Here is a 68,327-nt window from a genome sequence, read left to right as displayed (position 1 = left end):
TTTTGCTTGCAGCCGTAGGTACTGTGTTATGCCGTCAGTGATGGCAGTTTCGATGAGCAGATAAGAAGGGAAAAAGAGGCACTGCTGATAATGACACAGTGAGAGTAGCTCAAGTGCCCTATTGCTGTCACGGGGTATATATGCTGCATCTGCAAAGTACATTTACATGCATTCTCCTCCCTCCACTTGTAAACTTTACTCTCTGTTGGTGGTATCATGTAAAGGAAACTGAGTGTCACTCTTCGTTATCCTGGCCTAGCTAGGGGCCGTGACTGTGAGCAATGCTTATACCTCCCGTGAGGGCTTCCTTCAAAATAGATATTTGTTCTTTTAACTTTGTGGTAATTAAGAGGTGTGTGATCTGGATGTTGATGTTTTACATCATGGGTTCCAAGGGATGCAGTTATCTGCTTAAATTTGTCCTAAAGCATGCATCTTGCAAGAAATTTCAGGGATTATATGGGAACATTGATCGGGTCTTAAATTGAAGATGCCACAATAAATTCAATTTACTACTAAGGGTGCTCTTATCTCCTTGCTTCATTATTCCATACACGACTTTTCCATCTCGGGCATGCTGTTTTCTCCAAGACACCCGGTGGTGCTGCACGCTTAAGCACAATACATTACTCCCTCCGTCCATTTATAAGAGTCATTTTAGGGTCGTGCGCAATGACCAAGGAGAAATTAATTCGGCCAGTAAAAGGAGCTGCAAGCAGACGGTTAAATTAACTAGACCAGTAAGAGGAGCCGCATGTGCTTGGAAAAAGGTGAAAATAGTGGTCCCTAACTTAGATGACTCTGATTCTTAAAATTTTTTTTGGTAAGATGACTCCGATAAATGGACGGGGGGAGTACTACACAATGGATGATCTAATGGTCGAGGAAGCACCCGGGACAATGTAGCGGATAGTTGTCGGCAACGGCTACTTCACAGGTCACAAAGCCATTTTATGGTCCTGCGGTGAAGAAAAGGGTAACACGGGATCGTCTAGTGCGAATAAAAGGTTGTTACAAGTTTTTAAAGGCTAACCGGGATGGATGGACTATACGATGCGTTTCCACGAACTTTCTTGATTTTGTTGGAGTGCCCCAAGGTGGCTAGATGCTAGAGCAAGTGATTCTACACTCCATCCACCTTCTCAACTGCATATTGATCACATCCAAGGCATAAAATAGGACTTAGTGTTCATCCTTTTGAGAGAGATAGGCCTTGTAGCTTGAAAGCGTGAATGAATGAGCTGGTGTGCCCTCATAATCTTTCTAATCCAGAACACTTATGGTCTTAGTGACATTCCATACATGTTTACCCCCTCCAAGTTTGGTATGCTTAGTGTGCGGGGGAGGGGGCGGGGGTGAGGAGACCCCTTTGTTGGTAGAGAGGCTCCATAGTGGACATCGCTAGTGTGACCAAAAGAGTCAAGCAACGTTGGTGACCCTGTGCCACTTGCCTTAGTTGTTACAAGTCTCAGTGGAAAGCTCAACACCATGATCATGGGAAGGCTTGGTGATCAGGAGTGTACCTTGATGGAGCACGAATATGTACTAGGGGTTATGGTTTGGAAACCAAATACCATAGAAAAAAATCTTCTCGTATCCAAGAGTTTGTCCTCTCTTGAGCTTTTGTATTGTTCTTATTTTGGTGTGGCCTTTATCTTTTCCAGATTAGTATATAGTCTAGTTGATTGGATTGGCCCTAGGCTGCAAAACATTTTGGAGGTTAAATAGGTAGAGCACACTAGAAAACCCTAACATGCACATCATGCTAGTTAGTTTATGTTTTCTTTTATAGATTAAGCTGAGTCTAATAGGTTTTAGAAGACCCAATCCATTCTCTCCCCCTCTTGGGTGGAATCCCGGTATTCAGATACTCATGGTCCTTTCAATTGGTAATAGAGTTGTGCCTTGATCAACCATTCACAAGGCAAGGCCAATTCGATAAACTTTGTGAAACCATTCGTTTGGACCCTTAGGCTTCATTTTTCAAAGATTGATCCGGTAAACTTTGTGAGTTTTGTTATTGGGAGTGGGGATGAATATAGGGCTCCACATGCTTTTTTGTTAATAATAGGACAATTAGAATGAATCATGTTCATTAACACATCTCATATTTGTGAGTAAACCTCAACCAAAGATTGATCCGGTAAAGACTATTACACCGACAATAGTGGGTTTGCAAAAAGTGTGTTGGTAAATGTTTTTGCCATATGTTATATATAATATGTCACTGTTGATACAATCTTTGGTGACGCAAAATCTCCCCCCTCGATAATGTGTCATGTAGTGTACATGTCTTGCTCCTAATTCAGTTTAGTGTTAGCATGCAATGTGTGGGAGCAACTCGTTCCATGCTGCTAATTTAGATGCCAGATCTCTACGCCATATATAAGTAGTTAGGAAGTGATGTTCTAAAGACTCTTGTTATAACATCATTTTTTTTCCGAGGAAATGTTATAACGTCATATTTGTGTACTGACTACTGAGCTATATTGTTAATGTCATGTATTTTTATCAAGTCTTTTCAGTTCGCCCTAGATGGGCTGAAACTTTGTTGGTATTTGCTTTTCTATTCCCATCTTGGATGTAAGATTTGAGTGTTATGGCTTTGCTTTGTGGTTGACGCTCAGCTGTATACCATTCCTGGATGGTAGAGGTCGGAACTTTATCTAAAAAATCTAGTTTTTTCAGTTCCATCCTTTTATTTTCCATTTTCCAAACGTTCAAATATTTGCAGAACCTATTTTGTTCCATTCATAGAGATATTAGGCTTTTTGCGTCCACGTTATTAATTTCAGTCAAGTCTCCAGACTCCTGAGTCCTGAAAGGAGACAAAGAGAAGATGAGTTCACATTTGTAGATGCATGCGTGTGGGGCGTGCGGGAGAGAAGACCCAATCCAAGCAATCCATCGACGGAGTCAAGTCTCCTGTGTGTGGAAGGCACCTGATGCGCTTCTACTGCGACGTGCAGCTAGCTGCAATTAAGCTTACCTTTGCAGTTTCTTTTACTCGTAGCTAGCAGATCGATGAATCCAGCTAGCCATCGAGAAATAGCTGAATTGACCTGATGACTAATTGACTACTGTGAGTGTGACAGTGTGAGAGCTTTCTCGATCATGGCTGCTATTAGCTCTATAGCTTATCGTTTGCCCTCAATGTAAGCCATACTCCATCATATCCATGACCGAGCAAGGTCACTAATTTGTGTGGATTTTCTCATTAATTTGGATGGAACTGTATATACAACTAAAGATATATAGTTAGGTTTTCCCAAAATTCGTATCCTATAGTTACATTATAGTCATATGTCCAAACATGAAAATGGCTAATTAAAAGAAGGACCTTTCTCCTGACCAAACAACTGAGCATATATCTAATGATATGGGCCGAATAAGAACTTAGTACATATGTCCACATGATGCTTCTATGCATAACTAATTAGCACATGGCTTAATTAATTTCATGTATCAATATATGCCTCCCGACAGGAATTATACTTTTTTTCCATAATTTCCCACTTGCAGGGGCGTCTTCTGTGTTTCCACGCAAATAATTAGGGGGTCCAACGTTTCAAACATTTTTTGTGGGGGAAGAGATCACACCAGAGCATCACAGATTCCACCAACTCTTTTCGACTTTCAGGGGGAATGACTCTCCTATCAATTTTTTGCTTGCAGACTATCAAACTCTCTTAAGCTATAGCTTGCACGGCATGTTATGCTTTGAGAATGAACATCTCAATTAATTATTGGATCCATGTCTAAAAATATTGCACAAAGTCTTTTTTTCTAGGATAAAAAGTATTGACTGGGATCAGGACTAGGTGTAAAGGTTTCTGTATGATTTTTAGCCATTTTTGGGGGCCAAAATAAAACTGACCGATTCACAGCATTACATCCATTTCTAGTTGTATATCAGTTTTTTTATCAATTTTTCTCTAAAATAAATGTAAGTCATACTAAAACTCTACATATATGTTTCACCTTCATTTTTCTTATCCTTTAACCAATAATTATTTTGTCACTGAAAAAGAACTTAGAGGACAATAATGCATTAACTAGGGGTATATTAGTCTTTTGATATTCTCCCTATTTCATCTTAGATTTGCTTAAATCTTCTGTATCTTAGGACAGAAGAAGTAGATGTTGGAGGAGGGTCAAGGTCGTGATATTCCATTATATTAGCTGTACGTTCTCAGTACTTTCCCGAACCTACTAGTATATATGCTCTCATGAGCTGCATGTAATTAAGTGGTGGTTAGTATCAGATCCTTTTTCTACTGCTTTTGTTTAAATATTTAAAGGAAAATGACCATTAATTTGGTTTGCTTGTTGTGTGAAATTACCAGACAGCTAACTAGAATAAGATATATGTCTGAACGATTATGATACACACTTTTGCTTTTTAGCATTGATTTAGATGTCTCTTTCTTCCTTACCGCGTGCTAACTATTTTATCTAATCAGATTCCACCACCAAACTAATTTGGTAGCAGAGATATTCCTCACTAATCAGATTCCATCACCAAACCCAGCTTTTTGTGCCGTTGGTTAAACTGAGTATCAACTCTCAAGGAACTTAATTATTTTCAAAAGTGTAATTTATTTTTTATTTTTATTCCTTGGCGAAGTACACCAAACAATCTGTGTATGTTCTGCTGAGGAGCAGAACAAGCAGAGAGAAAAAAAAGAGGCACTGCTGGTAATAGTACAACAGTGAAATTAACATGTGTTCTCTATTTCTGTGTTATGGATTACACATATATAGCAGATATATGTACTTTCTGCTTCTAGATGTGTACATCTCTACTGTGAAAATTTAGAGCGTGATTGTTCTGTACTCATCCAACAACGACTATTTCCTCCTTCATGGCGTCCCCTTGGTGGTGGCTGTTCATGTGGGGCATCTCATCATCAACCTGTTCTTTCAGAGAAGACCATGCTTTCTCTGCATTCTAACACTAGCTTTGTTGCACATTTCTGTCGCCCTTGGTCTTAGCTTGTAGGGTGAAGTTAGAGCTGCTCATTGTGAGGTGTGGTCATGCTGGGAAATGATGACGTGATGTATTCTCCTTGGATTATTTGTGGTGGCGTACGTCGTTGTTTGTAGGTGGCAGCGCTTGGTGGCTTTGGCTGATGTCCGCCTTGTGGAATCAGAATTACTGGTTGCTATTGTGATAAGCTCCCCGATGATGACACACGACAGGCTCTGTCTTTTATGAGTTGGTGCTGAGTGTATGTCATATACTCAATGTTAATTGTGTTAATTGTCCGGACCGTTGTGCCTCGTTGGGTTTTCTCCAACCATGGCTATTTGGTTTTTGGTCCTAGTTTTTTAGAAATTGAACGCGTTTAATCCTATTTGGCAAAGAGATTTTAGATAACAAATGGGAATACTGATTGCTTCTCAAACTAAAGACAAATGGGAATAGTGCCAAGCTATGGAATCTCCACCAGAAAAGAAATTCCGCAAACCGCCTATAAATAGAGACCACTATATTTCCACCCGCACCAAGCAAGCTCTCAAAGGGCAAACATCTAGCTACCATCCTCTAATCTCTCTCTAGCATCCAGCCGAAAGCAAGCTGATAATGTTTCGACGCACCAAGACCACCATGGCTCCTCCTACTGATGGTGAGGTGAGGATTCAGAAAGTTGACAAGATTGATCTCGTCTACAACATCCTCTCCAAGCCAAAACTGTATAACCCAACTGCGGCAACCGGGAAGTATCCTACTACTGGTCATCATGAAGTCACAGGCTGGAAGAAGATTGAGAACCCCAGCAGGCCTAGGAATGTAGTTTCTGTAGAAGACATCAACAAGAGGTCTGAAAGGTACATTACAGAGATGAAGAAACGATTTCTTGGCTAGGTAGCACCTGAGCCTGTGATGACAAGGTGAAGATCTGATAGTATTGGTGTCGTCCATATGGAATTGGTTTGGTTATATGTATATTTGATATTACCCTGTGGGATGGAATATATATGTGAGAGATGCTTTAGATATAAATGCTTTTATGCATGATGTATGCATGCCATGTATATGATATAGAGAGCATAATGTTGAGTAATAAGCTTAGTATCAATATGCATGATGCCTACCGATGGTCGTCAGTTTTCACAAAGCTGTACAGTTTCATATATACTGTTCCTTTTTATGACAATCTGAATAGGAAACAATCAAATGCACCGCTGCTAGCCAAACATGCTAAAGATCTATTTGAAACAAAAGAAATGGCTTATTTGAAATAGTTACCGAATTGGGTATTAGGAACTTCAGCCTTCAGGGTGAAAGCTGACACAAGTCTTTCCTGTTTCTTCTCTTCTGATCCTGAATCTATGTCTTTCTTCCGTTGTAACATCCAAATGATTTACTCAGTTTTTGGGCATTTTGGATCGTAAAACATGGCACCCAAAAGCTCATGCATTTTTGCGTTGGTTTTAGTTTTGTTCTTTTGGAGTCTCTTAAAAAGGGCTAATAAAGATGCATTGCTTTGTCAAAAGCTAGTGGGTTACACGGGTTTTGGTGCCTCATTTTCTTGCAAGATCAAGTTTCAATGACTGCGGTTAGTTTTGGTGGGTTGCACTGGATGAAAGTCCTTGCATATTTGCTTGTATGGTTCATAGATACGAGCTACTTTGGAGATGCTCATAGGACAGATTGCGTGCGTGTGTTTATAGGAGTGAGTGTATACAAATGTTGTGGCTTGAATAAGTCTCCCATGCATTTGTGGTGTGGAAGGAACCTGATGCGCTTCCTCAACGTGTAACTGCATGCTTAACTTTGCATTGATCGACCATCAGTCCAGCTAGCTAGCTATATATACATTTAGAATGATTGGACTAACGTGGAGCAACCTGAGCAACACATTAGATTTCATCAGTACGTCTTGCAAGTTGCTCGGTCGATCAAGTGGAAATTATTATGCGAGAAAACCACATTTGATTCCCTGACCGGTTTCGATTTCCACTTTGATTGCATTGGGATTGCCATACTTGAGGCCGGATATTTATATATCTCTTATCTAAAAAAACGAATATGATGTCTCAGCGACAGCATCAATCCCTGTGTACTGTATCAGTATGACGTTTGGCCCTCAACGTAAGCTCAACATACGTACAAGCTACGTACGTACCGTTTCTCCCAGGCTAATTATGTGTCCCATTTGTCGGACATTTGACGCTGATATTTAGCTCTTGGAAAGCAAGCTTCAATTTCCTCATGGAGAAGATTACAACATTTTTATGCGTGATCTGCACCGAATAAGAACTTAATTCGTCTAATTCAGGATGCTTCCATGCACTGTTAAGCCTACTAGTTGCAACCTGGATTAGTATTTTTCTTATCAATTGTTTCTCTCTCCCACTTTTGGTGAAGCAAGAAGGAAAATGTGCTCTTTTTTGTTACTGAGACTGAAAGAAATTTGTTTTCACACATCTCCAGTTCCAGTAACATACAAGCACTTGGTGAATGGATGGAGGAGACCCACCAGCTTTCTCCGCCAACTTCTTTACCCGGCAATGCCATCAGTAATGACTATCTCAGTCTGTCTCCTGAAAGGAGGAAAAATCGAAAATAAATAAATAAATATTCAGACAAGGGAAAAATAAGTTGGTCATTGATGCATTGTATCTCCTTTTGGGGCTTCATGCATATGGGCTACTTGAGCCCAGAGACGGAGGACCTACTGAAGTCTTTCAACCAGTGAGGAAGGCACCTGATGCATCACTTTTCATTTTCAACAAACCTGCAAACTGCAAGCTTACCCTTTCCAATCCAGGCAGCTAGGTAGCTCGCACTAGATAATATCTTAGGAAAGTTGGGCTGATTACCAATTAATGGTAGCTTGAGCTCTATCAGTCATGTTGTGTGATTCTAGTCTAGATGAAATAATTTTCGACTCTTCGATTATATTCCGATTGTGATTGACACACAAACCTGATCAATCAAACACGGCATCGATCCCTGTACTGTTTGCATGATGAGCCAGATCATATCACTGAGCCAGCTAAGCTGAGATCTTTTGCATGCCCTCAATTCAAGGTCAGAACACAACGAATTAGCAGGTCCCATTTTGGCCAGTGATCGATTTGATGCCGATATTTAGCATTTTAGAAGAAAGAGTGCGCTTTCCTTGTCAAGCAACAAACAAGTTTTGTTTGGTTTGATGTGTGCCAAATAAATGAATTCATCTCCAGGGACGCATACATACACAGATGAATTATTGTGCACTGTGTACCCTAGCTATCTAGTCTAGATTAATCAGCAAATGGATTGATTTCTTGCATCGGTTTCCTTATTTTCCACTTGCTGAAATTTGAATGAAATCGAAAAAGCACGGATTCCACCATATTTACACCCTTTCAGACTTTCAGGGCAACGAGAGTTCCATGATATTTCTGTTTGGTGACCATTGGCAAATGAAACACTGGGGCCTGTAAAGTCGTTCAAGGTCGATTCTGTTCCACCACTACTCAAGTTCTCATGGCTTTCCTGAACGGCTGAACCAAAACCCTAGCTAGCCTATAAGATCTTAATTGTACATGTAACAATATAAATAGTTAACTAGAGAAAAGAGTTTGGCAGCAACTTTTGACTGAGCTTTTCTCTTGATTGGTTACTAAGTCTTTGAAAAATGCTCAAAAAATCACTTGTCGTGTCGATTGTCGAGTTAGCAGACAGGGAGCATCCATATACAGCGAGACGACGAGAGTATTGATTTTATATTCATTGTCGTGTCTCCCTCTTCCTGATTGTGTCAATTAATGTATCTAATCCGATTCCACTGGCAAACCACATTGTAGAAACTTTATGGTATTATACAATTTTTTACAGTTATTAAAGAGGAATATAACAGCGGTGATTCTGAGAATATTTTTTACAATGTGGCACACAAAAAATTAACAGTTGTCACATGTGGTGAATTAGCCATGCTGCTCAATATAAAAGAATTACATGCTAATATGTATCGTTTGCAATGATTTATGTCCTGGAATCAATCTTAAAATTACCTAATTATCTAACATCCAGCGCAATGCTACAGTGGCCTCCATGGGAGCCAATGACGAAGCCAATGACAAAATCTCCCAACACTAGGCTATATATAGAACACGCGATCACTGCCCGTTGCATGTGCTAGAACCGGCAGTAGTTATTTAAGATCCAGAAAATTAGCGGGAAGTTATTCACCTAGCAGTGATGGCACTATCAATGCCAGCTCGAATCACCACCCGGACTGAGATATCACTATCAGTTCAAGCTACATGCTCATGCTATGACCCGATAGTGATATATCCATGTGGCTCAAACCACTACCCGGTAGTGATATTTTTTTTTTTTTGAAACGAACCGGCAGGAGAGCTGCCTGCTGTATTAAAAAGAAGAGATCGCCTAGACAGGCACTATACAACCCCAGCCAACTGGGCTCTATACACGGCTAAAAGAACCGACGACAAGTAAGCAAAGCAAAGCAACAAAAAGAAGCTCAAAAAACTAGGGTACAGAACGAAGATGGTGTCGTTGGATGCAAGAAGAGAGGTGCTTTGCTCCTGCTAAAATCCACAACCTCGCCTCATCTTTGATTTTCTGAAGTACCACAAAATTGGCGGACTCTCTGTGCTCAAACACTCTCGCATTTCTCTCCTTCCAGATCTCCCAGCAAGCTAGTATAATGAGTGAACGTAGGCCTTTCCTACTTGTACTCGGCGCATTTGATATCGCCATCCACCATTCCTCGGTCGTGTTGCTTGGCGGCCATGCACTTGGGTGCAGGTAGGAGTTTTGCGCCCATGTGGAGATTTCCTTCCACAGGCGCTTCGTGAACCTGCAGTCCTTGAACAGGTGCAGGCCTGACTCCACATGGAGTCGACATAGAGTGCAAGTTCGTTGGTTTGGCCATCTCCGGGCTTCCAATCTATCTGCAGTCCAAACTCGATTCTGAATCGCAAGCCAGCTAAAGAATTTGCATTTGGGTGGCGCCCAAGGTTTCCAAATGAGTGCCTCAAAGGTGTTTTTAGTTGCACCAACAAATTGGGCGTGGTAAGCAGAGGATGCTGTGTATTCGCCATTTTCCTCAAATTTCCATGCAAGGCTATCTGGCGTGCCCGTTCTTAGAGTTATGCGCCTGGTTGCTTGCCAAAGGTGTGTGTACTCAACTAAGTGTTGGGGCAGAGAAACTTTGATGCTGAATGTTGATGTCACGAATCCAATTATTATCACGGAGTGCCTGTTGCAGAGTTCTGTTCTTCCTTCTGGAAGTGGAGAATAGGTGTGGCGCAACGTCACAAGGCCGTTGGCCGTCAAGCCATGCACTTGTCCAGAACAACGCTTTTCCCCCATCCCCTATTGTCAATGTCGTGGATGCCGCAAAGAGAAGCTTGTCAGTCTTGTTGCATGGGGTCTCATCCCCAAGTCTACCATCAAAATTTGGAGACCATTGTCGCCACAGCCATCGCAATCTTAGCGCCCTTGCAAATTTCCCCAAGTGGAGGATGCCCAAGCCTCCAGAGTATTTGGGTCTAGCTGACCTCGGCCAATTGACCTTGCACTTTCCTCCTGTTAGCGTTTCAGCACCTGCCCACAGGAATCTCTTTCTCTGCCGATCGATGTCCTTGATTATTCCTTTTGGCGCACGGAGGGACGTGAGGAAGTAGACTGCTTGCGAAGTAAGGACAGCTTTAACTAGGGTCGAGCGACCCGCCGGGTTAATTTGGCGCCCATTCCATATAGTGAGCTTGCTGACCGTTTTGTCTACCAGAGGCTGGAAGTCCACTCGCCTTAGTCGCTGAGGTGTTAACGGCAGGCCTAGGTATTTAGTTGGGAAGCATGAAATTTCCGTCGGTGAGCCAGCAAGGATTTCATTAAGATTTAATCCTTCACACCGTATAGGGATTAATGTCGATTTTTGGAAGTTAGTTTTCAATCCTGAAGCCTCGCCAAATAATGTTAGGAGTTCAGCCAAAGCTAAGATGTCTTTCCTTGTTGGCTTCACCAAGATGGCCGTGTCATCAGCATACATTGAAGTTCTAAGTTGGGCTGTTCTTCCCCTTAGCCTAGACAAAAATCCTTTTTCGGTTGCCAGATCGAGCAATTTCTGCTGTGGATCCATTGCTATGACGAACAACAGAGGTGATAGCGGATCGCCCTGACGAAGCCCTCTGCCATGCTTGATAGGCGCGTTTGGGATGCCGTTCAATAGCACCCTCGTCGACGAGGTGAATAGAAGCGCCGCGATCCAGTCTTGCCATCGACTAGGAAAACCGAGTTTATCCAACAGCGTGAGGAGATATTCCCATCTTACTGAATCGAAGGCTTTGGTGATGTCGAGCTTAAGGAATATAGTTGGTAGCTTAGAATTATGGTAGCGTCTTATCGCGTTGCGGACAGCCATGTAATTGTCGTGGATGCTTCGCCTTTTGATGAAAGCACTTTGTGCTGGGGAGACAATGGAGCTCATATGGGGTGCTAGCCGTAGTGTGAGAACCTTGGCGAGTATTTTAGCGAAGGAATGGATTAAACTAATGGGTCGGAAGTCAGTAATAGCTTCAGCGCCATCCTTTTTGGGGATCAACACCACGTTGGCTGAATTGAGGAGCGCAAGACTACTTGTACGCAGTGAATGGAAGGCATTTGCCGCATTGACGACATCGACCTTGATGATGTCCCAGCACGATCTGAAAAAAGCACCAGTGTATCCATCTGGCCCCGGTGCTTTGTCAAATGGCATTTGTTGAATAGCAAGCTTTATCTCCTCTTCGGTGAACACTGCATCAAGTCCGCTCAGATCGTGCGATGGCAGATTCAGCTCGTCCCAATTTATGTCCTGCTGCCGTTCTGGAGGGTGCCTCATGAAGTTCGAGAAATGGTCCTGTATTATAGAGGCTTTGTCGTCATGGTTTATCGCCCAACCCTGGCCATGCCTCAACCTCTAGATGTAGTTTTTCCTCCTTCTCGCATTTACTCTGCGGTGGAAAAATTTTGTGTTGGCATCGCCCAGCTTGATGGACGACAGTCTCGAAGCCTGCTTGGACCTAGCTCTTTCGATCACTGCTAGCCCCAAAATTCTTTTTTTGAGCTTTGCCCGCAGCAACAGTTCAGCAGCCGTGAGATTCCTATTTTCTTGGGCAATATCAAGCCTTAGGATGATCTCTTGCGCCATGAAAAAAAGTTTTTTGGCATCAGAGATAATTTCCTTACTCCATGCTTTCAGCTCTTGTGAGGTAGAGCGCAGCTTGTGGTACAGGACATGGAACGGCTCATGGTGCTCCAATGTAGTATCCCATGCATTCTTGACAACGTCTTTGAAGCCCGGGAGTCTGATCCAGAAGTTTTCAAACTTGAATGAGCTAGGCGTTCTAGGTCCTGATTGGTCAGATAACAAAAGAGGGCAATGATCGGAGAGTGATGTCGACAACGCGTTCAGGGTGTGGGTGCTAAAGGTGGCGTCCCAATCTGCGTTACAGAAAAAACGATCGAGCCTTGACATCGTGGGTTGATGCCTCTCATTGCTCCAAGTGAACTTTCGGTTCTGCAGGCTAATTTCAGCAAGATCACACTCATCTAGCGCCTCGCGAAAATGGCGCATTAGGCGTGGGCTTAGGTTCCTATTGTTTTTATCAGCGGCTCTGTAGATGAGGTTGAAGTCGCCTGTGATGAGCCACCGCGTGCTAGGCGCTGGCTTTAGTGCTTTTAATTCATCGAGGAATCGTAACTTGTCCGCACGACGACGTGATGGCCCATATACCACAGTAAGCAGGAAGCTGGTGTTCAAGTCTTTCAGTTGAACATTCATGGAGACATGGAATTCTCCAATGGTGATGTCAGTGCAGCTTACACGGCAGTCGCTCCATAGTATGATGCACGGCAGTCGCTCCATAGTATGATGATGCCCCCCCGCGTTTGAGAAGGCCCTGATGCCGGCTTATAAGCGTACTGACGCAGGCGATAGCCACCAAGATACGAGGCATCGTATTGACAGATTTGGGACAGTTTAGTTTCTTGCAGGCATGCAATGTTGCATGACGTTGCAGCTATTATCTGGTGAACAATATCTCTTCTAGCTTGCTGGTTTAGCCCTCTAACATTCCAGGATAAAAGGTCAATACTCTGTGCAACCATGGAGGGGTAAAGTACGCATGAAAGGCAGCCTGTAGGAACATTGCATAATTGGAGGCAGATCACTGAAGACTGATCTGCAACTCCAGGCATACAGGAGTAACAAAGCAGCTCTAAAGGCATCACCGGTGGTTGTGAAGCAAAGTTGATGCATACTGAAGAAAGTCTTAGGCATACATAACTCAGGACGTCTCAACAAATTTGCAAACAGGCATACCGCCCGAGCTACGACGACGACGGAAAGTACGAAGCACTTGAACAAATTCTGAAAAAAGGTAGCTTGATACATATTTAAATGTCTGGACGCGAATTGTGCAGCCTGTAATGCTTGTTAGGCCGCTGCAGTGAGGATGGCTGCGTCACGGAGTTCTTCGACTCCTTCACCCACCATGCGAAGCAGCGCATCATCAGCATCATTCGTCTCTTCAGTGTCCAGGTTGAATATCTCCGTCAGTGCGGCGATGGTGTCCATCGGCAGCGGGCAATTGAACATGGCGATGTAATCCTGCAAAGCATTTTCCACAGGTTCAAGGTCATCATGCAGTAGGCCAAGTTTTCGGCAAAGATTTTTCTGGGCACGCTGCATCTGGGACATGGGTCTAGCGTTGGCTAGGCGAGCACTGCGTCGTACCGCAGACATATCGAAGGCACGTTGGCGTCTGCGACGCCTAGGCCCAGCACAGGCCGGTGTTGGCACGACAGCAGCTGCGTGCTGAGGTTGTTGGAGCAGCGGCTCCGTCGGCTTGCTGAAGAGTGCTACGACGCTGCTGGTTAGCTGCTGGCCACCGCTGCTGTCACCCTGTGTAGTGGCAGCAGGGGTGAGTGATGGTTGGGTGCTGAATTGATCACGGAGAGCTACATCGCTGGGACCCTGCTCTGGAGATAATTCTGAATTGCAGAGGTGAGAAGGAGATGTTGGTTGTGGCACCTGAATTGTGGGGCTCTCCCTTGCAGAGAGCTCGATGCGCGCCAATGCTTTCTCGACCGCAGCAATGGAGTTGTCTTCCACTGTTGCCTTCGGTGGTAGCGTGCTGAGGATGCGGCCGAAGACGTCACGCACGGGTACCGTGGCGTGAGTAGCTTGGTGTGTCGGAGCTGGCTGGGGTGGCCACTTGGACCAGGCTTCATTTCCCGGCGTAGCAGCTTCCGGCGGGGCTTGGATCAGCCCGAGCCCGCCAGCTAGCGCAGAGGCTTTGTCGATGTAGTCGTACATGAGTGACTTCAGCAGGGAGGCCGTCTCTCTAGTGTGGTGGCCACCCGCACGGTCCACGATGCGCTGCACAGCTCCTTGGAGGGCCATGGCATGGGCTCTGAAGAGGCGTTGCAGCTCAGCCTCCTCAGTCACCTGCAAGACATTCAGTTGGGGAAGTTTGGCCGGCACCTGTAGCTCAGCTGGCTGCACCACAGCCTGTTCGAGGGCGCTGGAAGCCCTCTGGCGTCCTCCCTGCCTGTTGCCATGTGCCCAGAGGCGACGTGGAGGGGAGCGGTCGCGTTCGCGGTAACCACCAGCACCGCTGTGATCACCCCGGCTAAACCTGCCAGGGTCATCACGGCCACCCCGGCCAGAGGTGTCGTAGTCGTCGTCGTCCTCGTGGTGCTTGCCACGACCCATGTAGAAGTCGGGGTGGTCGTTGTTGTAGCGCCCCTTTGTCCCCTTGGAGGACCTGTTGTCAGGCCGCCTGGTGCGCGGCCCCTCCTTGTGAGTGCGCCTGGGCGGCGGCGGGTGATGCGGGAACTCCTCGAAAGCACGGGCGGGAACCTGTTCTCCATCAACAACACCTAGATGCCATTTTGGGAGACGTCTTTTACCTGGGGAGATGTTGCCTTTGTCGTCGATGGTGGAGGCAGTGTAGTCATGTATTTCATCCAGGTGGATGATGACAGGATGCTTGGTGCCTTGTTGCCAGTGCTCAGGCGGCGTCTCAGTCACCAGGATTGACTGAAGCTTGGCGTCTTTGGCGCGGTTGGTGAAGGTGAGCCAAACTTTCTTGGGGATGAGGCTTGGGTTTGCTGTCCAAGCCCAGAGATCAATGGTTTTTGTCTCAGCTGGGTGCAGCAGGTCGGTGTCGATGGACTCCAAAGCACAGCGCCTCCCAATGATGCGCTCCACAATGTCATCATCCCAGGCATGTCTGGGCACGCCGTCGAGGCAGAGCCTGACACGGAAGAGGAGAGACACACCAAAGCAGTTGGCGAGGCTGCGCCACTTGACGAAGTGGATTTCGATGCCGTGGCGCTTGGCGAAGCCCTGCTGCAGGGCCCTGCTGCAGTGATGCCGATGCTGGAACTTGATGAGGAACGCTTGGGGGCTGTGGTTGGTGACGACCACTTCGCCGTGCCGCAGGCGGAACTCATCGCGGATGGCCGCCTCGACCTCCCTCGGGCCGGTGTTGGGAGGCCCAGACATGGCCCAGGAGACAGCACCGGTGTCCTCCCACTCGCGTCGGCTCGCCTCAGTGGCGAACGAGGTTGGGATGAGGCATTCGTCCTCATCAGGCCTTGTCTCCGGGTCGCCAAGCATCGCCATAGCTTGGCCCGCGCGCGGCGGCGGCGGCAGCGGCAGCGGCGGCGGCGGGGGAAGGCCTTCCTTGCAGGCACGCTGCGCAGGTATGCTTGGGCGTTGTGTGCCGGGGCGCCTACAATCTCTCTCGCGGTGTCCCAGACCAAGACAGCGGAAGCAGCGGACGGGGTCTCGGCAGGACGCACGCATCGCAGAGCTTCATCAGTTGACCTGCGGCGCAGCTTGCGCCACCAGTGCTTCACTCTGGCCTCGAACCACTCTGCTTCAGTCGAATTGAAGGCGCCAGGGGCAGGCTGCCGATGCAGCGCCGCACGGCGAGGTGACGGGTCGTCATGGCGGCCTCGGGGCGCGTCGTCCGTGCGGAGACGACGAGACGGCTCGTCAGCGGAGCCACGCCCGTAGTAAGTGCTCCCCTTCGGCGTAGTAATGGTGGACTGGAGGATGCGAGCCGTTGGGCGCCGGGGTAGGTGTGCTTCCTTAACTTCAGTCTTGTGTCGCTTGACGATGTCCGCGTAGGAGGGATGAGCCGTCTGCAAGAAGGTAGCCTCCGACGTGGCTGGGATCACCAGGTCGTCATCCAGCTCGGACCGACGCGTGTGGAACGGCGGCGGCGGCGGCGGGGTCTCAAACTGGGGCGCGCTTCGATCTCCCATGTCGGGGCTGCTCGCAGAGTCATCTGTGTACGGAGGACCATTGGAGGTGTGGAGGGCGACGGGGATAGGATGGATCTGCGGGATGGGCTCGCCGCGGCGGAGGATCTGGGGCTGCAACGGGACGGCGGGGGCGGAGTCCGCCATCGCCTGCAGGGGCGCTCTCTCTCTCCTCTCAACGGTAGTGATATTTTGATCTCACTACAAACATATAGTACAAACACTAAAAACATACAACCTTTTACCAACTAGGTCAATGTTACAATCGAAGTCTCAAACACACTACAATATAACCATCTAGGGTTAATGATCTCGGAGGTGCAAGAGCCATCTAGGGTGCACAAGGGTCTGCAGCCATGCTGAACCCATGCCTCTAGCAACTAGCCGTCATTGGCTCACTACAGACTTACAACCAACCGAAGCACCGAATAGCATTATATCGCTACCAGGTTGCCTTGCCTTCAGCGTGTGGCTCTATCTTCACAAACATTCTTATAAAGTACCTCTCATGCATCATCTTGACTGCGAAACAGAAGGTGTATCTAGGCAAAAGACTAGCCTTATAGGTAAGTAGTGTTAGAGTGCACAATGGATCTGAACAAACTAGCTAGTTATATCCATGAGCCAACATAGCTACACCATACCCAATTCTAATAGTGCCCACAATAATTCAAGGTGGTAGAATCTAATTTAGTCCAAAAGACTAGCCTTATCGGTGAATGTTCCATCACCTTATATGTTGTTCTCACCTACCATCAAATTTTCAATATGTGACTAAACCTAACAATCTCCTGATGCCCCGAGTGCAACTCTCCATATTACATACACCCCATGTGAATGTTTTGAGGTTTCCAACTATAGACTCTAATAGCACTTATTAGAGTGTGTAGCAAATCTGAACCAACTTGCTATATATTGAGGAGTTGGTGCCACACGAGACCTAAATCAACTAGAGCCTAGAAACCAACCAAAGTTTCGGGCCTAATTCACCTGAATTGGTGAAGACTGCCCCATCTTATATAATATGCTCCCATCATCAATTTCTCTAGTTATTGATAAAATGATCTCTTAAAGAGTACATATGTAATAAAGATCATGCCCGGAGGATTTTGTACTACAACCAAAAACTTTTTCTTGTGCTTTTTGGATAAGATTTATTTCCAGAATCACTACTGGACACAGGGGCTGTGCCGAGTGTCTCTGGCACTCGGCAAAGGCCTTTGTCGAGTGCCACACTCGGCAGAGCACACGACAAATTTTTAGTCGGCAAAGGGGTCTTTGCCGAGTGTTCTTTATCAGACACTCTTGACACTCGACAAAGATGAAAATGAAAAAACCTGAAAAATAGGGAATTTTTTATGGGGGGAGGGCTGCCGTTGGCTAGCGCCTGCCTTTTTCTTCACGGCATTTTTCGCGCAAAATTTGCAACTATCCAGCGGATGGGATTCAAACCTATGACCTCTCTCTCATGCACCACTCTCCTTAACCACTACACCATACCATCACTTGTGTTTATGTTGCGTTTCGGTTCCACGTATATTATACCAAATCCAATGTAAATTGATTATTTGAGCCCCTAAATAATTTTAAATCAAAATTTTGTCAACTACAAAGTTTTATAACTTTTCGAGATCTATAATTTTTATTTAGGGAGTTTCTCCATCCGAGGGCGTTAAATTTGAATTTCAAATTTGAGAAATTCAAACGTAGCTTTTTCATGAGAAGATAATTTCAAATCAAAAAGTTATCAACTAAAAAGTTTCATAACTTTTCGAGACCTACAAAGTTTATTTAGGGAGTTTTTCGTCCGTGGTAATTTTAGAAAATCAAGTTTTAAATTTTTTAAATAAAGATGTAGTTTTGCATGATAAGATGATTTCAAATCAAAAAGTTATCAACTAAAACATTTCATAACTTTTTGAGATTTACAAAGTTAATTTAGGGAGTTTTTCCATCCGAGGTCATTTCAAAAAGCAAATTTAATTTTCAAATAAAGACATAGTTTTAAATGACAAGATAAACTCAAATGAAAAAAATGTCAACTATAAAATTTCATAACATGTCAAGATCTGTAAAGTTTATTTTTGTTGTTGGGTCATTTATTCATCTGACACGATAATTCTAATATTTTTCACAATTCTTATATCTCTCTTATAGTTCCTAGAATTTTCTTTACCGAGTGTTTTTTTTTAAACTCGGCAAAGAACCCTCTTTGATGAGTGTTTTTTTTTTGCACTCGGCAAAGACCTTTTTTGCCGAGTGTCCAAAGAAAACGCTCAGCAAACCACTAGACGCTCGGCAAAGAACCAGATTCCGGTAGTGAATAAATTAGCATATATCTGCACCCATTTCCTCTTTTCTCTTGCTTCTTGTGGAAGTAGAAAATGACACATTTAATATGATTAGCGTGCCAAATTACCGGACAGCTAGCAGCAATTAGTAGTTCTATATATATTCGCATATAATGATGATAGGATCTTGTACTTTAGATGTTTAGTCGAGGTCGCGTGTTGTTAATGTACCAATTATCTTATATAAATCGAGACTCCACTACCGAACTAATTTGGTAGCATAGATTCCGCTCTATCTCGGAAGAACTCTTTGACAAAATCTCAGCATGCAGCAACATAATGGTTTATTGAGTTGCAAAGGGAAGTGTAATATAATAACGGTGAATTAATCCAAAAGCTACTTTTACAATGCGGCGCGCAGAAAAGTAATAGCTTAGTTGCACTCCTGTCATAAAACGAAAAATTAATATTTAATGTAAACCTTCTACTCGGTAGAATCGTGAAAAACTTTTAGAAGAACACATTTAGGAGTTCTCAAAAAACTAAAACTATGCACATCCACTGCATCTATGTATGTAAATTGCTGCGAAATTTGATATTCAAACTCCTTTTGTGAAGTTCATATTATGGAAATAGTAAATTCTAGGGGCATATGCACAAGAGTATAAAATTTATATGTAGTCCGCATGTGGAACGAGCCTCCATATACGTACGTAGCTACTCGTTTACATTTTTATTCTTGTTTCATGTGGAGGTGCTACATTTGAAAAGAATTATAATCTGGCTCTCACTCTATTATAAACTTCAAAGATACTACTAAATCCACCAACTATAACGTAACTCCCCATATGTTAAATGGGCCACGTGGGGCAACTCCTCCTGTTGTGGATTTTTTTAAAGTAAAAAGAAAAAGAAAACAACTCCCTAGCCCATTGCTGCTGCCAAGGCCTTGTTTAAATTTCCTATCATATCAAATCTTGCAGCACATATATAAAATATTAAATATAGATAAAAAATAACTAATTGCACAGTTTAATTGTAATTTGCGAGACGAATCTTTTAAGCCTAATTAGTCCATGATTTGATAATATTTGTCAAATACAAACAAAAATACTACGATATCAGATTTGTAAAAAAATTTGCAACTGAACAAGTCCTCGTTCGCTGCGATGGATACACCACACATTGTACTAGCTGATACCGTCTGGTTACATATGCGGACGTACCCATCGCTGACGTCTTCTCAGTCCTTAGTCCACAGCCCAGACACGCGTTGGACAGGTTCAGATGCCTCTTGCTTGCATGCTTGCCTTTGCGAATTAAAATGTGGCGCAAGTGCAACCGAGATTCTTCTCTTCTTGAGGTAATCATAATTCATACACTCCTAGCTTAGTGCGCAACGCGTAACACGCCTGGACGCTGTGCTACCTAGCAATGCAAGCAAGTGGCGGCAGCACGGTTGGTGGTTTGGTAGCGTAGCCATGCTGCTCGCATCTCTCTGGAATCCCAATCCCTTACCGCAGCTGCCATGCAACTGCAACCAGCCATCTGAGAGACTGAGACGACTCCACAAAAGCTGCCAATTAAGCATGCATCTATACTCTCGCTACTGACGAAGACGCATTGCCATGGCTTATCCGAAGCAATCAGAGACGACCTGAGAGTGAGAGAACACGTGCGTCGTCGTCCAAGAAACTGTGCAGGCTATAGCATCACCGAACGGAACGGCTGGGCTTGCTGCCTATATAAAGCCAGGCCATATCAGTTGCAAAATATCATTCATCATCCATCTCAAGGACGACAAACGAGCAGACCAGGAAACCGGACCAGCATCTAATAACCAGTTAGTTTATTAGCTTGCTAGATTCTCGTACGGTAGCAAGAAGAAGAAGAAGGGAGATGAATCGGTGGGGCAAGAACCCTGCTCCGGCGGCGCCCGGACGCACCGCCGGTGGTGCCGGTGCCGGTGCCGGTGCCGGTACTGCAGAGGTGCCGGTTCAGAAGGTGAACAAGATCGAGTTCCACAACCTGATTTCCAGGCCCACCTTCTACGCCGGCGGCCGTCCTCCGCGAGGGGTAGAAGACGACATCAACGAGAAGGCGGAGAGGTTCATCAGGGAGAAGAGGCTGTGGTTCCACCGCCAGAAGCCAGGCGGGCCGTCGTCGGCCTGATGGCCGGCAGCATCGTCGTCACGCGCAGGCATCATCGTATATATGTATATGAATGAATGGATATATTAAACTAACGCATAGTAAGTATTTTAAAGAAGAGTTGTTCAACCCTGTTGCGACCCTATGTATGCATGTGTATTATTTGCTCCGCCGGTCATCAATAAATGATAAGTGAAACTTTAGTTATGCACGTTAATTTGATCCAAGCCAGCAGTACGTTCCTTTTATTTTGACATGGCAAATATATATGTCCGTGTGTTGCAACTGGATGTACAACTTTGTGTTAGAACAGGATCTTAATTAACCTAAATTATAGGAACACCTAAATCAAAATTAGCACTTAATTAGATCTTAATCAATCTTATCCGATTGAAGATGCACCTAGGGCCACACAAGGACCTGCGCCTGCTAGATGCAGGCACACTACCGTTGGATGTAGAGTCGCGGTTCTAGGCATCGTCCTCGTAGTGGCAGAGGTGGAGGATGCTGGCATAGGGATGGCCGGTGGTCGAACACCGGTTTTCAAATCCACTCCCGAGCCACCTTAGGCCTTGTTCGTTTTCTTAGGAACGAAACTGCAGCAGGAATAGTTCTCGGAGGGGAACGAGTGAGATTCAGGCGGTTTGGTTCCGTATGTCAAGAGATCAGGAAGCAAACCAGGCCGTATATGACATACAATGTCTAAGATGGGCCGGATTCTATTCCAGGTTAGACTTAACTGAACGACAATTTTTCGTTGGTGGTTTTTCATTCCTGATCAGGGTGGATTGGATCTTATTCCAGGTCAATCCAAGGGAAACGAACAAGGCCTCAATCGGCAGGTGTTAGATATTTTCTTTGATAGCCTTAGAGAGAAGGTGGGATCCATCTCTCTTTTATGTGCTCGCGGGGTGGTCTGGGACCAGGCCGTTAGGAAGCTAAGTCTTAACGTGCCCCCAAGCAGGGCATGCATGTTTATGGACGTTAGGCCCTCCAAACTTGGTCAGAGTTGGCCAAGCCTAGATCAACTCCAACAATGTCCCCCTTGATCGAATGGCTTAGTACTATTATGATAGTTCTATTATCATTAGAATACTAAGATGAAAAATCGTAACAGTCATTTAGAACCATTAGATCAAGCATTAGTAGACCAACTCAGGCGAGCAAAAAATGATTTTTCCGAGACGGTTTTTCAAAACGTTTCAAATCAAAGGTCATGGTTAAATGGGACCTTTTTCGAGGCATTTTGATGCCCACCTCGATTAATGAAATAAAAAAAATAAAAATCCATGGACAAGCATGCCAAGTCCATCCACGGACCTGCCGAGCCCATCCGCTCCCTATTGCCTGCTTCTCGCTGGACCGCTGGTTTCTGATCGCTCACTGTCGGATCCGGCCTTCCTGCCGCCGGAGTCGATGCTAGTGACATCGAATCCGGCCTCCACCACCACAATAATGTTGGACCTGCGAAAGGAGAGAGGGTGAGAGACAGATTTGACAGAGGTGAGAGGGTGAGGGCATACTAAGGAGGGAGTGGGAGGTCGCACCATCAGCAACAGTGACAACACCCACGCGCTAGCCACCACCATTGTGCACCGAGATCTCCTGGATCCACCGCCACACCCCGATGTTGCCTCCTTGGCCACAAACGAGTCCTCCAACGCCACCATGAACGACCATGCCATGACCACCACTGCGCGCCGACCGCCACTGACAACCATGCCCCAAACTACTGCTCCTCTAGCAAAGGCGAGGCCCGTGAACAGGAAGAGGGGAGAGGGGTGGTAGATGGAGAGAGAGAGAGAGGGAGATATAGTGGAGGGAGGGGAGAGAGAGAGTGGAGGAAGGGCACAGAGAGGGAGGTAGCCGCGATGGGGAGGCTCGCGGAGTTGGGCTGAGCGCGAGCACGTATCGCGGCACAATGGGGAGAGGGGCGGCTAGTGTGAAGTGAGGAGAGGAGGGAGTGTGGAGTGGTTAGGGTTTAGGTTTCATTTTATATACTGAAGATGGTAGTGGGCTGGTGTGGGTTAGTGGGCTGGGTCTGATTACCGAGGAGGTTGCATTACAATAAAAATCGCCTTGGTTAATGATCTACCGAGACGGTTGCGTCAAGATGACCACCTTGGTTCATGCCTAGGATTAACCGATCGATCATATTTTATTAACCGAGGCGGTTCATAGTCCTAACTGCCTCCGAGCCCTTTTGCAAAAGGCCTCGGTTAAGAATTTTTGTAGTAGTGCCACTCTACATTAATCATAATGATTAATTATGCTTTTCAAAGAGAATTTATGGGGAGATAACATTATGTACTTTAAACCACTGTCACACCCATATTTTAAGAACAAAATAGGATGCATAAAAGACTCATATGTGCCCCAGGAATAGTCGCACACATGAGTAGACAAATCTCAAATGTACCATTGCAGTGTTCATTACATAGCGGAATATAAAATATCACATAGTCTCATACAAAAATGATAGCATAAAGTAAACAACGCTCTCAACGGAAGCTCCACACAGGGCACTGCTGACTGGTTGACTCCAAACCTAGTACTCATAACGATAGTCCTCATTCCAGTCATCTTCATTATCATATCCTGAGGTGTTGGGAAAATTGCAAGAGTTAGCACATATCGTACTCAACAAGTATAACCAGGGGTTCATGAGGCTCAATTGACTGTCACTGGTTTGTCTGCAATTAGCTTTTAATAGTGGATAGCAAGTTCATAATTAATGAGCAATTGTCAAGGTAGCATAATTAATCCCTTAATCCCATGATCAAGTGTAAGCATAATTAATCTCATAGCATAAACGATAATCAAATGAACATAATAACATAACCAGCTCATCATCTTAATGTAGATGTCCCCAAGGCCGCTCCTGACCGTGAGCTCGGCTAGTATACCAGTTTTACACTCTGCAGAGGTTGTACATCTTTACCCATGAGTCATGATTTACCCTTTCGCCCGAGGTAGCTAATCTCTTAACCCCCTTTCTAGGGAGGTCGGCAGGGATCACTATGAAGCCTTTCAAAAGTTCGTCTAACATGTTAGGGCCGCAAGGTTTCCTTTGCGAGCAGATATAGATACCCCCCTTCCGAATGGCACAATGACGCGCAGCCTATACACATAGGGACAGGGGCTCGCACTATACCCGTGTCGGTTCAGCCCCCCTAGCGCCCTTTCGGGTAACCGCTAACGAGCTAGAAAAGATCTTCGTACTGAGCTAAAGCCAGAGCCATAATAGCCCTCATGGTTGCACTGTTATCCCGGGTGATCACGTACAGACAAGATCTCATATCGTTATTTGTCATTCTTTTATGTTCATTGCATAGCTATTAATCATCTTACAAGATCATGGATTATATCAAGCACTAGCACATCTACACCAAATGCATATCAAGTAGGTAACAAGGAATCCATGTAACAATCATCTATGATTTTGCTAAGGTCGACAAGGTGATAGCATGCATATGATATATATATGAATAGTTAATAGTGAATAGGTAACAAGGATGATCCCAAGTTATACTTGCCTTGCTCAAAGCTCTCCTGAGCCTGCTGGTCCTCAAAAGCTTGGTCTTGGTCACCAACGTACGGCTCACCGTCTAATCCCAATCATCAAACAACAGCACGCAATCCAATGTAGACAATCATACACGAGGCAAACAAGATATAATTAGAACAATACACCAAACAGTGGTAAAACAAATATAAAAGTTTATCAAAATATTCTACGCAGCGCTACGATCACACAGACGTAAAGTTCACGAAAATCGGAATTAAAACGTAGAAGTTATGAATTTTCTAAGATTTCTATAGAGAAATAATTAATTAAATAGAACCAGGAATTTAAAAAGTTTCAAAACAGTAAACTAATATTTCTAACATGTAGAGATCGTAAATACGAATCCAACGGAATTTGAATGGACAAAAACGGAATTAAAATGAATATTTTATGATCAATTCAATTCCAATGGCAAAACTGTAAATATCTGATTACGCCTTTTCACTTGAACCGACAAAATACGTTTTCAAATGGGGAAAGCGTAAACTGCCAAAGCGCCTTGGACTGCGGGTTTGATAAGCGAAAACTTCAGGGGCTCTTAAAGAAAACAGCCGGCGAAAGGGTATCTTCTATTATCAGCCGTCGATCTCCGATCGGACGGTTCCCGATTCATCCAACTGCCACACCGGCCGGCCGGCCACCGGAGAGAGGTCCGGCGCGGTGGTGCGCCATGAGCGCCGCCGTGCGCCTCACCGGCGACCTCCCAACTCGCGATTTTGAGCACCAAACACGAAATCAAGGGCACCGAAAGGTAGAGGAGCTTCACGCGAACGCACCTAGGGGATCGTTTCGGCCTGTGAGTGGGCAGAGAACTCGCGCCACGGTGGCGTCTCGACTCGCGGTTCGGCGAGATCCACAACCTCGACGGAACTGCTGCTGGGACTCAACTCGGCGGCTTAGATGCAAAAAAAGGAGGCTGCGGGACCGGGGAGTAAGCTTTATAGGGCGCTGGTTGGGGAAAAAGGCAAGGACTCCGGCGTTCCCGGGATCGATTCGATCCGGGGGAAGAGTCCCGCTCGGACTCGCGTTGAGGAAGAAGGAAGGGAAGCGCTGACGGGCGGGGCCCAGCTGCCAGCGACTGAGAAGGGGAGGCGCGCGCGGTTGGGCCGGGAGAGAGAGTGGGCCGAGTGCGGGAGGGAGTGGGAGATGGGCCGCGCCAGGCTGTGGGTCGCCAGGCCGAAACCGAGAGAGGGTGAGGCATTGTTTTTTTTTTTTATTTCAAAGTCATTTTCAAATAGAAATTCGAGTACAACTAAATTCAAACCAAAAGGGAGTCAACACAAAACAAAATATGCCCCAGCATGAGTGCATAAACAAGTTTCTATCCTTATGATGAATTTTAGTTTCAACAAAATTATCTATTTACTAAATTAAATGCTCCCAAAATACTTAAATAACTCAAATTAAACCCTATTAATTGGAGAGCAAATTTTGGGTGTTACAACCACTCTTTCAATAGAACAATACATCAAGATGAAGCGGTTGCAACAGTCAATTAAGTACTGATGAACCCACAATCTTTATAGTGCACTGTTCATATCTCAGAATAGTTCATATTTAGTCTTATGATGGCCTTGTTATGGTCCTATTGTGCAGTTTGTTTTCACTTATACCTTTGTGCACATACAGAGAATTATTTGTACTTCCAGAATCACAATTTTGAGATCTCAATCTTATCCTATATGGTAGGCTACCAATAAACTTAATGTCAGCAACTTAAGGTAGGCCTATGGCGGGAAAACTTAAGACTTAAACACTTAAAGCCCTATACTTAGTGAGCACCAACATCTTAAACTTATATGACTAACTTTGATTCTGGATTGGTTTTTCTCACATTGTCTTTAGTTTGGCAAAACCACTTGACATGTTACTCAAACCAAAATAAACCGCACTTCTTATATACAACATATTTCGAGATGAACATCTTATGCTAAAAGAAACATATAATTGTAATAAATTTATTCTTAATAAGATAAACTTTAACTAATATTAATTAAACATGCTATAACTTTTACATTAGAAGTTATACTTTAAAGATAGGTTGAAGCCATTCCACAGTATGACCCCCCTAACAAGAGTGTTGATAAATACTTAATTATGTGGATTTCTTAATACCAGCGCATCTTGCAAAAGAAGATTATATTAATGTCATAGCAACCTATAACTTAGTGGTTACTAGACTTGTTATTCATGAGCATGTAACTTTATATGTATAAAGCAAGTACTTTAAGTCTTTCGAGAGGTCCACTCCTAGACTATGTTTACTAAGAATCCCGGTCATAAGCTTTAAGGGCGTGTGATAACTTAGTCAGAATATTTATAGCTTACTTATAATACTTATGACTTAATTATAATATAATATTTATATGTAATGATTATGTCAGCGTATAACATGTCAACAATATGACTAAAAGAAAATATTACACTTAAAATAGATGACACATGAATACAAACGTTAGTCAGAAAGTATCTCTGTGCCAAATCTTATCAGTGTGAACAACAGAAAATTATAATTAAGAGATATGACACATGAATACAGACAATGTTGGTCAGAAAGCATTTACGTGTCAAATCTCATGTCTCCAATAAAGATTTCTCATTGGTTCCATCTTAGTTAGAGATATCTGCTCTCTAAAACTTCCCATTGGATCCATTTTGATTAAAGAAGACTAGAAGAGCAACTTAGTGATCACGAAGGTAAATGAGACTGCAACTTAAGATTAATGAATGACATGCAACTATAAACAACGTTGGTTGGTCAGAATACAGCCTGCTATAAAACCAATCAATATAAAAAAATCTATTAGGTCTCTAGCAAGTATTAACTTATGGGAGAATAAATTTACTATATGAGCAAAATGTGTAATCAGCTCCATTTTCTTTGTTTCCTTTTTTGTTTCTTAAACTGTCCCACTCTTTTGTTAAGTCATTTGTAATGTTTTTTTTTGGCTTATGTTAATAGAGGTCCCCTCGGACCTCTCCTGTTCGTTAAAAAAAACATATACTTAGTTGCAACATGGTAGTTCATAAAAAAAAACATGTACAGATGTTGTTCTACCACTAGAACAATATTTTGCAAACATGGTAGTTCATCAAAAAAAACATTTGCATAATTATTGTTGTTCTAGCGGAGGGATCGACTTTCTTCACAAATATGTCACAATTACAATGTTGGTTGGTTCATGATTAGGGCACTAGTCCCATGTCTGCAGGCTGGTTGGCTGCCAAGTCATAGACAATATAATCCTGTTCAAATCTGATAGTCATTCAACAATATTTTTCTCTCATAATAGATCAACGAACACTACTTTCAGCCATAAATTTTCAGATAAGCGGGTAGACTCTTCTCTCTGTGTCCTTGTGTGTGCAAACATTGCGCATGAGGTTCCTGATCTCGTGGTGGATGTCACTGTCAGGCCTTGTTTAGATCCAAAAACCTTTTGGATTTTGACACTGTAGCACTTTCGTTTTTATTTGACAAACATTGTCCAATTATGGAGTAACTAGAAGCTTAAAAGATTTGTATCGTGATTTATAGGTAAACTGTGTAATTAGTTATCTTTTTTATCTATATTTAAGTTTCATGCAAGTACCGCAAGATTCGAAAGTTTTAGATTTTTAGATGCATGGCCTCGTGACAGTGAAGGTAACTTGTGGATGGGCCGCCTGGACTTGGATGGGCTCTCGTTCGTAACTCAGGGCCCCTCCGTACATTTTGCTGTGTTGGACTGTGCTGCGTCAGAAATCTTTGCACGTTCCGATCCGGACATTTCTGACAGACACGATTTCGATCGACGACTCGGATCGGAGGCTCCGAATCCGCTTCCGGTCTCCCTCTACGTTACGTACATTACACGCGTGCCCTCTACCTCCCTATATATATATTCTAGGACAATGCACACGCGAGTTTTGAGCCCTAAAATATACACGAGACGAGAAATTAATCGATCCAACAGCAAGCAAGCAAAGGCAGGCACAGCCAGCCAGCCAGCGAGAGGGTCGTCGATATACTTTCGATAGGAAGAAACCCAAAGGGAGGAAGAGCATGAACTCCGTGGCGCGTTCGCTGGCTCTGCGCGCGCTTCACCGGCGGGAGGTGCGCGACCGGCTCCAGCGGCCGGCGGCTGAGGTTGGGAACAAGAACAAGCAGGCGGCGGCGGCGGCGGCGGCCTACAGGAGCACAGCGGACCGGCTGGCGGCGTACCGGTACAGAACCGACGGCGGTTACCTGCTGGTGCCGCTCGTGGCGGTCGGCGCCGGCACCTGGCTCATCGCGACGGCCGCCACGCGTTACCTCATGACGCCGCCTCGTAAGGGTACGACGACGACGACTCCGGTGGAGGGACGGGAGACGACGCCGGAGGTTGCCGCCGCTTTGCCGACGGACTGAATTGAACCAGGACGGCCTATACTAGGTAGCTAGGGCAAAGAATTAGTCCGTGCTGGTTGCTCGCGTTGACCGACCACACACCTGAACCTGATCGATCGTATCGTGTACATGTTCTTTTTTTGTTTTTGTTTATTTCTACTGAACTGGAGCTTCGCTGTTTCGAACTGGAGCAATCTGCAGAGAAAGATTGATGCGTCGTGTATTGTCGAGTTTGTTCGCTCGAGCTTATCAGCCGAATCTATTAGCTATTCAATAGTATTTTTTTCTCACAATAAATCAACGAACAGTTCTGCCTACTTTCTGTAATGGCTTATGAGCCAAACAAATAGGGTGGTCTCATGTATTGGTAGTTGAACGCTCACGCATCCATCTCAATAATCGTACGCATCCATCTCAATAACCGTTTGAAGTACCTTCTCAATTTTCGGTAACGATGGGACTTAGGCATCCGAAACGCCCAGTCCGGACTCCACCTCCACCCTCACGAGCCACTCCTCCCATGCGACCCTGAACCTATGCTCGCGCATGCCCATGCCCCACTGCAGATGAAGACAATGACAACGACGGATAGAATTACGGCAACAGTGGTGGCGGCCTCCCTCTCTGCACTCTCTGCACACACACACTCTCTCTCTCTCTCTCCAACTCCGACGAGTATAGAAGAGGCTTTGGGGGAGGTAGGTCAGCCACACCAAGCTAGGTCCGAGTAGGGATGTCGCGGCAGTGCTCGGGCGCCCCACGGTGAAGTCCTCCTTCCCCTTCCATAGCCACCATGGCCAGGGGGTGAAAGAGGAGAAAGATGAGAAAAATGTCTGTCTGGTATTTATCCCTACCACTACCAATGGATTATTCAAGTACTCCCTCTATTCTAAATTGTAAGTTATTCCAAGAATCTTGAAGAGTCAAAACATCTCAAGTTTGACCAAACTTATAGAAAAATTACAAAGTTTTGTGGCATCAAATAGATATACTATGGAAATATAATTAATAAAGAACCTAATGATACTTAGTTGATATTATAAATGTTATTATCCTACCATATAAGTTTGGTCAAACTTAAGATGTACTCCCTCCGTCTCAAATTGTAAGTCATTCCAACAATCTTGGAGAGTCAAATCATTTTCACGTTTGACCAAAATTATAAAAAAAAAATACTAAGATTTGTAACGTAAAATGAGTATACTATGAAAACATAATTAAGAAATAATCTAATGATACTTAGTTAGTACCATAATAATTATTATTTTATAATATAAATTTGGTCAAACTTAGAAAAGTTTGACTCTCCAAGATTCTTGGAATGACTTACAATTTGGGATGGAGGGAGTATTAACTTTCCAATATTTTGGAATGATTTACAATTTGAGATTTGAGATGGAGGGAATATAATTTTAACAGTTTGAGGACGTCTGGTGTTTATCCCTACCACTACCAAAGCTATTTTAGCAGACACAAGGCCGACGACCTCGATTGACCCCCTAGCTATCATGCTACATCATTGTCTTGGACTCCAAATGGGCCTTCTAGGTCCGTCTACATGGAAAGGTCCAACGAGAAGAAAGCTCGCCCTCGCCTTCCGTTCCAGTAAAAGGCCAAAGGCACCCCCATCGTCCTTGGTGCGATGGCCCAGCCCTAGCCGCAAAGCCCACGCGACCGCTCACGACGTGACGAGGTCGCGCGTCGGTTCGTCGGGCGTCCCCGTGTGCTCCGGCGCACCACGCACCGGCGCCGGACGTGGGGACAGACAGAGGATCATGCCGCGCGCGTGACCACCTCACCTGGACCATGGCTGCGTGATTGCGTCGCTGCGACTCCTGAATCTTCTCGTAACGGCCAATGTTAAGTTCGTCCACATGCAAGCTACTAGATGGGGATGCGTGTGTATATCATGCATGGATCCGGCCATCTATCAGGATTTAATTTGGTCTCCGTGTGTTTCTGTGTGCTCCCTTGTTTTTGCTAAGCTTTTAATAACGACTTTTGCTAATCAATCTGCATCGTACAATACTCTAATGGCACCGCGCGTCTCAATCACAAAGGCACACGACCTTTTATTAATTCTTCCTTGCTTGTTGGTTGCGAGCCGTGACCAACTTTCTTTAGAAAAAAAAAAGTTATTATAGGTATTCTAGTCAAACCATCTAAAGGTTAATCAAATTTATATAGAAAAACGTGTCTAACAATTATAAATGTATTTCGTATTATTTATTTACAGTGATATACTATTATGCTGGACTAGGGAGCAAACACAAAGGACAGCATGTCTCCGAGTTGTCCTTAGGATAGGCAAATAACCAGGTCTTGTTTAGTTCCTCAAGTCAAAAAATTTTCAAAATTTTCCGCCATATCAAATTTTATGGCACATATATGGAGTATTAAATATAGATAAAATAATAACTAATTATACAGTTTGTCTATAATTTACGAGACGTATCTTTTAAGACTGGTTAATCTATGATTGAATAGTAATTGTCAAATTCAAACGAAAGTTACAATATCAAAAAAAAAAAACTTTTCACCTAGAAAACTAAACAAGTCCGTTTGCTGGACCTGCGAGCAAAACAAAAGGACAGTCTTTGCACCGTTTATCTACTGGGCTGCTCGAGAGCAGAGCTTCGGACAACCTTAAAGTGCCGAACAAGATACAGATAAATTGTTAGAGATTTAATTTCAATCTTAAAGAGCATACAACATTTGTTCTTCTTTTTTCCTTGCGACCCATATTGATACTTTCCAATAAAAAAACATTCTAGTTTTGTTTAAGTCGAACCATCTAAAATTTAGCCAAATTTTATAGATAAGCAAGCCGTGTATAAACTTAATATATGTATAAACTTGATCAAAATTTAAATAGTTTGACTTAGGAGTGTCATACAAATCCTAGTACTTATTAGATATGCAAATCAGTTGTTGGACCATATGAAGGTGTTCTCTACCATACCATCTGAAGTGTGGAGAGCAAACAGGACATGTCATTCATCTTTGAGCACAGCTTGGGACAGCCTTTGCAACGCTTGTCTATTGCGCTGCACGAGAGCAGATCCTGGGACAACCTTTGCAATTTGCACTGTCTCTCTAGTGCGCAGCACGAAATTTGTTTGGAGTATCGAGCCTTGTTCACTGCTTGGCTAGATTACAAAAAATCATGGAGGAACATGCTGCCCCAAGCCAGCTGTATGGAAAAGAGAATCTCTGCGTTTGCATCTTGACAAGTGTCTGCTGATGGCCAGCATGTGAAAAACGGTACCGCTAGTACTTTTCGTTGACAGCAATAGCCAAGAATATTATTGCCAAATGGATTTTGCTAGCAAACAAGATGCAGGGATATATAGTATCCGGTACGCTCTCTTTTCACAAAGGAACTCGAAATGTTGTTGTTAGAAAATGCCAACGTAGCCTGTGCTGTGCTGTATGAAAGGACCTTGCTTAAATAAAAGAAAGCAGTAGGTAAAAGGAGCCATCTTTATTTTATTAGTTAATCAAAGACAGCCAGCCATTGTGAGTTTTGTCAGTTCTCCAGCTAGTAGGAACATACAAGAATCAAGTTAGAGCTATAGCACCTTCAGATGCAATAGTAGTAGTATGCCTCTTCAGCATTTTCTGAATTTGCCCCCAAATTCAATCATTCTAGCTAATAGCTATAATTATGAACATGTTACAGACTGTTTGTTGACTGTTGAGAAAGAAAGAGATCAGCAATGGCTGAATACACCATCACTGCTCTGCTCTGCTCCTCAAATCATCTACTAGTAGCAGAAATCGTCATCCAATCCAATGGAAAGAATTTCAAAGAAGCAAGAGAGGAAGAAGGATGCGAGTGAATGGGTGGATGAACAGTTGTTATAGTTACTCGAGCAGCTTGGTCTTGCCATTCTCCTTGTCCACTGGTTCTTCGTCGTCCGAGGATGAGGTCTCGGACGAGTCGTTGGGCTCCTCGAAGAAGGTGTCGATGAAGGAGGAGCACTCCTCGGCCCAGCTGCGTCGGTTGGCCGACGCGCGCCACTGCTGGTCGGCGATCATCTCCGGCGACATCCCCCACTGCTGGAGCTCCTCCTTGGTGTGGTGCACGAGGAGGGAGTACTCGCCGCCGGGGCCCAGCTGCATGACCCTGAACTCGCAGTTGTCGAAGTTGTTGAGGCGCTCGAACTGCGCCACCGTCCACTTGAACCACTTCATGAGGAACACCCGCGAGGTGAGGCCGTGGGAGACGATCACCAGGTTCGTCTCGCAGCTCGGGTCCTGGTCCAGCCTCCCCATGTCGATGTCCCGCCACAGCGACTCCAGGAAGCCTGCAATGCAATCATCCAATCAAATCCAATCCATGTGTTGATGATTGATGAATGTTGTCAATGGTGGAGGAGGAGGAAAAGCAGAGGAGAGGATGGATGGGCGGGGGGGATCATCGTACTGGCGACGCGGTCGAAGACGTCGGCGGCGGACTCGCCCTCGGGGAAGCGGAAGAAGAAGCGGCCGAAGCGCTGGCGAGTCTCCTTGACGGCGCGCATGCGCTCCTCGACCTGGAAGTTGCCGAAGTCCTGCTCGCGGACGCGGCACTCCTCGCGGGCGCCGATGACGCGGTCCCGAGGGAAGGCGCGGCCGATCTCGCGGAGCGTGGCGCGGGTGCGCGCGTAGGGGGACACGTAGAAGTAGACCTTCCAGTTGCCGCCCGGCGACGACGACGACGACACCACGTCGTGGATGCGGAGGCCCGCGGCGCGCGCCTGCTCCGCGCCCAGCGCCGTCAGCGGGATGCGGTAGTCGGGCGTCGTGGTGTAGGCCGACATGTCCAGGTTCCCCTGGCTCTCGCCGTGCCGCACCAGGATGATGCGCTTCGGCAGCCGCCGCGAACACTGCGGATGGTGCTGCCGCGTCATCTCGCAGAACCGGCACTCGCTTCCGCCGCCGGGGTCGTGTGCCGCTGCTGCCGGTGGCGGTGGTGGTGCTGCTGCTGCTTGGCCTGTTGCGGCGGCGACGGGGTGGTGCGATGCCGTGTCGTGTGACATGGGTAGCTGGCGCGGGGGGTATATAAAGCCGGTGAGGTGGTTGGGTGATGATGGGTGGGGCCGCGGCGAAAGCAGGTTTTTTTTTATTTTGTGGGGTTCCTCCGGGCAGCGGAGCTCGGATCACCAGCTGGAGACATGGAGCAAACAAGCCGCGGGATTCGGCGGCCTCGCTGGCAGCCAAGCCTTACACTGCAAGGAATAATAATTAGTAGAAATGATGATAAAGATTACCACAACTAGTGCCACAGTCAAGATAAAAATATTGCTGACAGTTTTGTCAACTCCAATTGAGATCGATCAGTGCCCTCAACATGACATGAGATAAAATATAAATCATACTACTCCCTCCATCCCAAATTGTAAGTCATTCCAAGAATCTTGGAGAGTCAAACTTTTTAAAGTTTGACCAAATTTATATGATAAAATAACTATTATTATGATACCAACTAAATATCATTAGATTCTTCCTTAATTATATTTTCATATACTCACTTTATGTTACAAATCTTAGTATTTCACTCTATAATTTTGGTCAAACGTGAAAATGCTTTGACTCTCCAAGATTCTTGAAATGACTTACAATTTGGGATAGAGGGAGTAGTTTGTATCTGGATTTTATAAAGACAAGAGTACACATGAATCAAATTTCACGAGGAAGAAAAAAAAAGATAATAGGTCGGCTAAAATCCCATAATGAGTCACTGGTCGATGAATTAACCAGAAGCAATGCTACAAAATGTATAGAGGGTGGTGACAGTAACAGACCCGACCAAGCAAGGTGGTCAGCTCAACAGCTGGCTGAAACACACACACACACACAAAAGAAAGGAGTATTCCCCGTGCCTGCCACGTGATCACGGAGGACGAGGCCGTCAGAGGGTGGTGGCCTGATACTGATACGGTGCTTAGCGTATCCAAGTGTCCTTGCTCCCGTGTCAAGGAGTCGGTGCATGTGCGCTGCATGACACAGACACACGAGAAGCCGCCGAGCTCCTGCCTGCTCCCCGGCCGGGTCGGTGGGTTGAGTGAGCCATTGGCCACCGGGCCATTGCAAGGGCAAAACCGTGTGCTGCTCACACGGCACCCACGCACCGCCGTCCCAGACAGGAAGCTACCCTCACACGTCCCAGCAGAGTCCCACACATAGGCCTTGTTTAGTTCCGAAAGTGTTCGGTACTGTAGCACTTACGTTTGTTTGTAACAAATATTATTCAATTATAGACTAACTAGGATCAAAAAAATTCATCTCATAATTTACAGCTAAACTGTGTAATTAATTTTTGTTTTCGTCTATATTTAATGTTTCATGCATATACCACAAGATTCGATTTGACGGGAAATCTTAAAAATTTTTTGGTTTCCAGAGTGAACTAAACAAGGCCATAACATTCGTAGTACCCTCTATCTTAACACCGTACAGACAGTGGACCCATATACTAGTACTACACATCGCGCCGACAACCACGTCACGTCTCAACCAACACCGATCGAAACATACCATGATGAACGGTCACCATGCAGAGACCTGCGACGACGACGACGTACAGCTGATGCAAGCAGCAACTCTTCTAATCATAGGAGGAGACTAGACGAATCTTCATTCTCCTAGTCCTATCATCCTATGTGTGGCAATCTAATCCGAATGGCACAGTTCCCCCTACAATTAGTGAACCAGATTGTCTCCCGTAAATAAAACTCACATTTTTCCAGACCTCTAACTAAAAGCATCTCCAAAAATACCCCATATCCCTTCCTCATCTATATTTTTTTTAAAAAAGGAGATAAAAACTCATCTCCAAGAATACCCTACATCTTTTCTTTATCTATTGGCAATTGACAAATAGACCGATATCATACGTAAAAAATATGCGCAGCTTTTGTTGCACGCATCGCTCTTCTCCACGCCGGTTTCTAAAGGTGGAAGGGTGTGAGAGAAAATAGATAGTAGGAAAGGGTTCTAATATAAATGTACAAAAGAGAAAGAATATATAAAGTAGTTACAATAATTTAGAAATAGTATAAGACTCCTGATATAATATTGTTTTAATTTTAGGAGTGAATTATTAAACTCTTGAAAACAGTTTTCTTTTTTTCTCTCAATACCTTTTTAGGAGTTGCAAAACTACATTATTTAGGCATGAAAAAATGAGGTGCCCTTGGAGATGCTATAACTCTGAGAGAGAGCTAAATTGTTGCAACTAACTTGCTATGTTTACCTAAAATAATGCCGTTTTCCAATTGGGCGGGCAGGTGCATGTGATTGCCGGCAAAAGCTGATTGTTTGTAGCTTAAACCCACTTTTGCACCGATAACTAACAGAATAAAGCTTGCTCTCTAGTCTAGTTTACAAAGGAAGAATCATGGACATGGAGTGAAGCAATGTATATGCAGGGGGTGCAAACGAAAACATGCAAGTGCTGGCCCCCTATGATGATGATGATGTCCAGCTCCTCAAGATACTAGGAATAGCTTTGAAGCTTTGTCTTTTGGGGGACAGCGTTGCGTTGGTGTCCCCGAAGAAGCAACGTGAATCATGCAAAAGCAAGCGTTCGGCAAAGCAATTCTAGTATGAAGATCGATCAGGTAGGCCTAATCTTCCAAGGACCACAGAATCCAGTTTAAAACTCAAAGGCACCACATTAGTGTCAGCTACCATTAACATCACCGTAAGATTGCTAAAACACTAAACAATGCAGATGTATGACTAAGGGTTAGTTAAACATAGCTGAATCCGTGATCCCAACCGCACTTCACTTTCGAAGCAAAAACCTATGCAGCAGGTCCAGCCGTGTTGCCCAATATCTGGTCTCTCCACCACATGCCCCCAAAGGTAGGCAAGCTTTTGGGGACAAGTCTTCTCCCCTAAGGAAGAAGAACATCTCATGTGGCAATGTGGTGCTCCACCAATGCAAAGATCCGGATAAGATAAATTGGGTACAGCTTGGATTGCACTGCAGTCTCGTTCAATTTCTTCCAATAAGTTTGGTCGATTTAACACCCCCAGCAATCAATTAAACTAAGGCGAAGGTTTAGTGTAGTCTGATAATCCAACCGATTTATCCATGTTTTCTTAAGAACGATCACCAAGTGAGGTAAGAAGCGACTGAACCGCGTTTCTTTGGGATGGGGTGGAGAGCGGTCGCAATGGCCCGAGAGATTTCCACTCTGTTCTTTCAGGGCTCCAGGCACCAGCAGCTCGTGCAGATCACAGAGGCTAAGCAATAACAAGGTGCAAACAAGGACAAAGTTGTGTGGGATGCGATGGCGAGTTTTCCTCCTTTGTTTCTCAGTAGAAGATGGGGATGGGAGAGCTGGAAGATGAGATGAATGAGATTTTGCCAGACTTTGGATCTAAATGATGAGGTATGTATTCTTTCCGATGATGGGACCCGAGGTGCCCAGTTTCGCTTGCATGAGGCTCCGCCCCCTGCCCTCAGAAGCAAACTCATCAAAATGTGATGGCAATTTAAGGCAATGATGATCCAGTTCACAATTCTGCACAGGGGGGAGTTCACTGGAGTAAGCCTCAAACCCCCCAAACCCCTCCCCCCACCCACCCACCACCAAAAAAAACAAGGGGTGCATAAATGACCTCTGGACCATACTAGTGATTTCTAAAAAGATCTACCATCAAAAAATAGCACTGACATTATATTAAAGAATAAAGGAAGAAAATGACAAAAGCCTAATTTAGTGGTCCATCTGGTGACCACACGTTCCTCTAAAGATGCAATGGGACAATTCAAATGTCTGATGCATCGCTTAATTATGCCTTTCCCTGACAGACATAAAAAAAAACTACTGTCACCAACCCAAATCACACAACTCAGGAGTCACTCATACCAAAGAATCCAACAAATACACCCAAGTGTTAGGGTGCACTGATGAACATCTTACCTAACCATCAACAAATAAGCTGAATATTGACATACTGCAGCCTTAAATAACATGCAACAAACGACACTGAATAACTACTCTTTCCATGGATATATTCAAAAGTGTTACAGAAAAAGAGATATTCACATGCATGAATCATACGAAGAGCACTGTTTAATATTTGGCAAAAGAAAAGGAATACTTTCACAAACTATCAACAGCGAAGGAACATCAATTGTTCTCATTTCTTTGTTGTGTGACATTCCTTGGCAAGCTTTGCATTCAACAATCAGGGCATATAAACCTAACAAACAATCAGGGAATATAAACCTAACACGGAACATTCATGTTTAATAATGGTATAAAATGACAGAATCAGAATCTGGTTCTCCTTTAACAAATGTCATTCTACTGCAGAGGGCACAAATCAAGTAGAACCACAAAACAATGTCCAGAACGCGGTAGAATTTTGATGGGCTAGTGACAGATAATGTGCCTAAAAATGCAGATCATCACAACAACTTTTTAAGGCTGAGTGCTTGAACAACTGGACGCAACCATAGCAAAAAAATGAAGGCAACACAGATCTCTGGATCATGCAAGCGCTTCGTCTGACTAATTGACCACCCAAATGCACATCTCATTTATTAGAACTGGTGGTGGGAAATGGGGAAAAGACAGTCTGACTCTTTTTTTTCTTTTGAACGTAATCAATCTGGCTGGTTCTGTGTTCATCAAATACTGCATATTATTTATTACCACTAATGGAAGGTAATGGAAAGAAGATGTAGAATAAGAATGGGAAAATGGTCTAAAGTACACCATTTTCTTGTCTCAAGTAGCCCAGAATTACTAAGCAAAATGATATTAACATATCTTTAGGCTACTGCAGATGTACCCTAAATGAATCCATGATACATCTCAAAGAAACAAATTAAAGTTCCCCCAAGGTGTCAGGGAGGTATCAGCTCAAAATGCTCTCTTCCTCTGCTGATTTTCTCAGTTACGTACTGAACTTTTCTGTCAATGTCACATGACCTTTGTGTTAATAATTCATATTTATATGTGAATTCATCACGGTTTATTAAATGCAGCAGAGCCTATAGTGTAGTTCCATTAAATCCCATGTGCTGGAATACTTCCTGGGCTAAAATCTCCCCTTAGCTGTTCTCACCATGATGTTACCTCCATAGCCCTACACCCCTAGTCATCCCTTGAGCCCAGCACCATCTAGTTCTTCCTAGCTACAACATTTCTAGCTAGAAATTTAAACTAAGTTCTAGACTGTCACACTGTTAATAGCTGTCACTAAGTGACTCAGCTAACAATATTTGTACTTTGGCAAAACGTCAATGACTAATGGCAGGTGTTAGTTCTTACCAAGAAGGTGCCTTCTTTATTCCAAGATGATCAATATATTCTGACCTAAGGTTGGAAGCATAAGCATGCTTTAAAAGCCTTGGGTTGAAATGATGAAAATTGAAAATATCTACACCAAAAAAGTAAGTTAGTAGCAAACCCTAATAGTAGTATCAACAGTCTTTTCAATTCACATTTCCACCATGCCATTTTGAAACTGCAAGCTGTGTAACAATAAATTGAAAACTTTTCTGTATTCATGATTGAAATTATAGCATGTTATTATAGTCTAATCAGATAAATTTCTGTGGGAGCATATATAATTGTATGGGTGGGGGTCGTGGGTTGCTCAGAAACATGTTAGTGGAAGCTTAAATTTTCAAAGAGCAGAATCTTGAGACTTTTTTGGTCATAAAAAATAATATAAATTAGGTACTAAAGAAAAATGGAGATTTCTCTCTTTTTCTCCCACTCAACAGGAATAAGTTCCACATGTTTACCATGAACCAGCATTCGAATTTGACAACAAAATGTTGTTTCCAGAGTAATAGGTCATCTGTACACATATCTGGGTGGATATGGTTATAGCAGAATTTCACCACCAATGAGCCTTTGCAAATAGCTATATTGAAATAATGCACACAAGGAATTCAGATTTTGAAGCTTGTCTAGAGAGGCATCTTCTTCTTTTAAGGGGCATCATTTGTTTAGGGAATTGATTCATGATTTGTAGTCATCACTTGCCACCTGGGGGGGCGTGGGGGTGATAAATGACATATTGCTATACAGAATGGGGAAACAACCTGATCAGTTGAGCTTCGCATATGACACAGGACATGATGTATTCTAAACACCCTCAAGCTTTGGTCACTACTGCATCTTTTAGGCTTCCACCAATTCAGAAAGCTAATATGTCTATCCCACATAGGGTGCCTTATTAATCCTCGGCTGCTTCCCTCAACAACAAAATAGTGTGGGGATTAATTTTGTTGTTGAGGGAAGCAGCCGAGGATTAATAAGGCACCCTATGTGGGATAGACATATTAGCTTTCTGAATTGGTGGAAGCCTAAAAGATGCAGTAGTGACCAAAGCTTGAGGGTGTTTAGAATACATCATGTCCTGTGTCATATGCGAAGCTCAACTGATCAGGTTGTTTCCCCATTCTGTATAGCAATATGTCATTTATCATCCCCACACTATTCTATGAGCTCGTACGTTAAAAGGCTACCTACAGTTCAATAATTCCCCAATCCATGCACCTGGGAAGCGATGCGAAGCCCTCCACGAAGCACGAAGTGCTTCTCAGCATGCTCGCAATCGGATTCCTCGCCAAATTTCTGAATGCCAGGGGGTCCAATGAAGCCCCCGTTTCGCGCCCCAAATCCGATCGATCGAACCCGATACGCTTCAATCGATCGAGGGAAACAGGAAGCCAAATAACGCGTCCCAGCTGAATTCGCTCCCCTGATCCCAATTCCCCCACCAGCGATTTGATGTCCAGCGAAACTAATCAACCTAGGTGCCGCGGATGCAGCGAATCGGAGCGGAATAGGAGGAGCAGTCGAAGCTTGCAAAGCAATTGAGAATAAGGAAAGTTCAGTCTCGAGGGGAATCGCGTGCTTACCTCGGCGCTGCTGCCGCCGTCGCTGTCACGGGAGGAGCAGGTGCGAGACGGGAGGAGACGCGTCGGTTTCCGAGCACCCAAAATGGCACGAAGAGAGGCGGAGATTTTGAATCTAATTTTGGCTTATCTTATCTCTGTGCTTCTAGATTTGCGGGTGGTGGTGTGGTGAGGGAGAAGATCCGCCAGTCACGTGAGATGCACACGCGTAGAGGCCCAACTAAGGATTCCACTTGGGCCTTGTTTAGATGCGAAAAGATTTTGGATTTTGCTACTGACCACTTTCGTTTGTTTGTGGCAAATATTGTCCAATCATGGACTAACTGGGATCAAAAGATTCGTTTCGTGATTTACAATTAAACTGTGCAATTAGTTTTTATTTTCATCTATATTTAATGTTTCATGCATGTACTGAAAGATTCGATGTGATAGAGAATCTTAATTTTTTTTTTTGTTTTTAGGTGAACTAAACAAGGCCTTGATTTTTATACATTGTTGCTGACAATTACCTTTCTGCCATCCTAACCTGACCAATGGCGTAGTGTCTTCATCAAGTATGTTTTTCGTAACATCCGCTAAGGCCTGTTGGCAAAAAAAAAATTTTGGTTTTGGCTACTATAGCATTTTCGTTTGTATATGACAATTATTGTCCAATTATAGAGTAGATAGGCTCAAAAGATTTGCCTTTCGAATTATAAACAAATTGTGCAATTAGTTTTTATTTTTATCTACATTTAATACTTTATACATGCATACATAGATTCGATGTGATGGGGAATCTTGAAAATTTTTGAAAGCTAAGGCCTTATTTAGTTCACCTCAAAAACCAAAAATTTTTAAGATTCTCTGTCACATCAAATCTTGCGGCACATGCATGGAGCATTAAATATAGACGAAAATTAAAACTAATTGTACAGTTTGCCTATAAACCACGAGATAAATCTTTTGAATCTAGTTAGTTCATGATTGGGCAATATTTGTTAAATAAATTTAAAAATGCTACAGTACCCGAACCAAAAGTTTTTGCGAATTAAACAAGGCCTAAATCGATATTTCCACCGACCCACCAAAATTCAAAAAGTTTTCAAGACATCAAATCTTACGGCACATGTATGGAGCATTAAATGTAAATAAAAAATAACTAATTGCATAATTTAACTATAAATCGCGAGACGAATCTTTTAAACTTAGTTAGTATATAATTGAACAATATTTATCAAATACAAATGAAAGTGCTATAATAGCAAAATAAAAAAAATTCACAACTAAACAAGGCCCGAGACAAAGAGACAGTTGGCTTGGTGGATCATCGCTAGTGGAACGTTGTTACCCTCAAAATATTCGTTTTTGCAATGTGACTTGATGAATACTTTGTACCGTAGGTATCCTCATCAGCGGTTAAATATGGCTTCCATGAAGATTAACCCTAAGGCTGACTTCTACTAATCGGATAGGGGCTCGGGTTCGACTACAGGGTCCAACCGCCTTGTCACGTTTTTTCATCAAGGTTTGGAGTGAGAAATTATGAAACTTTTAAATCACTTTTTTTTGTTCATCGTGCTTTACAGTACTCCACGCTAATAAGCACACGCTGATTTGCGTTGGAATATTGGACTCTACTATTTGCCAGCTACTGAGGACCCTACCCGCTACGGGGTGATAGAAATTTAAAAAACAAATGAAAAATATACTTCATATGCTTCAAATTCTAAAACATTTTGACATTTATAATATATATCTAGCTATGAATCTAGAAAAGTTAAAACGTCTTATATAATTTAGAACGGACGGAGTAATAAAAAGTGCCCTTACCTGTCATATATAAGTGCACAACGGCAAAATTTATTCATGATAATTTGTGCAAATGTGTAACAAACAGATAAAACGTCAACTTAAAGAACAGATTATAACAAGGGAAAAGGATTAAATTAAAACTTAAAACGTATACTACTAGTAAACCAGCTTGCGCAAACGGGCAGAGTACACACTACGAATAAGTGCACTCACAATGCAAGACTCTATTACAGAGTCCAAGACACTTAATTATTTATTATATTTTGCTGATGTGGCAGCATATTTATTAAAGAAAGAGGTAGAAAAAATAAGACTCCAAGTAGCGTTCACTTGAGCAGGGTGTTAACAATGGACTTAACATTCAGCTTCTTGAGGTCAGTGTAAGACTGACCACAGCCAACAAACATGACCGGAGCTCCAGACACATAAACCATGGAGAGCGCCGCACCAACCTTGTCATCAACCGTGTCAAACTTGCTGAGCAGGATGCCATCGATCAACCTCTTCTCTACATGAACAGGCGACAGGTCCGCGAGCTTCTGGTGGAACTGGGTGAGCTGATCGACGGCGTCGTTCCCAACCAACGCCTCTCCGACGAACAGGACGAGGTCCGGGCTGTTGACGGCGATGAGCTTGGAGAGCGCCCTCATGAGCGGCTCGTTGTCCTGCATACGCCCAGCGGTGTCGACCAGGACGACGTCTGACCTGCTCCGCGCCGCTTCCTCTATGGCCTGCTTCGCCACGACCGCCGGGTCTCTCTGGTACCCTTTCTCGAAGACGGGTATCTGGAGCCTGCGCGCGTGGGTGCGCAGCTGCTCGACGGCGCCGGACCGGAAGGTGTCGCACGCCGCGAGGGTGACGGTGAGGTCGTGCTGGAGGAGCCAGTAGGCGACCTTGGCGAGGTTGGTGGACTTGCCGACGCCGTTCACCCCGACGAAGACGATGACGTACGGCCTCCCACTGTCCTTGGCCGCGTGCACGTCTCTCAGCACGTCGATGGACCGGCTTGGCGTCAGGATGCGCACGAGAGCCGCCTCCATGGCTGCCTGGACGGTGGAGGCTGTGCTCGTGAAAGACCCCTGCTTCTTGCCCTCCAGGCTTGCCGCCACGGACTCGCAGAGCTTCTCGGCGATCTCCTCCGCCACGTTCTTGGTCATCAGCCTGTCTTTGAGAGCCTTGAGCGCTGGTTGCAGATCGGACCTTTCGATTACGCTGTTGCCACCTGCGATGCTCTGGAACACTGAGGAGAACCATCCTTTGGTTCTTGTGCCATCTTCAACCGTTTCAGCAAGATCGACCTTGCTCTGTCCCTGATTGACTCGCGCATTATCCGTCTGCTTGCTGGCATCAGTTGGGTCTGAGAAATCCAGCTTCCTGTCTGAATGCTCATTGTTGTTCCCATCCCTAGGGTTTTTCCTCTTATTAACATCTTTCTTGATCGGCTTGTTGGTGTTAGTCTTATCCTTATTTCTGTGGGTGAACCTTGTTCGCAGATTCGAGAAGAAACTCAGATCAAAGGCCTGGCCATCTTCCTTCTCCTCCTCTTTCTCCCCGGAGACGCCATCGGAGGAATCCTTCTTGCTCCCATCACCATTGCCACCATTGCCGTCAGATTCAGAATCACCAGGAGAATTGTGGACGACAGGTGGTTGTGGCCGCGGACGGCGATGGGGCGACGCAGCATCAACGGGCTTCTGTTTATTATTCGCCCTGCTCATCTCCTCGGCGCGCGCTTGGGCCTCGAGGTGGAGCTGCCGGAACACGTCGCCGAAGCCGTCGTAGGTGGTGCGCTTGGGGTGATAGACCCGCGCGAACTCGGCGCGGACGGCGGCGAGGAGGTCGTCGACGTAGAGGAGGCGGAGCACGCGCCGGTACACCGCCACGAAGACGAGGCCGAGCCCGTTGTGGAACGCCCACTTGAGCGCGTGCTTGCCGTCCTGGAAGAAGCCCGGCCCGTCGCCGCCGGCGGACCGCTCCTCGAGGAGGCAGTTGCGGATGAGCGCGTCCACCGGCGAGCCCTTGCCGCCGCCGCCGCCGCTGAGCGCCCATAGGATCAGGCCGCCGCGCGTGAAGATGAGCAGCTCCTCCAACATCTTGCCTGCCGCCAAACCTTCCGATCGATGTGGAATTGCGGATCAAGGAGATCCCCTCTCTCTTCTTGTATGTGCAAGAGCGATGCCTCCGATCGGATCCGACTCTCTCAGGATTCCGGTTGTCTCCTCTCCTCCTCCAGTACGAGTCGATCTCCGGGTTCGAGCGCACGACACGAGCACGATGACAGGTGGGCCCCACTGCGTGGTTGGTTGGATTAGTTCTAAGTTCTGGGCCCACTCGTCAGTGAGACGGTGCACGGGAACTCTTTTCCATTTCCATTTGCCGAGCATAACCCGAGCCAGCGGCGGCGGCGGCGGCGAATCGAGCAGGCGCGGCGGGCATGGCGGCGGCGGTGGAGAGCGTGGTGGTGGTCCACAACGTGGCGAAGCGGCACAACGTGGGGACACTGGCGCGGAGCGCGACGGCGTTCGGCGTCGCGGAGGTGGTCGTCGTCGGCCGCCGCGACGTCAGCGCCTTCGGCAGCCACGGCGCCACCTCACACCTCCGCTTCCGCCACTTCGCCTCCCTCGCCCTCGCCCGCGCCTACCTCAAGGCAAGCTAGCCGCACTCTCCTCGAGCAGGCCCCTGGCCTTACCAAACCCCTAAACTCTAGTCCCCTGTCCTGTCCTGTCCTCCGTTTGTTTTTGCTGAGTATGAATGGCATGTGTTTGTGCGTGTTTTGCTGCAGGAAGAGAGAGGGTGTGACATTTGCGGCGTGGAGATCACCGAAGACGCGAAGCCGGTGACCGCGCATCCGTTCCATCGGAGCACAGCGTTTCTCTTTGGCAATGAGGTTGGTGGGTTTCTCGTCAGCCGGTGAAGTTAGGTTGGTTGGTTGGAATGCAATTTGAATGGGGGAAATTGTGAATTGCGATATACCTTGGTTTCGCGGACTGAGATGGAAATTAGCGCAATTCAGTTGCTGAATTCACTGTCATGTTACTCACATTTTTGCATTGGGCACTTTCAAATTGTGTGCAAACAGCCAAACACCAATGCCTTAAAATTAGCATCCATTTATGTTTCAGTCAGGTATACATTACGAAGTCAGCATAGTAGTATTCAATAATTGATTAGCTTGGCCAAAGTGTAATTCTAGAGAAAAATGCATCTCTCTTACAAAAAAGGCATTAACTGTAGAACTCCTAGGATACAATTAAGAGTTGGCTAGAGATGCTATTTGAGTTCTGTAGTATAAATTCTATTAAGGGGCCGTTGCATGATGCTATCCTAGTTTCTTGATTCTGGAATATGGAGATGTGTTGAAATCCTAATTAACAATATCTTGAACAAGTCTTGTAGAAATGTAATATATAACCAGAACATTGCTCTGTCACCAGAACCAATAGTAAAAAGGTAAAATAAGCAGAAGGCAATCCCAAGTCTCAGGGCACATGAGTTCAGAAAAGAATCCCATGAATTGTACAGATTACTTGAATATACTTGCAAACAGAAGATACAAACTCAATGATGTATTTCATGCTAACCATTATTTGTACCAGAATACTCCATTATTTTACATTAATTAAGATGTTTTATTGCTCAGTTGGTCACTATAATTCCTCAGTTACTAGATTAAACAAAATTTTGTAACACGCAAGCATAGCTTACAATCTCCCTTTGTTTGATTTAAATGCTGCCAGTTCTGTTTATTTCATCTTATAGGGCACAGGACTCTCACAGAAAGAGTGTGATATCTGCGACTTCTTTGTCTACATTCCTCAGTATGGTGGTGGAACTGCATCTCTCAATGTTACCGTTGCAGCTTCAATTGTTCTCCACCACTTTGGGGGTAAGAGATTCCATCCTGCTCCAGTCATCACCACATATTTTTGGTAATGTATAACAATTTAATTGAAATTGGATTTTTGTGAAGCTGCAAAGTCATATAAAGTTTTTTTTTTGAAAATAACTGTTTTGTGGAGCTGCAGAGCTCTAAATTTAGAGCATCACCAACAGTTTGTCAAAATTCACTTGGCAAATATCATAATTTGGCAACTCCCTAAAATATATGACAAGTGAAAAAATAGACTCTCTCCAATAGTTTGTCATTTTAACTTGGTAAAATAAAAAAGTAGACCCACAACCTATATTATCTGGATTTATATTTCAATATTTCATTCATGTTGTAGAACAAATATCCACAATGTTTATTTTCTTGTGAAAATTTTGGTTGCATTCACAAATTAAAAATAAGGAGCATCACCATTTATTCAAGACTTGGCATTCATGTTCCATTAGCATAGCCCTAGCAGACAAGAAATGGCAGGAGCAAATCGAGTACTGATTCACAGCATGGTGGTCGATTCTAGCATGCAAGCATGGACGGGCGGCCGGCACTGACCCGTCGCATCCAACAGGATATGTCCAATCAGTTTCTGCTAAAATTGAAGAAGAGCAGCAGCTGGCGGCCAGATGCCAAGTGCTATGCGCGCGCGTAAATATGCGCGTGAGGAGATGAGAAATAGCAAGTTGTTAAAAATGGTAACCTCATTTGGCAAACTGTTGGAGATAAAATTTGCTTATTTTGCTAAAATTTTAAGAATGACAACCTTACTTGGCAAACTGTTGGAGATGCTCTTACATATTCCCACTCTAAAAAAGTCACATTTGCTCTCTGCCAACCATGTTGGGCATTTTTCTTTGGGCATATATATATCTCTCTCTCTATAGTAGGCAGTAACTTGGGTTATTTATATATCTTTTGTACATTATGGCCTTATATACCAAACCTTTTATTGGAGTATATATATTACCCGGAAAAAGTTAGAGTTGAATTTCTGGTACATACAAAAAGATTTATATGCGTATGCTATCAAGCACTGTGGGAATCTCTACTTTAATCTGCATATAGGTGCATCCAGAGGAAAACGTGATCCATTATTCTGTCGCATTTGGTGATGTCTTAATGTTCACAATACTAACTTATTTGCATATATGTAATGCTTGTTTGGTGGGGGCAGTATGAATGATTGAATATTACAGCTGTAGCCTAAAGTCCAGGTCTTACAAATTCCTAGCTGTATGCTAGAATTTGTTTCAGATTTACATTATGTCAGTTCTTTAGCAGCTTTTGGTTTTCGCATGATCATCCTCAGTGTGGGCCATGGACATAAATTATGCATAAAAGCTTGCATGATCATCCTTAGTTTATACTTGTCCAGTATGCCAAGTTTGTTACCTTTGTTATTAGGTGTTCTTCTAAGATGATGAAACAAATCAATATACATACTACTAGCCATGAAGAATTTCTTGTAAACCCAATCATGCACTCTTATTGGTCCAATGAAAACACACTGTATCAGAAACCTGGGTACTGTTAATTGCTACTGGTTTTATCTCATCAGATTTTCATTTTCTTGGTTTATAGAAGCATCGTATGTCATTAATGATACACCTAATCATAACTACACATTCACATTTTAATTTCTGAAGTTGAACTTGATAAAGTTCTGACCGCCATTTGCACATGAAATTGTCAGTGATCCTAGGTTGCATCGACATGTTACAGTCACCTAATTTGTTTTGCATGGCTTTCTGCAGTCTGGGCTGGCTTTCCTGAACGAGGCCGAGAGGGCAACAAATTCATTGTGGCTGATAGACCACAGGGGCATTCAAGGGGCCTTTACTGCACAGACTCAATTGAAGCAGTGATTGAAGAGCGGAAAATGCGAAAAGAAAATGCATGTGATATACTTGAGGAAAATGGAGGCAGCCATCCTCAGGAATCAAATGGCCTAGATTTGATGTTTACGGACTAGACAGTATTGCATCTCTGTTGTTGAATCAAGTCACAGCTTAGGTGTCGATGACACAAATTCGCAATACTACAATGCATGACAGGAATCCCTTTCCAAGGGAAAGAAGTAGAACACTTTTTGTTTTTTTGCTAGCTTGGCATGGAGAAGGTGCACCGACCTTTTTGTGAAGCCATGGGGGATGGTTAATAGTGTACCTTGAAACCAAGGGTACAGGTAAAGCACTTGTTTGCTCAGATTGTTTGTGTTTTATGTTCTAAACAAATAAACAATGTGTTGCACTTTAAAAAAATTTGTTGCATTCCTCTGTTGTAATGTACCATGTAGGTGGTTGATTCTTGGCATCTGACTTCCTCATTTCGCAGGAAGTTGGATGGTTTACTTCAAGGATGATTTTTCAACATTATCTTTGGGGAACTTGTATTTTATCTTCTATTACGAAGCTTATTTATTGTTTGTTGCCATCCTACGGGATCTGATTTTTTATCCTTCAAGATCATGGAGGACCCCAGGCCATGGGCTCACTCTTTGGTACTAGCATCCTCGCCACTGAATCAATGGCAGGAGCAGCAACAGGGAGAATTCCGTGGCTGTCTATACAATTCTGCTACAAAGAATGAATTAATAAAGCACCCTATTGGCTGTCTATCCTTTGAAGTTTCAAGTTCCCCCTACAAAGGATGAATTAATAAAGCGCCCTATTGGCTGTCTATACAATTCTGCGTTGGGGGTATCCAACTCTGTTGTTGAATGGAGTCCCGTTGTCTGCTGACACAAACTTGCAGTATAACAGCACATAATTGGGATGTCTTTTGTTGACAGAGAAGTTGAACCCCATGCGGCCATGCAAAATGAAAAAGGAAAAAAAAAAACATTTGGAGTGGAAAAGGGGGTGGCATATACTTGTCAGAACTCAGAAGCATATAATCTTGGAAGTTTTTTGGACATCTTACAATAATTGAACCTTTAGAAACCATGAAGATTGGGCATGCATAATAAAAGCTTACAAACTGGTAGGTAAACTTGCCAGTGCTCTATCCTTGTTCTATAGATGTGGCGACACAGATATTTGCACAAGGTCGACTGAATGCCAAGAAATCTTTCAAAAGAGTCACCTCAATGGTGAAGTTGCATGCATTGGAGTTTATACTCATTTAAATCCTAAGGGATTTTTGCAAATACTCTTTGATTCTGTGCAGCTCAGCAGCAGCATCTTTCATGTTCATTCTGTTTGACGGGTTGTCCTTCAAACATGAAATTCCAACTCCTACAGAAGCTAAAGAACTGAGTATCCCCGAACCATTGTCATACACTTCATCATGCAATAGTTCTGGCTCAATGATTTCTGATATCTTCTCAGGTAACCCTTCCGCAGCAAGCAACTGCAGGGTCAAGCCATCTATGAACATACCATCATTTGGTGCCTTCCCTGTGAACATCTCAAGCAGAGTAACCCCAAAGCTGTAGGCATCACCAGCAACTGATGCCTGACCACCTGCTCCCTATTCTGCGACAATGGAAATATTATGACATTTTGACAATATCATAAGAAGGCAATACAGCAGGGGAACTAAATTAAGGCAGTCTGATTGATCGTAAGAAATGTGAATAATGAGCGGTGGAGGTACCTGGAGCAACATATCCAATGGTTCCTCTTATGCCAATAGTGCTTTCAGTCCCAATATTCAAATTTGATTGGTCCATGGATTCATCAATGAGCTTTGCAATCCCAAAGTCAGCAACATAAGCAGTCCAGTCACAACCAAGGAGGATGTTGCTAGGCTTCAAATCACAATGGATCACTGTTGGACAACTACTGTTGTGAAGATAGTCTAGTGCATCTGCTACATCAATTGCAATGTTCAACAGTTGGCTAAGACTTAACTTGTCTGTCTGCTCATTGCTTCTTGGATGCAGCCACCTGTCCAAGCTGTACCTGGGCATGAAGTCGAACACTAGAGATTGGAAGTCATTCCCTCTAGAATCCATACTGGAACAACAGGTGATAATATCGATCAAGTTTCCTATGCTTCACTTGTCGCAGAGCCTCACATTCAGCCAAAAAAACTTCGAGAAGAACCAGGTTGCTGAGGAGTGAACACTTTTACAGCCACTACAGAATCCCTAGCACCTGTAAGAGACAAGTTTCCTTTATACACAGATCCATAGTTTCCGGATCCTATCGGATTAGTAGGGCCAAAACCATCTGTAGCTTCAAAAAGTTGGAGGATGAAACTCTAGGGTACTTGTCCAACAAACGGTTTTGTTCGATCCTCTTCTCCCTTTGAATAGAAAGAGGACAAGAAATAGAAGAGATAAACATATAGCGATGCCGGCGGCAGGGAGAAAAATCTTGAGCTGCAACCATTTTCTGTGCTGCTGTGTGGCTTGACCTCACATGGTGGAAATTTCAGCTCTGCAACACCACCACAAAGCCCATCATTTCCAATTACGGAAAACCTCGTTAAATTAGTGAACACCCCATGTGATGGAATCTCACCCTCTAGATGGTTATAGGAGATCCAGCTCTACAAGGGCGCTTGAGTTCTGGAGAAGTTGTGGAATGGCTCCCGACAGGTTGTTGTGAGCTAGGTAAAGCTTTTGCAGCCCATAAATCTTGCTCAACTCTTGAGGGATGACCATTCCTTGTGAAATTCAGCGTGCTCAAGCTCTTCAATTTACCAATTGTTGGAGGGATGCTCCCAGTGAAGTAGTTGTCATCTAGAGATAAGTACACTAAACTTGCACAGTCTCCAAGTGCTTCTGGTACTTCACCAGATAAGTTGTTTCTTGACAGATCCAATGTTGTCACATGCTTGAGGCTACCAATTTGTGGGGGAAGAACACCAGAAAGGTAGTTATGAGAAAGCAAGAATGCATCAGTGGGTGATGAGAGGCTGAATATTACTCCACTGATAGCACCGCTAAGCCTGTTGAAGGATAATGTCATCAACGTTAACCTGTGCAAGCTCCCAAGGTTCTCAGGAGTGGAACCATTGAGTTCATTATTTGATAATATAAGGGTGAGCAGTTGGTGAGGTTGCCAAAGGTGGGCGGTATACCTCCTGGTAGGAGATCCCCCCAGTGTGAAAAAAATCAGGTTCTGAAGTCTTCCAATGTCCTCAGGTATAACACCATGCCGATGATTCCTGGTGAAGTCTAGGTCTTCAAGGTGAACTAGGTTTCCAATACCCAGAGGGATTACACCAGACATCTGGTTCTTTGCCATGATTAGCGACTTTACTGGCCCAGAGAAATTAGCAACAAAACCTGGAAGCACTCCTCCAAGGATGTTGTCACTAGCATCTAGAACCTCTAGACAGGTGCAGTTGGTGAAATATATAAGGAACTCCCAATAGACTCCATTTCAACACTCTCTGGGAAGAGCTTCCCTACCTCAGGAGGCACCTTTCCTTCGAAGATGTTATGAGCAAGACCCAGCTCTTATAATTTAGTGCCATTTGAGAGGGAAGCTGGCGCCAGGCGCATGTCGGCATCGGCCTCCATGAACGCCACGTCCTCGCCGGTGCAGTCGACGACCAGCTTCTTGTCCTCCACCTCGCGCAGCCGCCCGCTGAGCGGGTAGTACGGCACCAAAGCCTCGCCGAGCGCACTGCGGATGACATCCGCCGGATCGTCGGCGGCGGCGGCATGCGCCCCGGCCCCGCGGCGGTAGAAGAAAACGGACGGCATGTGTGCTGACGCAGTGTCTCCTGGTCGTCGATATCGGACAGGCATATCGTCTCACAGGGCGTCGCCGCTGCCGGGCCAACGAGCACGCGCTCGCGCCGGTGCATGGCGAATGCAGGCGTCGTCGTGATGACCGGCGTCTGCTGGTCTTGCGCCATTGCTTTAGGACTCGCCTCTATAGACGTTGTGAGTTGTGTTTGTCGCTTAAATTAGGTTGGATCAATCATACAGTTAGATGCATGGAACTCTCTGGAGGTGACGGGCGCCTTCAAATTTATTTGGCGATGGAGAAGCCATAGATCATAACCAGCTAGCGTAGACAGGAGAAGAGCTAGGGTTCAGAGTGAAAGATGGAATGATCATACTAAGGCCTTGTATAGTTTCTGGACTGAAAAGTTTTTAGGTACAATAGAACTTTAATTTGTATTTCAGAATTATTGTCTAACCATAGACAACTAGGTTCAAAATATTCGTCTCATAAATTACAAACAAATTGTGTCATTAGTTATTTTTCTATCTATATTTAACACAGCTAGAGAATAATTTGCGTGATGATTTTTTTAAAACCTAATTAGTCTATGATTGACACTAATTACTATAGTTACCTTCAACCAAACACTCTCTTAGAGCAATCTAAATCTTGGTATTTGGCAACTCCCCAGATGTTTTGGCAAAGAAAAAAAAAAGTAGTCTTCAATAGTATCCTATAATTAACTTGCCAAATGAAAAGTTTGGCCCATGATTTTGTTGTTCGCCGCGGGAAACGCCACCACCATCATGAAACAGCGCAATATCATCGTCGAGTCCATATTGTGATAAGACTAGACACGAAGATATATTTAGGCCACCTTTGGTTCATCCCCTTCAATAGAAGGCCGAGATGAGACTGCTCACTGCCTACACCAAAAGGAACCGCGTCGATCGCCGTGCTCACTGCATAGGCTAAGGCCTGGTTTAGTTCCAAAATTTTTTTAGAAAATCGACACCGTAGCATTTTCGTTTGTATTTGACAAATATTGTTCAATCATGGACTAACTAGGCTTATAGTTTTCCAAACGGGCCAAGCCCGCTGGGCCAACACGGGCATGGGACGATTTGGCCCGGTACGAAAACGGCCCGGCCCGGCCTCTCTAGTGCTAGTGCCAAGCACGACACGGCCCCGTGCCAGTGCCGCGATACCAGCACGATGGCACGACACGGGCACGGTCCGCTTCAGCGGCCGGCACGGGGGCGACACGATTTTATAGCTGTTGGATTTCTCTCTCCTGCTCCCGACCGTTAGATGTGCACGATGGGGGGAGGGCTATATAAGCCGGTCGTCGCTCGCCACTCCCCCGACCTCGAACCCTGGCTCATTCTTGGTAGTCGTCGTCGCACACGGCACAATCTTCTTCTTGGTAGCCGTCGAGAGACCGGAGATCGGCCACAGCGAGATGTCAGATGAGCAAGAGGACATCAGTCACTCCATGACCATCAACGATGAGCTGCGCCTCTACGGGATGACCAGAGATGACAAGGACGATGTTCTTTTGATTTTGATCTTTGGAAGTGGTGATGTGGTTTTAGTGCCAAGACATGACACTAATCTGCTGGGCTGCCGTGCCTTATGGCATGATACGACACTATCTGAGGGCTTTAGTGTAGTGGCTGGGCCAGAGTCTGAGCACGATGGCACTACATGGCACTGCACGATAGGGCCACAGTGCCTAAAGTGTCGTGCCTAATAGTGCCGTATCTTAGTGCTAGTGCCGTGTAGTGCCAGTGTCGCCCGTTTGGAAAACTATAACTAGGCTCAAAAGATTCGTCTCGTCAGTTTCGACCAAACTGTGCAATTAGTTTTTATTTTTGTCTATATTTAATACTTCATGCATACGTCTAAAGATTCGATGTGACGGAAAATCCAAAAAATTTTACAAAATTTAAAATTTTTTGGAAACTAAACAAGGCCTAGACACAATGCAGCCTTATAGGATTAGATATAAGTCGATGATGCTACTTATAAGCAAACCGAAGATCTTGGCCTACTGAAGAACTCATCGAGAACTCCTTTACTCCTACTCCTCATCAGTGGCGGAGCCAGGGGGTTGACAGGGGCCATGGCCCCCTCTAACATGTGTCAACAAACATTTTTATTAGTATAAATTTATAATTTTTATTTATATTAAGAGAAAAATATAACAATTTTTGTTATATATACTTATAAGTATCCTATAGTAAAATCATACTCCCTCCATTCTAAATTATAAGTCATTCTATGAATTTTAGAGAGTCCAAGCATCATAAATTTGACCAAATTTATATAATAAGATAGTAATATTTATGATATCAACTAAGTACCACTAGGTTCTTTATTAACTATATTTCCGCAGTATACCTATTTGATGACATAAATCTTTGTGATTCTTTCTTTGATTCTCTAAAATTTTTAGAATGATTTATAATTTAGGATGGAGGGAACACAAAACATAAAGAAGCACCTTAGAAAAATAGAGACGCGTCTATCAAGCTGGTTTACAAAATCATCTCAACTATTAAAGATGTGTCGTTTAACATCGGAAGAATAACACATTTGATCTTAAAATACATATAGAAAATACGAGCACCTACGTCAAGTTGATAAATAAAGCTAGACAGTCGTCGGTTATGCTTAGTTTTGACAAGTTGGATTTTTTTTGACCCTCCTATATGTAATTCCTGGCTCCTCCACTGCTCCTGATGCAATGGCGTGAGAGTTGAAAAAGATTGTGTATTGATCGAGATGAGGAAACCTATTATAACATTGGGGTCTATATTTATACTCGTGGCCGATACAATAAGTTCTAGACGCACACAACTAGATATTTTTTTAGGGAAAAAGAAAATAGTTTAAATTATACAAATTGGACTCGACGATTCTCTTTCTGGTAGACTCCAATCCCGTTACACTTAAGCTGATGCCGCCACTGACGCGGTTTTCACGATGCCCTTCCAACTTCATGATCTCCACGATCTTTTCCAAAATCTGTAAACACTTATATGGATCTACGTTTGCCTTTTCATTAATGGGCCTCAGTACACTGATGCCCTGATGTATCGATTATTCTTTGAAGTCCTCTGTTATACGACAGTACACGTGTTTTTTTTTTCAACGGTCCTTCAATCCGATAAGGGCACTCACAGCCCATGACTCTATCATAGAGTCCATAACCCTTAGACTCCATCTTAAGAAACCACACTCCCAATGCTTAGCATTTAATAGTAGTTTCTACACATTAAAATATTTATTATGCAGCAGAAAACAAGCTGATCAACTGTGGCATATCACGTGTGATCCACCCTACACACTGCAAACAATCACAAACCAATTTCAAACGAGCATCAACACATTGCAAACATTCGCATATAGTATATCATTGAATCGACAAACATAATTGACAGAACAACGATGAAAGTTTAGATATAGTCTTAGTCATCCATTACAATATATAAAGCAATAGAGAAATTTGGGTACGAGTTGAGAAGTAAATAAATAAATAATAATAGTATTTGGATAATATCAAGCCTTCCATCATCATCATCCACACAGAACTCCATGTCCATCATCCTCCAAACAGACCTGTTAAAAATAGGAATGGATTAGTAAAATAACAAGATTATACAAGTGGTTGAATTGACAAAATCTAACTGGTTAGTTACAATACAAAATCCCAATGGTTCTTCAACATGAAGGGTAGTATATATATATATACTTAAATGCATAACTCTACCTAATTTGTTCGATGCCCAAACTTTTGCCAAATATGTTCAATCAAATCAGATTGTAGTTGCCTGTGAGCTTCACGGTCACGAAGCTCGGTATTTCTCTGTAGTACCTCCTCCATTGCAGGTTCATGTGCCTGAGTGATTGTAGACTGCTGAACAGTAGATGTGGTTGCTTCCTCGTTCAAGTCAAAGGAATTGTCCTCTATATCCCTCTCGTCCTCGATTATCATGTTGTGGAGTATTATACAAGCTTTCATGATATTCTCAAGATCCCCTTGTTCATATAGACGTGCCGGACGACGCAAAATGTGAAAACGAGATTGTAAAATCCCAAATGCACATTCAACATCTTTTCTTGCCCCCTCTTGATGTTCTGCAAATAGCTTGTGCTCAGCTGATTGTGGTGCACGTATGGACTTGACAAAAACAGCCCACTCTGGGTATATTCCATCTGCAAGATAATAAGGTTGGGTATATTGCCTTCCATTCACAAAATATTGGACTTTTGGAGCTTCTCCTCTTAACAGATCGACGAACAAATCAGATTGATTCAGCACATTGATGTCATTGTTGGATCCCGCCACCCAAAAAAGCATGCCATACCCATCGGTCATGTGAAGCAACAACCTCTAGAATGATGGTTGGTACACCATGATCACCACGAGTATACTGTCCCTTCCATGCATACGGACATTTTTCCCAATGCCAATGCATACAGTCAATGCTCCCTAACATGCCAGGAAAACCACGACGCTCACCTATCTCCAACAATCGTTCAACATCTTGTACTGTGGGGCGTCTCAAGTACTCTTGACCGTATACTTCAATAATACCCTTAGCAAACATTTTCAAGCACTCCACACCAGTACTTTCTCCAATCTTCAAATACTCATCTAACTGGTCTGCAGAGCCACCATATGCTAATTGACGGATCGCTACCGTACACTTATGAATGGGTGAGAACCCGGGACGATTCAGAGCATCCAATCTCAAGGTGAAATATTCAGACCATCCACTCAAGGCCTCAACAATCTTCTCAAACAGGGGTCTCCTCATCCTAAATCTTCTACGAAACTGTGTCTCATTGAAGACTGGATTAGGAGAGAAGTAGTCATCCATTAGTTGTTGGTTGGCTCGTTCACGAGGCCTGTCAACATATCGCCTAGGACCAGATTGAGATCTTCCACCTTGTATGACATCAACAACGGCGGACTGCATTTCAGATACAAGCTGAATGGCTAAATCATCTAGAATCTCTCGCTCTTGAAGGTAGTCATCCATGGAGTAGAGATCAGCAGGGTCGATGCTGCCATCTCCATCCATGGGAGCAAAGGATGATAGCGAATAGTGGAGAGTAGATAAGAAAAGGGAATAGTGGAGAGTAGATAAGAAAGGGAAGTAGTAGCAGAAAGGGGATTCAGAAAAGAAAGCAATGACTGAACGATGTCGTGGTTGTGCTATATATAGTCACAATTGCCGTGGCTGTTATATATTCACACTTGCATGCAAATAACTAGTGGAAGGAATTCACACTTGCATGAAAAACACCTAGTGGAAGGCGTAGGAGTGCATTTCAGTTTCACTAAAAATAGTGGACATTTCAGTTTCACTAAAAATAGTGGTTTCAGTTCACATTTTTATTAAAATACCACTAGTCATAAGAATTAAAATAGCACCGATCATCAAAGGAATTAAAAACACAACTAGTCAGAACAGCACTAATCATAGGAATTAAAATAGTACTCATGGCAGGAATTAAATTACCTTTGCAGAAATTCTTTCGATGGTCACATTTGTTTGCACACACTTGCTACTGCAAAATTAATTACAAGTCCATCAGTTATTAGTTCCAAGTAATTGAAGATGACTTCTTCAGCAGTTACCATTCATACCTTAGGAAATAAAGCAAGTCTCAGGCTCTCAAGTGCCAATTTTCTCTCAGCCTTAGCATCTTCAGTAAGCTGATCAGTAGGCGCAAGCAGCAGCTGTGTGTAAGTTTCTAGCATTTTACCCTTTGTTTGTTCATGAGTTGCTTCACTGTTAAGCCTAGCTGCTTCAATTTTCTTATCAGCCAAGCTTTGCTGAATTTCAGCCATCTTTTCTAGGTCTTCCTTACTCTTTGTGGTTGCTTCAATGAACTTCTCAAATTTGCCACTAAAATCAGCCAAAGCATCAGATGACTTCTTTTTGCCATTTTGTTCTTTTTTTGCTTTCTTGTGTCCCACAGGCCTCTTTTCTCCATCTAGATCCAAATTCACCAAATGAGCTCCATTAGCCTTCGCACTCTTTTCATGTTCCTTCTTTAACCTAGCAAGATATGCTGACCACTTCTGTTGACCACGTAGTACCTTCCACATATGCTGTAGATGGAAGGCCTTACCATCATTTTGCCCAGCCCACATCTCTAATGCTTTATCAGTTAACTGATCATCACTCATCCCACTTTGCCACACTCTAGTAGCATTAACCCAAACTCCATGAAAATCAGTTAATGGTTTTTTAGAGCGATCCCAACGTATTTTCAGTTGGTTTCTGTTCCTCTTACGACTACTTTCTGCGGTCTTGTTATATTCACTGGTAACATCTGCCCAATAAGCATCTGACTTCTTGTCATTTCCATCTATTGGGTCCTTCGAACAGCGCAGCCAAGCAGAGGCCTAAAGAAACAAAACAAAAAAACAAAACATAATTAAAAAACATAATTACAAATATTTGTTAGTCTTGAAGTGTGCATGGAGATAGCTTTGTTTCAACGTACCAATCGTATGTCGTCAGGGACATTCCAAAGCAAACGCTTCGCGGTTCTAGAATCATCATCGACATTAATTGTTTGATCTTCTTGCACATCTAAATCATCCCCTTGTTCATGAGTTTCCTGTGCTGGAGAGGGAGTTCTTGTAGCACCTTGGTCAATTGGTGACACTGAAGACTGACTTATCATTCCAACACCAACCAAGTGAAAATTTTCATTTCCATTAGGATGGTTAACATATGGGTTTGACTGCAGAAAATTGGAGAACCCTCCTAGAGGGTATAACCTGCAACCATATTACAAATTGTTGTGGCTAGTATTTATTCCACACTTGCATGCAAATAACTAGTGGAAGGAATTCACACTTGCATGGAAAACAACTAGTGGAAGCCGTGGGAGTGCATTTCAGTTCAACTAAAAATAGTACTTTCAGTTCACGTACTGCACACTGCCATCCAAAAATCCTTCACAGAAGACTTACCCTTCGCTAGGAGATGACATTGGCCACCATCCACCAACAGGAGAAGCACGAACCGCAACATCTTGAGGGACACTGGTGGCTCCGGCTTGAGCTTGGTGAAAGGTCCTAATATGGCTAGAGGGGGGTGAATAGCCTATTTAAAAAATCTACAAAACTTACTAGAGCAAGAGGTTAGTAAATAACAAAGCAAAGCTTTTTGCTCTAGCTCTAAAGGGGTGTTTGCAAGCCACCTACCCCACAATTCTAGTTGCTAAGATCTCTATGCACACAAGAACTAAGTCTCTACAAGTTACACTAGAAAACTAAGCTACACAAGTCAAAGTAAGCAACTAAACTAATTACACTAGTTTGCGGTAAGTAAAGATAAGATGAGATATTTATACCGCCGTGTAGGGGATGAACCAATCACCAATATAAACAATCAAACACCGGGAGAATGTCAATCAAACACAATTGAGACACTGATTTTTCTCCCGAGGTTCACGTGCTTGCCGGCACGCTACGTCCCCGTTGTGTCGACCAACACTTGGTGGTTCGGTGGCTAAGAGGTGTAGCACGAACCTCGTCCTCACTAGGACACCACAAGAACCTACCCACAAGTGAGGTAGCTCAATGACACGAGCAATCCACTAATGTTGCCTTTGGCTCTCCGCCGAGGTAGGCACAAACCTCTCACAATCACCGGGAGATGGCCACGAACAATCACCAACTCGTGCCAATCCTCCTCCGCTGCTCCAAGCCGTCTAGGTGGCGGCAACCACCAAGAGTAACAAGAAAACCGCAGCTAGAACGATCCCCAAGTGCCACTAGATGCAATCACTCAAGCAAATGCACTTGGAATCACTCCCAATCTCACAAAGATGTATAATCTATGAAGGAGATGAGTGAGAGGTGTTTGCTTAGGCTCACAAGGATGTCAAGTATATTAGAATACAAAGAGAGAGAGCCCCAAGCCGACCAAACACGTATTTATAGCCCCTCAAACAAATAGAGCCGTTGGCTCTTTCACTGGGCGAAATACGGGGTCATCGGACGCTCTTAAAGGGGCACAGGACGCTCAACACCAGCGTCCGGTGCTCCAACGTCAGCCGCGTGTCAGAGTCTAACGGTAACCTGCAGAGCACCGGACGCTGAGCAGGTTGGCACCGGACCCGTGCGTAGAGAGCTCCGCAAACTCGCAGGGTCACCGGACGCTAGCCACCGGACGCACCCTGAGCGTCCGGTGCTCACCGGACTCACACCCAGAGAGGTCTGCAAAACGTGCGGACACCGGACTCAGACCACCGGACGCTCCAGCTTGCGTCCGGTGCCTAGCGTCCGGTGCCTAACCCTAGCTGAGCCAGGCAGCCTGCACACCGGACGCTCAGACACAGCGTCCGGTGCCTCTGAGCCAGCGTCCGGTGAGTGTTTTCACAGCGAGAAACACTCCCGCGACTTCTCCAAAATTTCCCATCGGCGCAATAGAAAATATGCACTTTATTTTCTCGAAAAGCGCCGAATCCCGCCGAACCCATCCTCTCTCTACCCTTCAAACTCCACCTCCTTCTCAAAATGTGCCAACGCCACAAAGTGTGTACCAACAAGTGCACGTGTGTTAGCAATTTCTCAAACATTTTCTTCAAAGAAGTTAAGTTAGCTCACTAGGTTCTAAATGCATGCACATGAACAAAGACACCTAGTGGCACTTGATAACCGCTTAGCCAAAGAATTCCCCTCTTTATAGTACGGCTATGTGGGGGTATAAACCCCTATACCGTTACGACTAGACTTGGGCCAGGAGGCTTGGCCCATTATGAGACAAGTACAAGGCTTGATCCGACAGTTTGGAGTTTCACGCAAGGAAACAAGATGTGGAGATCAAGCGGGATTCTAGTCGGTTAGAATAGGAATTTATATCGAACTATCTATGGCAATTGTAACCGACTAGGATTAGTTTCCAGATCTGTAACCCTGCCCTCCGGACTATATAAGGAGGGGCAAGGGACCCCCCTAGGACACATTATTCGCTCAACACAAATCAATACAATCAGACGCAGGACGTAGGTATTACGCCAACTCGGCGGCCGAACCTAGATAAAAAGCTTGCCTGTGTCTTGCGTCACCATCGAGTTCGTAGTTTGCGCACCGTCTACCGATAAACTACTACCGTGGGTATACCCCAAGGTAGACTGCCGACCAGCTTTCGTCGACAGTGGCGCGCCAAGTAGAGGGTGTGCGTACAATTTCTCTGGCGAACAAGATGGTCATAGTTCCAGCTTCCGCGGCCGTGCCTGAAGGCCTCACGTTCACCGTCGGCCAGATCACGTGGACGACGCGCGGCGCTGGTCTCACGACCACGGTTTCAAAAGGAACCCAGATCCAATCTGGGATCACGTCGGCTCCGACCACTCAGATGACGGCACCGAGCGCCCGACCACCGCTCCCGCTCTATAAGGGGAAGAAGATCGACTGCTCGGACCTTCTCCAAGCACTTGATTGCGCCGATTCCAAGCTACTTGAAGCTTCCCAACTAGTAGATGGAATCTTGCGCCAGCCTGATCAATCCGCCCCAACGGATTTTTTCAAATCCCACTGGCCAACTCGTGTCGTTACACACGAACGGCTGGGAACGTCTGTGACGATAACCTCAACTCCCTCAGGACGATCCGTCAAGCTCAAGGCTAACCCGGAGGAAGATTATCCTTGCGGTCTGAACAACTCGGCCTCTCTCTACTCACGACACATCCAATCCCTTTTCAACAAGGTGGGTTGGCTGCCAAAGGGGAACGGTCGACCTGCTCGTCACTACGTCAACATGGTGACGATCCGAGAACTACGGGACGGCCAGGCTTCCAGCACAAATTCGAGCACTGGTTCCGTCCCCACCGAAGTCATAAACTCCGAAGATGAGGACTACGACCTGGATTTGCCTTCACATCCTCCGGGCTTCTCTCGTTTCCCGGTATTCCGCCCCCCCCGGCGAGGAGACATTGTTTTCAACGTCAGCGCCGACGAGCCGGTCGTTGATGGAGAAACAGACGAGCAGAGGCAGCTCCGCGAGCAGCGTAACGCCGATCGTGCCCGACGACGCGCGGACGAGGAACGACAAATTCCGCCGCATAATCTCAGCGACGCTTTTGACATGGTCGGGGACCAGCCAGTGTACAAGACGCCAAGCGCCAACATGGCTGTCGCTATGGCTAATCTAGACCGGCTCCCTGATACTCCAGAGTGCCAGGGGGTCCGAACCAGTGTCCGGGCACACCTAATCGCCGCGATGGGACAGACAGCCACTCTGCTCAAAAGAGTCCAGGCCGTCTCCTATACAGAAGCCACCTCCGACCAGACTCACCGTAGCCGGACCTCACCGCAGCCCAGCAGGCACCACCGCAGCCGTTCCCCCGACAACCATCGAAAAGATTCACGGCGTGACGACGGCGGTCGGGATGCTGGCGGCCACCGCGAGCAGAATCGCGGGCGTGGTCAAGAAGTAAACCAGCACAGGGATCTTTGGTATAACATCCCTCCCAAAGACGCCCGGGACCGCATCAACAGGCGCGCCACGGAGAGAGCAGTCCACGAAAACGTGCGCCGTATCGAGTATGATGCAACGCACGGCCCCCCGGGCCTGAGACAGTTCTCCTCACACCTACGCCAGGTCGTGTGGCCCCGCAATTTCAAGCTCGAGAAACTCAAAAAATACGATGGCAAGGAAAATCCAGAGAACTAGATCACTCTCTACGAAATCACCGTCCAATCAGCAGCAGGAGACAAGCACGTCATGGCCAACTACTTCCCAGTAGTCCTCGACCAGGCTGGTCATCAGTGGCTCCTTGGCCTGCCCGAGGACTCCTTCGATCTTGGGAAGAGCTACGTCAGGCTTTCATCGACAACTTCATCGCCACATGCGAGCAGCCTAGAAACAAGTACGACCTTGAAAGGATAAGAGACAGGAAAAATGAACCTCTACGCGATTACATCCGACGATTCTCGGATATGCGCCTTAAGATCCCGAAGATTTCCCACGACGAGGTCATCTCTGCCTTCATCAAAGGCCTGCATTTCCATGAAGCACTGAGGAACAAGCTGTTGCGCAAAAGGCCAACAACAATGGCCGAGCTCCTTGCCACGGCTAAAAATTACGCCGATGCCGACGACGCTGAAAAACTAATCCGGGACGATGCGAGAGGTCCCGACCAGCCTCCTCGGCGAGATGACAATCGCGGTCGTTTCGACAACAGGAACCACCGCCGCCCCGACAACCGTGATCAAAGAGAAGGCTGGGATAGGCGGCGCGACAATCGCGACGATTTCAGAGGAAAGCGCCCCCGTGACCACGACCACGAAGTGAATACGGTCAAGCGTCCCAACGGGCGGCGGGACTACCAAGAAGACTACAACAAAACGTTGAAGGGACCGTGTCAACTGCACCCAAAGTCCAATCATACCATGGAAGAGTGCCACGTCCTCAAAAACAACTATATGCGGCGGGCCGCCCAAGACGACTCCGCCAAGAAAAATGGAAAACGAGACGGGCACGGCCACGAAGACGAGGACAAGGACCAAGATAGGGACCCACGACACCAATATGTCAGTCTCACCGACGTGGTCCACTCCATCTTCGGGGGCAAGGTCTCCATCGAATCTAAGCGAGAAAGAAAGCTATTAAAAAGAGCCTGCCTCAACATAGACAGCACGGACGGCCTGATCGCAGACCCGAAATTTCCCCCGTGGTCGCACAGGGAGATCTCCTTCAGCAGGAAGGATCAGTGGGCCGCTATCCCAGAGCCAGGTCGTTTCCCTCTAATCCTGGACCCTTGCATCAACAGCATCAGATTCGAGCGCGTGCTCGTGGATGGAGGAAGCTCCATTGACATCCTCTTCCGCAACAGCCTGCCCGCTCTCAAGATATCTCTGGCACAACTAAAACCCTACGATGCTCAATTCTGGGGAGTCTTGCCAGGACAGAGTTCAGTGCCCCTTGGACAGATAACATTGCCTGTCCAATTCGGCACGCCCGACCACTTTCGGACAGAGTTCGTCAACTTCGTGGTCGCCGACTTCGATGGGACCTATCACGCCATACTAGGCCGACCATCGCTGACAAAATTCATGGCGGTCCCGCATTACTCATACCTGGTCCTCAAAATGCCTACGGAGAAGGGCGTCTTGACCGTCAGAGGCAACGTCTACACTGCATATACTTGCGAGGAAGACAGCTTCAAGATCACCGAAGCAATTGATCTCTCAATCCGGATGGCAGAAACAGCAACCCAAGCCGCAGCTACCTCCAGATCAGCTCCAACTACCTGAGCAGGAGACCGCTAGGAAGAATTCAAAATCCAAGGAGCATAAAGAAGTACAACTGGTCGACGGCAGCCCCGAGAAGACGGCCCTCATCGGGGTCAATCTGGACCCCAAATAGGAAGACGCGCTCGTCAGGTTTCTAAGGGACAACGTGAGCGTTTTCGCATGGAAACCCGCAGACATGCCCGGCGTCCCACGAAACCTGATCGAGCACTCCTTAAACGTCTCGAAGACCGCAAGACCAATCAAGCAAAAGCTGCGATGGTTCGCTCGTGACAAAAAGGAGGCTATTAGGACAGAAATAACACGGCTTCTAGCAGCCGGATTCATAAAAGAAGTGTATCACCCCGATTGGCTTGCCAATCCGGTTCTTGTACGCAAAAAGAATAATGAATGGAGAATGTGCGTTGATTACACCGATCTCAATAAACACTATCCTAAAGATCCTTTTGGTCTCCCTCGCATCGACGAGGTGGTCGACTCAACGGTCGGATGCGAACTCCTCTCTTTTCTCGACTGCTACTCTGGTTATCACCAGATCTCGCTAAAGGAAGACGATTAGATAAAAACATCTTTCATTACTCCTTTCGGTGCATATTGCTACACGACCATGTCATTCGGACTCAAAAATGCCGGAGCCACCTATCAACGGGCCATCCAGCAGTGCCTCCACGACGAGATTCGTGATGACCTCGTCGAGGCCTATGTAGACGACGTAGTCGTCAAAACAAGGGATGCAAGCACCCTAATCGACAACTTAGACCGAACCTTTAAGGCGCTAAACAGGTACAAGTGGAAGCTTAACCCCAAAAAGTGCATCTTTGGCGTCCCTTCCGGTCTACTACTCGGCAACGTCGTGAGCCGCGATGGCATACGGCCGAATCCTTCAAAAGTAAAAGCAGTACTCGACATGCGACCACCCAAAAATGTCAAGGATATTCAGAAGCTCACTGGATGTATGGCCGCACTCAGCCGCTTCATCTCAAGACTAGGAGAAAAAGGCCTCCCTTTCTTCAAACTCTTGAAGGCATCGGAAAAGTTCTCTTGGACAGAGGAAGCCGACGCTGCGTTTACCCAGCTTAAGACGTTCCTCACTTCCCCGCCTGTTCTCACAGCGCCTCAGCCCAATGAAGACCTACTCCTTTACATTGCTGCAATCGACAGGGTTGTTTCCACGGCAATAGTGGTCGAGCGAGACGAGCCAGGCCATGTCTACAAGGTCCAGCGACCCGTTTACTTCATAAGCGAAGTCCTAAACGAGTCCAAGGCCAGATATCCACAAATATAGAAGCTCATATATGCCATTCTAATAACGTCGAGAAAGCTAAAGCACTACTTCGACGGCCATCGAGTCTTGGTAACCACCAGTTTCCCTCTTGGGGACATTCTGCGCAATAAAGACGCCAACGGCAGAATAGTAAAATGGGCAATGGAATTATGCCCATTCTCCCTGGAATTCCAGAGCCGCACCACAGTCAAGTCTCATGCCCTGGTCGATTTCATTGCAGAGTGGACAGATCTCAACGAGCCTCCCGTTCCCGATGTCTCCGACCACTGGTCGATGTTCTTCGACGGGTCCTTGAACATCAACGGCGCCGGCGCGGGGATTCTTTTCGTGTCGCCAAACAAGGATAAACTGCGTTACGTCCTTAGGATCCTTTTTCTGGCGTCAAACAATGTCGCCGAATACGAAGCATGCCTGCATGGCATCCGACTAGCCGTTGAGTTGGGAATCAAACGCCTCTATGTCTATGGCGACTCCGCTTTGGTTATCAACCAGCTCAACAAAGAATGGGACGCGACCCACGAAAAGATGGATCTCTACTGCAAAGAAATTCGCAAGTGGGAGACCAACTTCTACGGCATAGAATACATCCACATGGTTCGGGATAAGAACCAAGCAGCAGATGCGCTGTCAAAGCTAGGGTCATCTCGGGCCCAGATCCCACGGGGTGTTTTCGTCCAAGATATCCATGAGCCAAGTGTGGGCTCCGGCCTGGTCGAAAAGCAACCTACGGAAACAATGCTCATAGACGATGCCACCCCGGCAACCAGTGGCCGTGATTGGCGCACCCCGTTCATCAGATATATATCGGACGGGTCAGGCTTTCAGGACAAAACAGAGAACGAGCGCTTCATTTGACGATCAAAGAATTACATACTGGTGGACGGCAAACTTATGTGAAAAAACGCAAGTTCTGAAGTGCTGCTCAAATGCATATCCCAAGATGATGGCATCAAGCTCCTAGAGGACATACATGCCGGATCCTGCGGCAATCATGCTGCATCCAGAACGCTGGTCGGGAAAGCTTTCCGGGCAGGTTTTTATTGGCCAACCGCGGTCAGCGACGCAGAAAAACTGGTCCGACATTGTGAGGGATGTCAGTTCTTTGCTAAAAGGACTCACGTACCTGCTCACGAGATTCAAACCATCCCGTCATCCTGGCCTTTCGCCTGCTGGGGGTTCGACATGATCAGGCCATTTAAACCGGCCCCTGGCAACTTCAAGTTCGTTTTCGTGTTAATCGACAAGTTCTCAAAATGGATCGAATACATGCCATTGGTTAAAGCAACATCCGAGAAGGCTGTGGAGTTCCTCAATAAAATCATACACAGATTCGGGATCCCACACAGTATAATCACCGACCTGGGTACTCAGTTCACTGGCACCACATTTTGGGACTTCTGTGATGACAGGGGCATAGTCATAAAATGCGTGTCAGTAGCTCACCCATGGGCAAATGGTCAGGTCGAGCGCGCGAACGGAATGATCATTGACGCCCTAAAGAAAAGGTTGTACACCGAGAACGATAGAGCACCTGGTCGATGGATGAAAGAGTTGCCAGCTGTGGTCTGGGGTCTCCGAACTCAGACTAGTCGGAACACGGGAGTGTCACCCTACTTCATGGTTTACAGCACCGAGGCCGTCCTACCGTCTGATATAACCTTCGGTTCCCTCAGAATTGAAAACTTCGACCAGTCAACAGCCGACAACGCCAGGGATCTTGAAATCAATTGCATGGAGGAAAAGCGTCTAAACTCTTGTCTCCGAACAGCAAAGTACCTTGCGGCAGTCAGGCGGTACCATAACAGGAACATCAAGGACCGTTCTTTCATGGTCGGTGATCTGGTGCTCAGGTGGAAAACAAGCCAGGAGGGCATGCACAAGCTATCCACTCCCTGGGAAGGACCCTTCATTGTCGCCGAAGTCACACGACCCACATCCTACAGATTGGCATATCCAGACGGAACACGTGTGCCTAACTCTTGGCACATAGACAGACTGCGCCGATTTTATCCATAAGTTCTAGTAACTTTTGCTTGTAAATCCCTTATATAGCTGTCAATAATAAAAGTTTTTCTTTTTGGCTATACTTTGTTTACACGCAGAGCTCGGAAAGTCTTCTGCGACGGAAGCTCTTAGCAACTACGAATCAAACACAGTGGCACGTCACTCAGATAATCGTACAGCGCTCAAAATAACAGTCATGACAAAAGCCAACTTTATTACAAACTTTACATACAAAGTTTACAATAAATACCCTGACGGGCGGACACTAGTCTACTCCTACAGACTACCCTACTGGCCTACTGCTCGGGCTGATCACCCGCCTGGCCTTGCTGCCCGGACGAAGGGGCCGGGGCCACCGGCGCTTGGCTGGTCAAGACCGCAGGCGTCGACCGCCCATCTCCCGCAATAGACGCACCAGACAGCTCCCTGGCCAACCTGTCTGAGCCCGGCTGGTCGGGGGGAGTGGCCGTTCCGCATAGATTGATGTCGCCGATCACCATCGACGACAAGTCCAGCAGACCACCCCAAAGCTCGTCCGCCTCCTGCGGGCCCACCTCCTTAGGATACCCCTTCTCCAGCCTGGTCAAGTCGACCAGAGGGTAGTGGGCGCGCACCATGCTGAGGATATGCGCGCCAGCAAACTCCCCGGCGTCCTTCACGAACTGCTGGAGCCAGTCCCACGCCCGTTGTGCCTTTTCAACTGGCGTCAATTTCGGCGCGCGGGGCTGGCTCTCCGGGAGCTCGGGACTGATCAAGTCCAGGACCGGGGCCACTCCTTTCCAGATCCTACAACAATTAACCTTCCAGGAGTCCCGATCCTTGACCAGCTCATCCAGGTGCTTCTTGGTGTTCACTTTGAGCACTGCAAATCGAGAAAGATGTTAGTTTCAACATATC

General features: G+C 45.2%; 6 protein-coding genes across 8 annotated transcripts; 1 reads left to right on the top strand and 5 right to left on the bottom strand.

The window, feature by feature from the left end:
• On the bottom strand, nucleotides 32,127–40,700 carry LOC8075949 (phosphoglycerate mutase-like protein AT74H). Of its 2 annotated transcripts, XM_021447641.1 has the most exons (4): nucleotides 40,546–40,700; nucleotides 38,942–39,050; nucleotides 33,091–33,874; nucleotides 32,127–32,971 (listed from the first exon to the last, which is right to left on the bottom strand). In XM_021447641.1, the coding sequence occupies exons 3-4, from the start codon at nucleotides 33,683–33,685 to the stop codon at nucleotides 32,529–32,531; spliced, it is 1,038 nt and encodes a 345-aa protein (XP_021303316.1). In that variant the 5' UTR covers nucleotides 33,686–33,874; nucleotides 38,942–39,050; nucleotides 40,546–40,700; the 3' UTR covers nucleotides 32,127–32,528. The 2 variants fall into 2 exon arrangements, with proteins under 2 accessions (XP_021303316.1, XP_002439257.1); XM_002439212.2 differs by lacking the exon at nucleotides 38,942–39,050 and having other exon boundaries at nucleotides 40,546–40,690.
• On the bottom strand, nucleotides 42,450–44,507 carry LOC8068211 (signal recognition particle receptor subunit alpha homolog). The gene has a single exon (XM_002439211.2). It carries the CDS (start codon nucleotides 44,427–44,429, stop codon nucleotides 42,663–42,665), a length of 1,767 nt encoding a protein of 588 aa, XP_002439256.1. The 5' UTR covers nucleotides 44,430–44,507; the 3' UTR covers nucleotides 42,450–42,662.
• On the top strand, nucleotides 44,734–49,090 carry LOC8075948 (putative TrmH family tRNA/rRNA methyltransferase). Of its 2 annotated transcripts, XR_002447653.1 has the most exons (5): nucleotides 44,734–44,983; nucleotides 45,119–45,223; nucleotides 46,096–46,222; nucleotides 47,974–48,404; nucleotides 48,554–49,090. XR_002447653.1 is itself a non-coding variant. In XM_002440517.2 (4 exons), the coding sequence occupies exons 1-4, from the start codon at nucleotides 44,771–44,773 to the stop codon at nucleotides 48,189–48,191; spliced, it is 663 nt and encodes a 220-aa protein (XP_002440562.1). In that variant the 5' UTR covers nucleotides 44,734–44,770; the 3' UTR covers nucleotides 48,192–48,493. The 2 variants fall into 2 exon arrangements, 1 of the variants encoding a protein (XP_002440562.1); XM_002440517.2 differs by lacking the exon at nucleotides 48,554–49,090 and having other exon boundaries at nucleotides 47,974–48,493.
• Nucleotides 49,343–50,177, bottom strand: LOC8075947 (probable LRR receptor-like serine/threonine-protein kinase At3g47570). The gene is made up of 2 exons (XM_021447563.1): nucleotides 49,817–50,177; nucleotides 49,343–49,683 (listed from the first exon to the last, which is right to left on the bottom strand). The coding sequence occupies exons 1-2, from the start codon at nucleotides 50,175–50,177 to the stop codon at nucleotides 49,343–49,345; spliced, it is 702 nt and encodes a 233-aa protein (XP_021303238.1).
• Nucleotides 55,432–56,942, bottom strand: LOC8075096. Its single transcript, XM_002439208.2, has 3 exons — nucleotides 56,378–56,942; nucleotides 55,730–56,070; nucleotides 55,432–55,473 (listed from the first exon to the last, which is right to left on the bottom strand). The coding sequence occupies exons 1-3, from the start codon at nucleotides 56,940–56,942 to the stop codon at nucleotides 55,432–55,434; spliced, it is 948 nt and encodes a 315-aa protein (XP_002439253.2).
• Nucleotides 57,506–58,872, bottom strand: LOC8068210 (glutathione S-transferase T3). The gene is made up of 3 exons (XM_002439207.2): nucleotides 58,853–58,872; nucleotides 58,378–58,657; nucleotides 57,506–58,276 (listed from the first exon to the last, which is right to left on the bottom strand). The coding sequence occupies exons 1-3, from the start codon at nucleotides 58,870–58,872 to the stop codon at nucleotides 57,506–57,508; spliced, it is 1,071 nt and encodes a 356-aa protein (XP_002439252.2).

The sequence above is a fragment of the Sorghum bicolor genome, chromosome 9, assembly GCF_000003195.3.
Source record: "Sorghum bicolor cultivar BTx623 chromosome 9, Sorghum_bicolor_NCBIv3, whole genome shotgun sequence".
Taxonomy (NCBI): Eukaryota; Viridiplantae; Streptophyta; class Magnoliopsida; order Poales; family Poaceae; genus Sorghum; species Sorghum bicolor.
The sequence above is the reverse complement of the archived record's forward strand: the minus strand, read 5'-3'. Positions and strand labels throughout refer to the sequence as shown.

Bases quoted from the DNA above. Each gene is read 5' to 3' on its own strand.
- LOC8075948 (XM_002440517.2), top strand. From the start codon at position 44,771: ATGGCGGCGGCGGTGGAGAGCGTGGTGGTGGTCCACAACGTGGCGAAG. The intron at 44,984-45,118 runs GCAAGCTAGCCG...GTTTTGCTGCAG, and splicing joins TCGCCCGCGCCTACCTCAAG to GAAGAGAGAGGGTGTGACAT. The intron at 46,223-47,973 runs GTAAGAGATTCC...GGCTTTCTGCAG, and splicing joins TGTTCTCCACCACTTTGGGG to TCTGGGCTGGCTTTCCTGAA.
- LOC8068211 (XM_002439211.2), bottom strand. From the start codon at position 44,429: ATGTTGGAGGAGCTGCTCATCTTCACGCGCGGCGGCCTGATCCTATGG.
- LOC8075096 (XM_002439208.2), bottom strand. From the start codon at position 56,942: ATGGATGGAGATGGCAGCATCGACCCTGCTGATCTCTACTCCATGGAT. The intron at 56,071-56,377 runs GTGAGCGTCGTG...ATTATCTTGCAG, and splicing joins TGAACGATTGTTGGAGATAG to ATGGAATATACCCAGAGTGG. The intron at 55,474-55,729 runs GTACTACAGAGA...TATTTTTAACAG, and splicing joins ATGAACCTGCAATGGAGGAG to GTCTGTTTGGAGGATGATGG.
- LOC8068210 (XM_002439207.2), bottom strand. From the start codon at position 58,872: ATGTCATCTCCTAGCGAAGG. The intron at 58,658-58,852 runs GTAAGTCTTCTG...ATATGGTTGCAG, and splicing joins ATGTCATCTCCTAGCGAAGG to GTTATACCCTCTAGGAGGGT. The intron at 58,277-58,377 runs GTACGTTGAAAC...TTGTTTCTTTAG, and splicing joins TCCCTGACGACATACGATTG to GCCTCTGCTTGGCTGCGCTG.
- LOC8075947 (XM_021447563.1), bottom strand. From the start codon at position 50,177: ATGGATTCTAGAGGGAATGACTTCCAATCTCTAGTGTTCGACTTCATG. The intron at 49,684-49,816 runs GTACCTCCACCG...AATAGGGAGCAG, and splicing joins CATTGGATATGTTGCTCCAG to GTGGTCAGGCATCAGTTGCT.
- LOC8075949 (XM_021447641.1), bottom strand. From the start codon at position 33,685: ATGTCACACGACACGGCATCGCACCACCCCGTCGCCGCCGCAACAGGC. The intron at 32,972-33,090 runs GTACGATGATCC...ATTGCATTGCAG, and splicing joins CGTCTTCGACCGCGTCGCCA to GCTTCCTGGAGTCGCTGTGG.